The sequence below is a fragment of the Macrobrachium rosenbergii genome, chromosome 7 (genome assembly GCF_040412425.1).
Source record: "Macrobrachium rosenbergii isolate ZJJX-2024 chromosome 7, ASM4041242v1, whole genome shotgun sequence".
Lineage (NCBI taxonomy): Eukaryota > Metazoa > Arthropoda > Malacostraca > Decapoda > Palaemonidae > Macrobrachium > Macrobrachium rosenbergii.
The window spans coordinates 1007119-1075000 of record NC_089747.1 but is presented as its reverse complement, the minus strand read 5'-3'; the positions used below and the strand labels follow the sequence as shown (position 1 = coordinate 1075000).

Genomic DNA, 67882 nt, shown 5'->3' with positions numbered 1-67882 from the left:
TGGTTCTCAGTCGAATGGTGATATATATATATATATATATATGAATATAAATTACGTACAAAAGTGATTATAATTTAGTGTATATTTATATATATATATATATATATATATATATATATATATATATATATATATATATATATTATATATATATATATATATATATATATATATATATATATATATATATATATTATATATATATATATATATATATATATATATATATATATATATATATATATATATAATATATATACAAACTTCATATGGACTTATATGCAATATAAACCAAAAATTAAGCCAAAGAAAAAAAATATCATATACATTTGCATAGAGAGCTTATTTAGAATTGACAGACAAACAACACTGAATGAGTTAATGATATTTAGTACAGTACATTATTATTGACAGGGATTAGAACCAGAACCTTTTGCAATATAAAAGAAGCTTGTGGGAGAATATGTTGTTAGGAAAGTGACTGGTTTGCTGTAAAAGTGAGTCAAAGAGAATGATATCCATTGCCTCTATGGCTGTTAGATATTTTTATGGAATAAGTGAAGTGGTAAGTCTGGGAAGGAACCTGAAATTGAAAGTGAATATAAGTATAATTAAGTGTAAGGAGCCGTGAATGCTATGTGGCATGGCTGTTGTTTGCAAGTGATACAGCAATAGTTGGCGATGGTGAGAAGAAGCTACATAGATTGGTGAAAGAGTTTGAAATGCTTTGGTTAAATAATGCTGAAAACTAATTTCAGGAAAAAATAAGGTTATGGAAGTAATTCTTAGCCAGAAATACGAAGCAAAGAATAGGAATATGGACGCGCGAAGAATGGAAACAGTTTGAAACAGAAAATGGGGAAGTAAATGATTTTCCTTGTGTGTGTATTATATGTATATATATATATATATATATATATATATATATATATATATATATATATATATATATATATATATATATATATATATATCTGATTGTCGATTGAAGTATTGTATCAAAGACTAACATTGGTGTGAGAAATATGAAAGCATAAATTAATATTTTAAAATGCAACTTCTGATTGATTCTTAATTAGTCTATCTTATTTTATTTTCATTTATTTTATTTTATTTTGGTTTATTTATATTCTATTTTATTTTATCTTGCTTTCTGTTTACTTGAACTTATTGATAAAACTCAATAATAAAAGTGATTGAAAGCACAAAGCACTAAATCGTTTCTATACTCGTAAATGACAGGACTTACTTAAGTTAAATTCTGTGATATATTCTGTTTCACCTTTAATTAAAGAGCGAATCTCATTAGTAAGAATATTACTCGGTCAATTTCACCCATTCAGATCTTAAGACTGAAAAGAGGTGGGTTAGAGTGGCTGAACAGCAGAAAATAAATGAGATGAAGAACGAACAACTAAAGATGGAACTAGAAGTTGAACAAGACTTAAGAAAGTGAGAAAAGAAGTAAAATAAAAGGCTAAAATTGCCTACAGTGCACCACGTAAGGTGCAGTGATTTATTAGTACCATTCAGTAACGCCTACAGTGCACCACACGTAAATACAACAAGATAAAATGAAAGAAAATTGCGTTAAACTAAATTTAAAATAGGGGTTGGAATAAGGGGTGGAGACTCGACTATTAACTTAGTTATCCTTTTAATTTCCGCTTATTTACGTTTTCTTTGAAGCGAAATTGACAATTTTCTATGCTTAGCTCTTAATTCTTATGGGAGACTACTCCAATTATTGAGATCGTGGCACCTACTACTACACTTCAACTACGTACTAATATCATTGCTGCTCCTACTACCACCAACATCACTAGTAGTAGTTGTAGTAGCGATAGTATTTCTAATACTGTTTTCGAATTCCTTTATTGAAGTGAAATGCGAATGCTGAATGGGAATGAAATGAAATAAATTGTGAAAGAGGTGCTGGTAGGGAAGGGGCTCGATAGGCCTACATATTCAGGACGCGTAGGGATGGCCCGAATTTATACGAATTTATGTATATATCCATATATATATATATATATATAGCATATATATATATAGAGAGAGAGAGAGAGAGAGAGAGAGAGAGAGAGAGAGAGAGAGAGAGAGAGAGAGAGAGAGAGAGAGAGAGAGAGAAGATTCGAAGACTCAGTGGTTTTCCCTCTGCCATTAGAATCTTTGCCTTATTAGCAAAAAAAAATTAAATAATAATAAATAATAAATAAATAAATAAATATAAAAGAATTCTGTTTCGATCCTGACAGCAAAAATGCACCTGGTTCGATCTCTGAACAGCAAAAAAAAAAAAACCTGATTTAATCCCTAAATGACATATGCACAAGATTAAGTCCTAGTCCATTAAAACTGATGCAGTCTCTATAGGCCTAAGGAATAAATTGTTAGCCAATTTTTTCGTCATCGAATCATATGATTATATTAATATTTCTTGAGCTTTTATCTTATTTTTTTAGAAGATTGTAAGTAGATCAATAAGCAGTGGACGCAATTTGTTAGTGTCATCATTTAGGAAAGAACGGTTCGTAAACAATATGCAAATATGGCCCTAGGTGAGTGTATCATATATATATATATATATATATATATATATATATATATATATATATATATATATATATATATATATATATATATATATATATATATATATGGTTTCAATGTTTAAATAGTGTTTTATGGGCCTTCTTATTTTCATATATATATATATATATATATATATATATATATATATATATATATATATATATATATATATATATACATATATATATATATATACTGTACAGTTATTGTAAGTTTTTGCATATTATTTAAGTATCCACACTAAACCTGTTGTGTATATAATATATAATATATATATATATATATATATATATATATATATATATATATATATATATATAAATATAGATATATATATATACATATATATAATGTATTATATATACATATACATATATACATATATATGTATATATATATTTATATCTACATATATATATATATATATATATATATATATATATATATATATATATATATATAGTTAAATAACTAAATCATTCGTTTCTCATCAGAAATGAATAATACAAAAGTGAGAGAGAGAGAGAGAGAGAGAGAGAGAGAGAGAGAGAGAGAGAGAGAGAGAGAGTTCCTTGTGCTTTGTCATCCTCCCCCTCGCACTCTCCAACCAACCCCTCCCTCTCCACCTTCACCTCCCCTCCCCACCTCCTCCCGTTCACTACCTCCTCGCGCTCACCGCCAACAAACAGATATTAAAAAAAAAAAAAAAAATAGAACTCGAGGCCATGATTACCTGTGTGGTGAATAAAAAAAAATGTCGTGACGGGGAATCGTTTAACGTGCTTAAAAAAAAAAAAAAGACCATGTCGTCGCATCGCAATTACATTTATGCATACTTGGTCCCCGAAGGGCAATGCACGTTGCATAGACTAATAACGATTGCTGTGGTTGGTGATGTAACCATATTGATTCTTCATACGTGAACACACGTCCTTCACCCAGCTTTATGTATTACATGAAGTCATGCATGAAAAGTGAATACATGATGTATTAATGCATTCCTGTTTCGTGTATGGTTTTATGTTAATTGACTGGAATGTGGAAGATTTTTTACCACCGTACACCCAGGCCTAGACCTATAATGTCGCCATCAGTTCATTATATGTGACTATATACAAGCCATCCGCGCAGCAATGTATTACATAAAGTCATACATGAAAAATGAATACACAATGTATTAATGTATTCCCTTTTCATGTGTCATTTTATGTGTTAATTGACTGGAATACTGAATATTTTTGACCACCATACACCCTAACTAGGCCTATAATGTTATCAGTTCATTATATGTAATATACATGCCCTCCATGCACCAGAAATGCATTACATAAACTATACATAAACAAGGGAATACATGATGTATTCATGTATTCCTGTTTCATGTACGATTTTATGTTAATTGACTGAAATATGGAATATTATTGGCCACCATACACCCAGGCCTAGGCCTACAATGCCGCTATCAGTTCATTATATGTGATATACGCGTCCTCCACGCACGAGAAATGTATTGCATAAACTATGCATAAAATAGGAATGCATAATGTGTTTCATGTATTCATTTTTCATGTATGGTTTGTATAAACTGACTTGAATATGGAATATTTTTGGTCACCACACACCCTAGACCTAGGCCAATGTTTTTGAACCTTAGACTGGGCTGGTTCATTCTTCAGCGTTTATTTGACCGTTTTATCACTTAATTGTGTTTCCTAAGTTATTATCTATATCTATTCAATGTCCTCATCTGCTTTATTCTTTATTTTTATGTGTAATTAGAATACGGAATGCTTTTGGACACCATTTAAACCTAGGCCTATAGGCCAATGTTATCAAAACTCAGACTAAACCTATTCATTCCGAAGCTTTTATTTATTCATTTTTATAATTTAATTGTGTTTCCTGGTTTATGATCTATATCTTGTGAATGTCTCTCATATCTGATTTATTCTCTATCACGTCAAATATAGGATTCCTATACACGCCAGATTTAATATGCAGCTTCGGCCGAGTTTCCTATGAATTAATGAACATACGAAAGATGACTCATGAAACATCGATCATATCTTTAGCATTCATTGAAATTTAACCTTCTCGTGTGGGTATGGTTGGGCATTCACGGTGAGTTAATGAGTTAATGCATTTCAGATACTAAACAGGAAACTCAGCCTAATCGATATCGCGTCTGTTCTTATAGGCCTATGTCTTTGGCTAAGCAGGACTGAAATTTTTAAAGATTCAGAAGGATTAACTAATTGAAAATACGGCAGATAAAACACAATTGTTCTAGAAAAGTTATATCTTTATCACGGCAAGGACAGCCACGGTTCTGAATGCTGAATAACGTCTGCATAACACCAGTAAAGATTACATTAACTGGCTACCCTACCCGGAAACCCAATGCAGAGTAATAAGCACGGAACAATTACTATTTTCATCGTTACTCTTAAGTTATACCACAACATTTACGCCTCTAATGGGCCACAACGATGCCCGAGAGCCAATTGAGTGAGAGCATGAGGAACAATGGCGCCTATGTAACGCACTAGAGTACGATAGATAATTGCAAATGTATTCAAACTTGCAGACAATAGTGGCATTTGGCAACAAGTTACCAATGGCGCCAACGAATAAGTGGCTGGAGTATTGACAATTACTGGTCGATGATGTCTTCGAGTCAGCAGTCGGTTATTTCTAAAAAAAAAAAAAAAATGCATGTCTTAAGATCCTTGGTGGTTTATGTAATCCGTGGTTTATGTTTTTATTCATGAAAATAAGGTTTAAAGACATTATATCAATTGTTTTTTTTTTATTTGGCATCAATGCATATATTGAAAGTTTTCAAATTCCCCTGTGACCTAAAGTAGACAGTCATTGCTTTTCCAGTTTCCAAATCTCATAAACACACACACACACACACACACACACAGAGAGAGAGAGAGAGAGAGAGAGAGAGAGAGAGAGAGAGAGAGAGAGAGAGATGAATTTTTTTAGGTTGACGTCATCCACTCCCGATCCTCTGAAATTGGCGTTCTCAGCCTCTGTGGTAATAATAATAATAATAATAATAATAATAATAATAATAATAATAATAATAATAATAATTAATTGCTTCGCATGATTTTGCTATTAGTCTACACCGAATCTCTCTTAATTCTTTATCTGAATAGCACATATTTTATTTTTAAAAGTCACGAAAAAAGGTGCAAAAATGAACCATCTATGTCGTAAATAGGCCTACATTAATAAAAAAAGCTTATTTAAAAAGTCATTAAAAAGATATAAAATGATGCATTTATACCATAAATAGGCCTACATTAAAAAAAGTTTACTTTAAAAGTCATTCAAAAAGGGTATAAAAATGAAGCATTTATATCAAACATAGGCCTAATTATAATTAGGTTGAAAGCGCCAATGACAATTTGAGATAAATTTAATAAAGTTTAATTATTAGCAAGTATCCAAAACTGTCTTCAAGATACGCATATAATCAATATAATATAAAACTAATTTTTTAAAGTCCAAATATATAAGTAACTGCTTCTTGTGTTGCAGAGATGGACGTAAGTAGCTTAAAAACTAGAGCAAACCGGTACAGTAGGCGAATTGAGTTACAAGGGCGTGACACCACAGTCTCGTAATTTTATAAGAGATATTTAAAGAACAGAAAATTACAGCAATTAAAAATCAATTTATCTGGACAAAGTTGAATGGATTCTACTTAATCTGTGTCTAAAAGTAAATTGAATTCATTTGCTAATCATTTATTCACCAATGAAATCAATTTACCTGGTTAGAGTTGATGGAATTATACTTAATCTGTCTAAAAGTACATTAAATTCATCTGGGCTAGCTGAGAATTATTACAGTGTAAAAGAATTGACAACGTCACCATACAGCAGTCCTATAACTTAGGCTTGGCTTTACATATATTAAACAATTTTATATTAACTGAGTACTATATCCCAATCTAAAAAAATGACGTTACCATATAACAGCAATATACATAATAGTTTAGGCTTAGATAGTTTGACAGTAATATAAAAATCAATTTATCTGGATGAAGTTGATTCAGTTCTACCTAATTTGTGTCAGAAAGTGAATTAAATTCGTCGGGGCTAACCAGGTTTGATTAAATATTAGTATAAAAATGACGAGTTGTCATTGTTTAGGCTTAGTTTGACACATCTTGTGCGAAAATGTAATTTACCTTTGCTTCTAAACACCTTACGGAGTAAATTCTTTTCCGCGCCGATGCTCTTTTGTCTTTTGTTATGAACTTCCGAGGAACTGCCTGCGATGCAGAGTGCGAATCCGTTCCGTTTTCTACGACATTTTTGGCGATATATAATGCGATTTAAGTTTTATAGGCCTTTTCCAGATGATTTTGGTATTAATTTAGTGATCCAGATTAATTATATATGATTTTTTATGTATATTTTATATAAAATTCTCCTTAAAAAAATAGGATCACGCGTGAAATACCCGATTTAAGGATTAATTTAAAAAAGCGTTTGCTCTGAATTCTGCATGCATCGAAGAATATTTATATATTTTAATATTACGTTTGAATAAATCAAGCATCCACAATTAAATATATATAATCAAATAACGCAAATATATAAAAATAATTAATAAGAAACCCACCTATTTGTTTACCGTTACTTGCGCCTATTGCTCAGTCAAGGAATAGTTGAAACGAATGTTTGATCCGAATTCCTCGTCTGTGGAAGAAATTTATTAATTTTATCATTAAATATTATCCATAATTGAATATATATAATTAGCTGATGGAAATACATGAAGATATTTAATCAAAACAACCTATTTTTTACGGTCGCTTGCGCCTACGGCTCAGCGTTTGACCTGAATTCCTCGCATATCGAAGAGCATTAATTTATTCTTAATTTATTTCATGGTGATATTTTAATAGATTAATTATCCACAATTATATATACATCACCAAAAAGCGTAAATATATATAAAATATTTAATTAAAAACCTAATTTGTTTACGGTTACCTGCGTCTATTGCGAAGTCACTTCGTCTATACCGTTGTTGACAAATGTCAGATGATCCCCTCCAATGTCCGATTGTCATTTAGGTGAGTTATTCCTCGCGTCCCCACGCGTTGTACTGCCTAAGTAACATTATATTATTATTGATCAATGCCTGCTTGATAATTGACCTATGTCCAATGGCGAATCTTCGTAACATCTTCCCCGAAATAAGAGAAAAATGTCACCCCTCTCCCAAGTGCCTTTACGGTAGGCCTACTCAGGCAAGACTAATTATAAAACGCTTTGACGTTTATCTCTGCCAGTTCGAACAGATGGTTTGTCGCGGGCCTTTTTTTAGGACTTGGAAATTGGCCTCGCGTTTTTGTCGATGGTTTTGGATGAATCGACAGCTGTTTTCTTCGACCGGGTGATCGATATGGCTATTTTGCATGGGAGCAAGCAGGGGAGATTAGTAGCCAGTGCCTGCGGAAGTAGGCGAGGCATTTTGCATGCTGGGATGTCGCGTCGTGTTTTTAAATATTTCAGTCTAAATCAGTTGTTGTTTAAGGTATTTTGGTATTATAAAATCTTTAATTTGCATTGACTTTGTTTTTGGCTGGTTGGAGCTTCGTAGGCCTACTGAGATAATGTTCTTATTTTGTTAATGTTTCTGTCTAAATTCATTGTTATTTAGGGTATTTTAGTATTATTAAAAGCTTTAATTACATTTAATTTGTTTTTGGCTCATTAGAGCTTCATAGGCTTACTATGATAATGTTCTTATTTTGTTAATATTTCAGTCTAAATTTATATTTATTTAGGGTATTTTAGTATCATAAATATCTTTAATTACATTAAATTTATTTTTTGGCGGATTGGAGCTTCAAAGGCCTACTAGGATAATGGTCGTTTTTTGGTTCGAGTATTCCTACCCGATTTTTTGTTATATTTTTCGAATCTTCATAAAAAAATGAACAAAATATTCTCTATGCATAATTCTTGTAAATTAATATTTATCATGAAAAGTAAAATACTTGTCAATGATTGAGGATTTTTTTCTAAGTTTCAATTTTTCAAAATGCACTTAGGGACATTTGACCCCAGGAGCTAGTACTTAACAAGGCAAAATACATTTGACCCCCCAGCGGCTAGTATTAAACAGGGCGAAATACATTTGATACCCCAGGGGCTAGTATTAAACAGGGCAAAATACATTTGACCCCCCAACGGCTAGTACTAAACACGGCGAAACAGTGTAGATGAATCACTGTCTAGCACTAGCCCTCATGTGGGATTAGAATTTGGACCGGAAACGAACTTTTGCCGGACGTTGCGATATATTTATTGCTATTTTAGCCGAAATAAATTGCTATTTAGGCCGTTTTAGCGTCGTGAATAGCATTAACTTTATAGGCAAGGCTAGGCTACTAGAATGTCTTGTAATACTTATTACTATTTTGGCATAAATAAATTATTTAGGCTAATTTAGTATCATAAATACCTCTTATTATAAGTAATTTTATTCTTTGGCTAATTGAATCTTCTAGTCCAGACCATAGGGCAAGGCTAGGCTAGCCTAGATTAGGAGTCTGGAACCCAAAGAACCAGCATTTTAATAATGGGGGGCTTTATCCCCCTTGCTGACCCCCTTGTTTGTTAAATATGAAACCTTTTCCATGTTTTAAGCTTGCAGTAGCATCAGCATACTGGTCATGTCCATCGATAATCCCCTGACTGTTTTAGGCGTAGAGGGTACTAATTTTATCAATGAAATGAATAGGCTTTAGGCCTGTAAATAGGTAGGCTGTTGCGCTGCAGGAGAAATAGTCATAGCCAAAATATTGAGTCTAAAGGCTATTATTTAGTCACACATCAAATATGCAGGTTCCAGATTGAATCCTTTAGCCTAGCATAGGAAAACATATCAGATAAAAAAAGAAAGTTTTTGGGATAGATCTTCAGAGACGGTAGCCTGACCTAAATTTGGCGTATTTTGTTCGCTTGGCAGAAGTGGGTTATCTTCTAGGCATGTCAGTTGCTGTGTATTTTTTAGTATAGGCTTCATATATGCTGAAGTCTGCAGTCTAGGCAGTAGGCTAATCTACACTTGCATAGTTATTCCGATAGGCTGGCCTTGGTTTTAATTTTGATACATGTGCACTTGATTTGTGGCGGTGATGGTTTGATAAACTAAGCTTATGCCAGGCTAGATTCGTACTTGTGGGACATTGTCATTTTTTATTGTATCAGGAATATATGGAACTTTGATTAGCATAATGCCATTCTTTTCAAAGAAATTCATAAAGTATTATAGGCTAGCCAAGCTATATGCATTGCTAAAATGAGCGCAGCTTGTCAGTATTCTTTGACTTGATTGTGGTGTTATAGTATATGCTAATGCTTTTCTGGGGTGTAGAATATTATACTTTATTCCTGCCTGCCTTACAACTGGTTCTTATTTTAGCTAGGCAAATTGTATAGGGCAAGTCATGTTTATTTACATGTGTTTTCCTTAAATAGTATAGGACAAATTCTCAATAAATGACTGGGCATCAAGAGAGGTTATCTGGTAGCTTGTGGCTGTGTGAAAATTAGAACTTATATGGAAATATAACTTTTCCAAGAGAAAATTTTGCAAAGATATGAGAAAAAGATAAAAAACTATTCTAACATACAGTTGATTAGAAATTACCCTAAACTCGCCTCATATATGGTGCTCTATCCTCCAGTGCCTAACCTAACCTAACCTTGTCGATGATACTGTGTTTTACCTTGGCCGGAGTGCCAGGAATACGCCAACTTTATCTTCTGCATGGGAAGTTGAAAGTTAATGTACCCCAATGTACAGCCCTTGTCCAGTTGTTGGATTATTTTTTAAAACTGACCTTCAGACACACGCTGTAAAGCTTTGGCAGAACCTTAGGGATAGAGGTCTTTATTTACTTGATCAATTTCCCAAAATACTGGGTTTGTTGTCAAAACAAATTCTCTGATCACCAATGTACTGAGCCAAAAAAATATTTTTATTGAGTGTGAAACTTTTGTCCTTTTTTTTTTTTTCATTCGTCTTACCCATAACATCTTGTAAACTAGGAGTTTTTTGGGTTAGCATTAGCTTTAGTAAAGTTTGAAAAGGATGAACTTATGAGTTATGAAAATCGGGAATTCATGCCATGATGTGCCTGGGAATGCTTAAGCCATTATGTTGTACTCTGATGCCCTAAATACTTGGTACAGATACTATGGGGGTTTGGCCTTTGGTACTTAGTATACCTGTACTTAACACTTTCTCATGCCTAGCAGTGATTCCACATAATTTTTAGTGTACAGTACTCTAAACGAGCATGTTAATCTTGCCATTCAGTTTGAGGTATTTATGCAAAATACTTTACATTTGAAAAGGTAACCTAGCAAAAAAAACTGTCATTGTAACGTAGCTGATCAGTAAATAAGTCTGTTCAGTCAAGGTTTTTCAGTTAGTATCTTTTAATGTCTTTTACAATGAAGATTTTAGTCCTTGTCTTTTGAATTCATACCTTCTCTCTGTACCCACCTCGTAGTGGGGTAGTGCCATTAGCGTGCACTTGAGTAGGCATTACTTAAGGTTCTTTGCAGCGTCCGTTCCTTCGGCCCCTAGCTGCAACCCCTTTCATTCCTTTTACTGTACCTCCATTCATATGCTGTTTCTCCCATCTTGCTATCCACCTTCTCCTGACGGTCGTTTCTTAGCGCAACTGCGAGGTTTTCCTCCTGTTACACCTTTCAAACCTTTCAAATCTTTCTACTATGTTTCCCTTTCAGCACTGAATGACCTCCTCGGTCTCAGTTTTGGGCCTGTGGTCTAATTTCTATGTTCCATTCTTTCCACACCCAGAAAAGAAATATGGAAGATTGTTCCAGCTTAAGGTCAAGTGATTCTGCTGGGACTAGCGAGGAGTATGAGATCATTGACTCTCAGTTGACTCAAGATTCGGAACCCCAGTTGAACATTGCCAATAACGGCAACATGGATGACCTCCAGCAAGAGCTCACTGAGGTTGGTACTGATACATGCATGGTGTAAATTGCATTAAAAAAAAAAAAAATGTTCTTGAACGTGACAATGCCCTGTGATAATTTGATTTTAGAAATTGCATAGGTTCTGATAAAAGCTCTTTGACCAGATTATCTTGGCCTTAACTATGATTACAAGTCAGTCACTATGGTCTTGTAATGGCAGTAAGAGTATTTTAGTCAGTTGCATTGGAAAAAAGCTATATTTGATGCTGTATTTTTTCATATTGGTGGTGCTACATGATGATAGGTAATATTATGTGGTAATTTAGTTTGCATAGCCTTAGATTTCATTATTTTTATATTCCCAGTCTGTTTGTGCCATGCTGAATATATGACAGTCATGTTTATCTGATATGTGCTGTCATAGATTGTTAGATTTTTTCCTTGTACAGTACTTTGAAGATGAGCAGTATTTTATTTTATGCCCAGTTTTTTCTAATACTTGTCATAAACGTATTCTCTTCAGGTAATGAAGGAGAAAACTTCAGAAAACTCATCTCCAAGTGGAACTGAAAACAAAGTTCCTCCCGCACAGAAAGAGGAAAAGCCCTCGAACCAATCTGTGATAGCCGAAAAACCAACTACGGTAACCTCGGGTGACGATGGGTCCGCAAAACCTGAGGAAAAGTCAGTGAAGGAGCCCGATCCCCTCAGTTACCCCCGTATGTCTGCGAGCGATGACTGCAATTGTAAGTCTGTGGTTTTTTGTGGTCGTAATATGTATTCTGTATGGGTTTTGCTAGTTACAGTCACTAAATCTTCACGAATACAGTATCTGTAAGTAATCGGGTTTGAATGACGTACATCAACTTCCTATTTGTTATTGCCAGTTGCAATTTGTTACATTTTGTTTCAGTTCAAACTATCTGGTGTAATTTTTCATGTTTTGTCGAAACTATTGGTCATAATTTATCATGTTTGGTTCATTTTAAAGTGTATGTTGCAGTGCATCATATTTCATTTTAATTCAAACTACTAGTTGTAATTTATCATGTCTTGTTTCACTTCAAAGTATCTATTGCAATATATTTCATTTCAGTCCAAACTATTGAAAATGAGGATAGCGGTGACTACACAATTTTCAACCGTGTCATGTACTTGGGCGCGGCTTCAATCAACGCTCCCCGGAGCGAGTCAGAAATCCAAAGAAATATGGCCATCTTGAATGCACAGGCTCAAGAACAAGCGTTGGAAGTCTCGGTATCTGTGCCCTCGAATTCTGAGGGTTGTGTCATGTAAGTGACAAGCTTTGGATTTCAGTTGTAATGGAATTGCTGAATTGAAATGTCTGTACATGAAGATATTTGTTACACTCTTCTTGAGAGATTACTGCAGACACAGAGCCTTAGAATGAATCTTGTCGTCGTTTACAGAATCTACGATGCTGCTACCGGCACAGAGATGGCGCGATTCAAAATCGACAGCATACTTTTTTGTGCGAGAGGGAAAGTTGACATGTCTGAGGCAAAATGTTTTGCCTTCACGTCTTCTCATGGGGAAACTCCCGAGAACGCAATATTTCAGTGCCACGTCTTTCGATGTCAGATTCCTGAAGCAGTGAGTAGCTATTGAGGTTGGGCCATTGGTAACATGCAAAAGAATCTTTAGGTCCTTTTAAACTTAATTGTAAATTAAGAATTCATTATCAGTGGTACCTATTACTATTTAGTACAGATGAAGTTGTTGAAATTTTTTGGTTTTATTCTGGCAGATTTGCTTAAGTTTACTTACTTTTTGGATATTGAGCCAACAAGTTGACTAATATTATGAGTTTGTATTCTTAAGCATTCATTGTACTTCTGTTGTAACAAAATTTTACTTATTTTTTGCTTTTATCGGAAATTATAGCTTTGATAAATGAAATTTCACTCTCATTACTTTTATAACTGTAATTTGTGAAGTCATTGTTTAGTCAGGAAGGTGTAATGTACAGTATTGGCTTAGAATACTGATGTTTGATATTCTACTAACTCTCTGCAGGTTGCTAGGGTGCTGATCACCTTTGCGGCTACTTTCCGTCGGGTACCAAAGAGCAAACAAATTAAAGATGAAAAACAAGAAGGCAAGGAACACTTCTTCGATATATCTTTGGAGATCAAAGAGGAAGATAGTAAGGTAAGATTGTGACCAGATCATTGACTTTTCTCTAGATTGAAGATAAAGTTAAAACCTGTATGTATATATAGTTGATCAGTGGGACACATAAGAGTAAAAGTTTTGTTTTAATTTCATGTAACCTTGGGATGGTACAGTAGTTGGCTAGACTTAGAAATGGTATCCTTAAACTTGAGTTATGAATGTATGAATCTCTAGAATATTATATATTGTACTGGGTTCAGATAAAAGATTGCTTATTGAACTGCAAAATCATCTTCCTCATCACTCGTGTTTTAACGTTAAGTTATCTTGTCATAGGGTTAGATGAATTGTAATCTCTCTATATTCCATCTTTGGCTGCCTGCTTTATCAACTGAAAACCTACAATCTTTTGCAGGGCAATTTTAACGTCGTTCCTAGGGACAAAGAATTCTTTAAACTTCGAACAAACATTGAGAAACAGCTCATACTGACTGTGACCCCAGCTCCAGGAAGCACTCAGATGGGGGGCATTCCATCCACAAATGAAGAATTGCACGTTGAAAGGTGCTTTGGCCTTCTCATTGCTCCGGGAAGAAGAGTGAAGCACGCGGATATGAATTTGCTCGAAATGGTGAGTTGCAAAGATGCGGGTAAGTGGAACTGACTTGCTGCTTCTGTGTGTGCGCGTGTGTGAGGTCCGTTCTTTTCAGTGTTGGTCTGTGTACAAACGTCAGCTGGGGATTTTTTTTGCTTCAGTTGGTGTGCTTAGTGATGAGTCTAAATACTGTAAATTTTTAGTTATCCAGGGGTGTCTGATTGCATCTTAGGCTCTTAGGGTTACGTAGATTTACCTGTGTGCTGTTTCAGGGTACATAGGTGTTGTGATGTGGGCTAGAAAATGAACAGCTGCTCAGGAGAATTTATGAAGCAGACTTTTAAGTCTCTGCAGGCTTCGTGTATGGTGGTTGAAACAATTTCTTTAACAGCTAGGATTAACATTGAGAACTCATTTATGTGGCCGTCATGTCATAGTACAAAAAAGTAGTTGCCCTTGTACGAGCACTGAAGTGGTGTTGTAAAATCTTGATAAGTAACTTGCTGAAATATGTGTCATCATTTGAGTGGCACCTCATTTTGTTAGGTTGTACAACGAATTGGACATTTTGTTTGTTCATATTGTCTTATACCTCTTGGAGCACTAAGGTTGGGACCCAGTGATATAAAAATAATGGGGTACTGTCACTAATTGTTTCAATATTGCTGTCAGCTACCAGTAGGAATATGTTCTTGCAATCCTTTCTCACTTGAGAAAGACGGACATTGCTTGAAACTGGTATTGACGCAGGTCTGCTGTCTCATACAGAGTGTTACACACTCCCCATTCTTGACCTCTCCCCGTGTTGTTCTGTTGTCTGTTTGACTTAGGCTGAAATGAAAAATTGCTTCGGGTAGATTTTAAAGGTAGTTAATCCTGGGGGAAGAGTAGAAGATACCAAATTGAAGTTTTTAAAAGTCTTGGAATTTGGTCTGCTAAAGACTTCAGGAAGTGTAGGTGTTGACAATGTGTTGTTCTTTCTCTTTCTTGAGTAGCTATCAATCACAGAAGGTGTAATTATTTTTCAGTGACAGTTAAATATTGTGATTAGATGTTTATATCTGTCTAGTTTAGTCTTAGTCAGGCATTGGGAGTTGAGAAGGCATGGGGTATCAGTTTTTAATCCTATTACCTCTTTAATAAGGGCTGTTTTGAGTAGTTTTATGTTTTATAACAAGTATCAAGTTGTATGTTTTGAAGTGAATTAACATTTGACTAATGACCTTTTATTTTGTAATATAAGTAAAGTATATATCTCTGTGTATTTCATTAAGACAAGTATTTTGAAATTTATAGAACTTTTGCAAACAATCCCATATGTAACTTTGCTTTGTTTATACATTACTCGCTTGATCTATTGTGCTAAAGGGGCCTGTAAGGTGGCGTTTAACCGCAGTAAAGTGTATAACAGAATGGGTGACTGTAACCACATGAAGTAGAAGCTGTCAGCTTGAAATCATACAAGTGGAAGGAACGTCAGACTTTTGGGAACATGGAACCACTTTGTCTTGGGTTTTTGGATGCAATTGCTGGATGCGGTACCTTGCATTGACGCCTGTTTTGTCAGTACTTAGCAGAGCACAGTCGTAATTATTTTGCTTGACCTCCTTGCAATCATTTCCTTCTTTGTAACGTTTGCCAGTGCTTGGTTATGTCTTTTACCCCCTTTTGGTTGTACGGACATGTAGTTTCAGAATCTGTTTTGTCACGTGTAAAGATCATTTAGCACCGGAGGGATTCAGTTCTCAGAATTTTTTGCCCCAAGAATTCCAGGAAAATGTTTTTTAGACTTGATGAGATCATTTATTTTGTCTCGTAACTTTTACCAGTTTGTTGACAAATTGCACCAAAGGCTTCGTGGATTAGCAAAATTGTTGCTTGGGCTATGTTTCTGTAACTTGGTTCTTATCTCAGTCACAAAACTTGCATGTTTAAGGGGATCTAAAGGTTTTGAATCATGCACTGGGTCCAGCGAGTACTGTACATTAGTCATAATATTTTTGTAATGTCAATCAGCTCACACAGGAGGGTGTTTGATTTTTTTATGAGATTGTATTAATTGCGCTACGTTAGCTTCATTAAAGAGCATTTCTTTGCTAATTTTATTTCTGTTGAGTGCTGTGTATTTATTTTTTTATTTCTCAAGATGTTACAAAGGACGTTGAACACTCATTTTTCTTAATATTTGTCATATATCAAATCATTTTGGGGCTTTTTGCATGTAACATTTAATGTGCCTGGTGTCGTAATTTTAAGAGTTTCAGAGCATACCCCCCTCGGCTTAGGACTTCACCAAATTATGACAATTAGATCATCTTGTATACCGTAGCTTAAAATTCAGCTGTGCTTGGAGACCGCCCATTAGTCAGACCAAATTATATAGTCTTTATTTGGTATACGATTTTTTTTTTTTTTTAGTTCTGTGTCCAAATAGAGCTGGAATACTGTAATTATTATTATTATTCATGAGATGAACCCTATTCTTATGGAACAAGCTCAGAGAAGCCATTGACTTTGAACTTAAGCTTCCAAAGAATATGGTGTTCATTTGAAGGACTTAGCATTCATACTTCCCTTTTAGTTAAAATGTTCAAGGTTGCTATAGAAGACTCATTTAGTAGCCGCTTTTCAAGTCTTATTTATTCAAACTGAACTATTATTACGAATTGAAAGCAAAGATTGAAAAATGTTTTCTTACATCCTGCATACCCTTCAACCCTTAGAAGTACGTCCGCTAATAATAGCCTGTGCTTTTTTTTTTTTTTGAACTATCACGTCTGTAGCATGGTAAATTCTGCAAAAACCTCCAAATGCAAGAGTATGACAAAAGAAAGGGCCAGGTTTGTGGTACTTCTTGTTCTATGTTTTCGAATTGTGGTATCCTCTTGTTTGTGTAATATGTGTCGAGCACCATACTTTATAAGATCATCCGTATTTCATGCGTTAAGTTGAAATTCATTTGGAAGAGTATACTATTTTATTCATCAAGGTATTACTTTGAAGTGTATACGTAGTTTTGTAAGTATAATGTCATGTTCGTTTTGGTTGCTTTTGATTCTTCATTTGTTTGTAACTTATACTGACAAGTCGTTTTATATAAAGAAGACTGTAATTTGTGGATCTTGAATACTTGACGATGCTTGGAGGTACCTTTGGACTCCAGGCTTCTTTTTTGAAAACAAAATATAGGGTCTGCTGCTACAGGAAAGTCTTACTTGTTGGGCTTCTTGTATCCACCGTGATAATAACTTCAGTGCCACGTGCTCCAGATTTTAAGTTCACTTTATATAGGAACAGTGTTCTTCTGCCTTGGTGTCAGCAGGCTCATGGAATCTCTATCGTAGAGACAAGTCTTCTAAGTTACTGTAAGGCCATCTTTTAGAAATACAAACTGTGGGTGGAAGACTACCAGGTTGATTGTTGTAATATTTGCGTTATTTTTTCCTTTATTTGTATAATTATTTGTCTACTTTTGACTTTTCCTTATAATAATTTCTTCACATTTTAAGAGGATCTTAGGGAAGGTTGAAAGTTCCTGTAATCTTCAACTCATTAAAACATACTGCGCATACTCAACCTTAAATGGTAATTACTGCATTAGGAAATGATTGTTCATAGTAGCAGTTTCCTTTTTCTAAAAAACATTAATCATGATGTAGGCCATAATGGAAGAAATCTCTCAGAGAATTTCCATGAGCACCTTCATTGCTTATGGCCCAAGAACATGAACATGCTGCATGACTTACTTTAAAAATTAATTAGCTCTAGTACTATTTTTGAAGTGGTATACTCCATTACCTTTGTAGCAGGACAGTCTCTTAAGTCCTTAAGAGGAGTCGGGGTTGCTTTCAGTTGGCGTAAGTCCTCCACAGGAGAGAACTTGAGAAGTGGGAGGAGGCAGACGAGACGTTCTTCTTCCCCTACATAGCACTTGGGAGGAAGAACTGTTGCTGCTGTCAATACCTCGTCAGAGGAAACACAGCTCTTGACGGACAGCACTGGAGGTATAAGTGGTAGAGGAAGTATCAGACCGGGTATCTGCAGTCATGGGCGTTACCACGCATGTATGTTCCCCGTTGTACAGATGGGAATAACTTACTAAAGGAGCCATCATTGCACACTTTGCAAGCCTGCTGAGTTGAACACTGTTGACCTCTTGCAGATGGGTACTGCTTGTGCCCTTACTCCTTTGCAAGTAATGGCATGGGTGAAGTAAGCATAATATATAGTAAACAGTTTCCACAAGGAAAATATATGTATCATAAGTGAGGACAGAAAAAATGTTGATGGCTAAATCTAATGCAGCCCAAAAGTTTACATAAAAAGGGTACTGTAGAATTCAAGCAGTTTCCCCAAGTAGAAATTAACAAGACATGAATGAAATCACAAAAAAATAGATAAAAGGAAGACAGTCTTTTTATTATGCTAAGTGGCAAGGGATGCCATCTGCCCCAAACATAACCAGTACACTGTTAAGTGGTAAAGTAAAACTTGAGCATTACAGGCCCCTAAGACTGGACTTAGGAAAATGCTGTTATGACAAACGTTTACAGAGTAAGTTTACTCTTATTTATTATATGAGGAGAATTTGAACAAAATAAAAGTGACAACAGTAAAGGACTGGAAGTCTTTTGGCAGGCATATTTACAGAGTTAGTGTTCTCTAATGAGTTGTGGTTGAGAGAAAGAGAGAGAGAGAGAGAGCGAGCTTATATATGAGCGTGTATTAATTATGCAAAGTTGAAGATTTTAAAGTCCTTTTCATATAAATTCATATGAGGTACATTAATACTAAAACAGTGAACTAAAAAAATAATTATCATTTGAATTCCCTAGAATAACATAATTTTTATTTGAACCCTGCTTGGTGCTCTTTGACATGTTAGTTCATATTATCTTCGTTGTAAGGTAATTGACGTCATGTAGTAAAAGAATTATAATTTTCAGTACATTAATAATTCACTTTTACTCTCCTCCACTTTTACTATAATATGAGCACATTTGATGCACAATTTAGTATGTGAAGCCTACTTACTTTATTTGTAGATATCACGACTTGCAGTATTCCTCGAATGTATAATGTCTTGAGCTTTATTTTGGGTGTGCGTAGTATATGGAAATATTTGATAAGTGTTAGAGAATAGCTTTTGCTCAGTATTTTGATGAGTAGATTATCATGAGGGATCAGTGAATTTGCATTTGTCACCACAGTGTATAACTATAACGAGAGAAGTTTGAATGTAATGTAGATTGGTATTCGAAGTTTTCATACATTGTAAACGTGGATATGCTTTTTAGATCATAGAATTGAAAGTATATTAGTATTTGGACTCTACTTTCTAATTATGTAAACTACTTTATAATAATAATGGTAATTAGAATCATTAAGAGGCAACGATGAACTTTGTCAAGAAGGGCCATTTAATGAGCGAGAGAGAAGTCAACCTTGATTATCAAGGTGTACCGTTTAGGTATTGCTTGTACTTCCGTGAGGAGACTCTCCAGATTTGTTGCAGATTGAATGGCTTGTGTTTGGAATACCTCATTTACAACCTGTTGTAATGTACAAACCTGTCAAGAAATAACACCTTGACTAAGTAAGAATATTGTAAAATGCTTTTTTTTTATATTTGAGATTCAGATAAGTCTTAAATTCTTTGCAAATTTTATACATGAGGTGCTGCGGGCCGAGTGATTCTTCATGTAGGTTCTTGAGTAGATTTACATTTTGATGAAAATCCTTTTGAATTAGTTATTTAATGTTGGAAACTTTTATTCAATATATGCTCTTGAAAGTACGTTCCAGTAGAAACCATTTTCCGTGTGCACGAAGCTTTAAGAAACTTCAGAGGAAAGTGTGCAATATTCATTATTGGCTAAGGAGTATACAACTTGTATGTTGGAATACAGTATTGATAACCACACACATATTGAAGGTGTAGAATTAAAACGTTTTCTTTTGTGCATGCAAAAATAAACATTAGTGCAAGCATGAAACGGGAAGGGCTATTTTGTTCACATGACAGTTATCGCACAGAAATGCGAACCCTTGTTCGGAAAACCCCTGAGGAAGTGTTTTCTGAATCGGCTCATGTACAGTGGGTGATTGGTCCTTTGGTCTTCAGCGGGAACCTAATGAGCACTAATCATTTTTTCTTGGACCTTGAACAGACAAGGGTGCCTTGCAAAATCTTTCATTTTAAGAGATACTGGTCTTTTGGTCATCCGCCTTTTGTATGGAAATTGGTTGATGCATTCTTTTGCTTTTCCTTTTTTTCTGAAGTGGCTTCAAAAGCAGAGAGCTGCAGGCTGTTGCACGCATGATGACTGTAATTCCGAGTTGTTGCGCAAATACGCTGTTGTTTTTCACTGCTGAAATGTAAGGAATGGATTTGATGAAATGCTAGAGCTTTCTTATAAGATGCAGTATATATTTATCCATATATTTCGTATTAATAACTTCACATTTTGACCCTGCTCCATGTTTAAAGTTGACGGTGCATTGTAACAGAAATTGAGTCTTAACATCTTCGCTTCTTCCTGGTAATATTCACAGACACAGGTGTTTTCATATCCCAGAAAGTTTTCTTCCATTTCATAAAGTGGTTTGTTTAACATCCTTCAGTGCCCTAGTTTTGTTGCGATCTCTTTAAGAGCTTATATTTTATTTAGTGTCTGAAATAATTGTCTAATAGTGATTCATGTACAGTATATACCCCAGGATGAATCATTGCCACTGATTAAAGTGAATTCATCTAATTTGTCCTAAAATAGATTTCTTTTTTTATGTCTAGTGAGTGATGTTGAACAGACTTGATAGAAAATTATGGCCCACCTCAGTACAATGGATCCAGCTGTGCTACCATTTGTTCTTATTGTTATTAGAAAATGATGATAAAGAAATCTTCCATATTAAGATTCCATGGAAGCTGCATTTTATATTTTGTAATATGGGATATGTAGCCTTTTCAAAGTCAAAAGAATGAAGGCCTTTTCTGTTGTGATTCTCAATGAGGGCCCTTTGATTAACACTCTTTTTCGTTTTTACCTGTAATGCACCCAACAGACGTTGGGCTGGAATGAAAAGTCATGCGAAGACAGTCAGAACTCTAAGAATGGATATGCACATGGATATTCTAATCTGTCTCACATGTTTGGAGTTAATGAGGTGCAGGTATGTTTCAATCAATGTTGGGTATATGCTTCCAGGACTATTTAGTAAGGTACCATAGTCCCCCCTTTTTTTTTCTCTCTCTCCTAAAAGTGTCGGTAGAGTGTATGCCCGGGTAGACGGAGGTTAAAATTGCTGTCATATAAAGTAGAATATAACCACTCCCCCCCTTTTGCCAACGTACGTTGGGTAAACATACATTTTAAAAGTTCATGTATTACCATAAATTAAAAGATATTCATGGATATATGAGTGTTCTTACATCTTGATGTGAATTATTTCTCCTGTTACCAGTCAAAACCAGAACTGATAATGGCCTCTGCTAAAAGATGTAATAAACGCTAGTGTAAGTAAGCTGTACAATTTAAGGGAACCTCTGCAAAGTCTTGCCCACTACTGTACTTGTGTGCTATTTAGTCTGAGGTGCTGGTAAAGTAGTTAACTGTGTCTAGTGGGCATCCCCAGGTCCTCTGGTTGCACATGATCATTCTAGGCTAAATTTTTGCATCAATATCTGGTGAATTTCAGTTAGTCTTTGGCAGGATTGGCTTGTAGCGTCCAGCTATTGAGAGCATACCTTATATAAGGGGAATACATTACTTCCAGAGTTGCCCTCAGAGTAATTCCAGCCAGAGCCTGTAGATCTTCTGTTGAGGTTCACCCTTGTACATGTCGGACTTAATTAAACTGACCGTTCATTGCTTTGAGAAACATTTTGTTTAGGTTCTAGATACAGATACTCTTGAAGACCAACATGTACTAAGATTCTTGGTTATTAATGAAGACCTTACCTGTGCACTGATGATGACACATTGTAATTGGTCGCAGATTGATGTCGCTCGGATACAAAGAAAGTTTCTTATCCTTTGTGGTGCCGTTCGAACCATTTATTCTCTTCAAGTTTTAGGTATAGACTCATCTTCCAAAGTGTGTCTGGGAGGTACAGGATAATACTGTAGTACATATATCAAAAGATATGCCAGGATATTGTGTATATTAATTTTGAAATGTAAAAACAAGCCTTTTTCCTGGAGTTTATGTACTTGTTAAGAGTAGAGACCCTGATGAATGTAATGTCCGTAAAAGGAAAAGATAATAGATGTTTATCTAAATCTTGACGAGTTGAAGGGATGACACTTTCATTACAGCTGTACTCTCTCTCTCTCTCTCTCTCTCTCTCTCTCTCTCTCTCTCTCTCTCTCTCTCTCTCTCTCTCTCTCTCTCTCTCTCTCTCTCTCTCTCAATATACCAAGAATACCTCACTGGCCATTGGTAATGATTTTGCCTAGCATATGATATATTTCAGGAAAAATTTGTCTGGGAATTGTAGGGTTTGTATAAAAGTAGTTTTAAAAGAAACTGAACTTAGGTACCATTCTCATTATATTTTTCTGGACTTGAAAATTAGAAGGTATTGAAAATTGCATTACTGTATTGGAGAGGAATTGTGGTTGCTTTTTCAATCAATTGTAGATTAATTTTTAAGCTTCAGATAATTCTGAACGTGTACTGAACACAAAACATTTGCGTAATTTGTCATGCAGTGAAAGTTATGGTGAATACACTTTATGTATTTCATGAAATTTCCAAAGATGTGTTGATTATTTATCATTTTCCACAGTTTTACTTGATATTGTCAAGTTATTTAACAGATTCTTTGCGAGACAAACCTCTCTTGTGTTTATAAACATGCTCACTAACTTATCTCTCTCAGCTCATCTGTCTCCATTTTTTTTGTCAGTACCAGTACATGTTTAGTTTTTGGTTATAGGCTTCTATTTACTGGTTCTTTGTCCTATAGTAGCAATGTGTACTGTCTTAGTAATCATGGAGTATTCTGGTGTTTTGTTATACTGTAGTTACCCTTTGGAGTACTTTCCACGTACAGTGTTTTGTCACCTTCTTGTTTCAAATTATTTGTTTATTGTTTTATCCAGATCACATGAATAAATATATTTATGTTGCATTGCATATAAAATCCAAATTGATAAACTAGTAGCTAGTTTGATCTTCAGGATTGGTGTTGCTGTCGGGTTTCACATTGTCAGTGATGTAGCTAGAGACTTGAGGAGAAATTCAAGAAGAGTTCAGTTATATGTTTTGTTTCTGCTTGAAGAATATGTTAGTGGGAGTCATGTCTTTGGCCAGCATAAACAGTAAATGTATGAAACCTTATAGAGCCAGTTACAGAAAAGTCAGTTACATTTTAATGGTTCGAATCACTAAGGCCCTTTTTTCTACAAAATTTTTACAAAATTTAGAGATTGCAGTTGTTTATTGAGTTCTGTACTTATAAAGGACAGGTGACCTCCACTGATATCAGTATAATGTTGGCCAAAGCTGCTCCGATGTAATTAGGAACATTAATTGATGCTGTGTTTTGTTTCTTTGCAAAGGCACATTCTTGAACCCGAGGTCTCTTTGCAGGGACCTAGAATTTCTACACAAAAGGACATTTACATTCCCTGTAAATTAAAGAACAAATTGGCTTTGTTACCCCTGAATGGTTGGCATGAAGTTTGCCAACTTCTCAGAGCACTGTCCATATATATTTCTCATATTTTGAGCTTTGTCATTCCACTTACCATGACCTATTTTGTTTGTATGAGTATACTGTATAGTCATTCTTGTCTGAAGTGTTTATACATAGCTCCTCATACCAAGGTGGCTTGAAAAATAAAGGACAGACAAGATCAGTCAGATGTGGACAGAGCTCAAAGTATGTGAGAATTAGCCACCATGCTGGGTGCTAGGAGACTGCTAACGATCTCTTACTAATTTTAGTGTTTTTTGTTGTGGAAAACAGCCTCTTTAGCACAGGACCTGAATTAAAATGATTGTTAAAGGCCGTTGAAGAATGTGGACCCATCCATATTTGAGTCTGGTTGTTAGTTCAGTCTGAGTATATTTTAAATCTAGAATGTTCTTGATTAGTGACCTGGAAGAATTTGGCAATATTTTATGAACATGCACATCAGTTTTTATAGTACAGTGAACCCCCCGTATTTGCGGGGGATGCATACCTCTGCCGCCCCCCCCTGCGAATAGCTAAAATCCGCGAATACTTAAAACCTCGCTAAAACACTTAGAACTGCCCATTTCGATAGTTTAAACACAAGAAAAACCCTGCAAAAATGCTTATACCCGAGTATTTTAATAATAGTTTTATTACAAAAAATGCATTTATTCATGAAAATTAAATAAAAATACGGTAATTAGTGAACATTTCTCAGTGAAAAATACTGCGATTGGGCGAATTTTCCGCAAATAATGGGTAGATGTGTTCCACAGAGAAACCTGCAAATGCGTGAGTCCGCGAATCGTGAGAACGCAAATACAGGGGGTTTACTGTATTCTACTTGGATATCACAGGGTTTGGGAAAAGAAACTTAGTTCAGTCATATTATAATGGTGTGTGTTTTAAAGTATCCCCAGTATTTGTTCTTCAACTGGGCTGGTTTCTCGTGCATAGGTTAAGGAAACACTGCATTGCTTAAAGAGAGTTATTACCCTAAACAGTAGTCATGTAAAGTTGTAATTTGGAGGTACTATCCCAATTGTTCCTGTTTCTCTCCAAGCTCCAACATTTCATGCTATTTTGATGAAGATTGGGTGAGGGTGCATGGAAATTTTGTCTTATCAGAACAGTTTGAAGGATTCATTGTAGAAATCTGCATTTATTTTGACCACTAAAGAGGGGATTGGTTTTATAGCTTTGGAGTGTCATCTTGAAATTTTTGTGTGAAGATTGTATGTCGCAGATTTTGACTGTAACATACCCAGTGATTTATTGATGGCTAGGTGGACAAAGGCATAAGTTTTTGTTAGTAACTATTCGTGGACAAACTGTTGAGATAGTCTACTCCTTCAGGTATCGATGGGAAGCAATGTCAATGACAAGAAGAGTTACGTTATCTCCGGTCACTGGGACCCGGCCGATCCCATATTTGACGTCCTCAATCAAGAGACGCCAAAAGATCGCAGAGTTTCAATGACGGTTGCCATAGATCTAGTCATGAGTAAGTACAGTAGAATCCTAAGTACCTTCTGTTGAGTGAATTTGTAATTTTTATTTGTTTGTGAAAGATTACCCCGTAGGGGGTAGTCCCATTGGTGCACCTCCTGTGGTGCACTGTAGGCATTTTTTAAGGTTCTTGCAGCTTCCCTTTTGCCCCTAACAGCAACCTCTTTCGTTCCTTTGACTGTACCTCTGTTCATATTTTCTCTCTTCCGTCTTACTTCGCACCGTCTCCTAACAATTGTTTCATCATTATTTTCAACTCTGAATGACCTTGTAGGCGCCAACGTATGGTCTTTAGCATAAATTTATATTCCAATCCATTCCAGTCCAATATTTTGAGTGCCTCTTATATTTGTAACAGTGAGCTAGCTTGAGTGATTGAAGTTGTGATATTTTGTGTACTCAGTCTGACCGAAAAAAATTTTATAAAATTCATAATTCACTGTTACATAAACGTGTTTTCATTCCAACAGGGGGCATTCAAGAACCTGTGAGATTCATCATTGAAACTAAGGTCAGGGTATACCCACAGAATGAAAGATTCTGGTACTTTAGCAAAAAGCCTCTTGTTCATCTTTTCTCCCTCAAACTGAAGCAGGTAAGGAATTTCTAGTCTGCTATTTTAGCATTCAAATGAATTGAAACTTAATAATCTCTGATGATCAATTTGTAACCGATTTGTTATGGAAAAACCCTGTGCAAATATATGTGGATTGTATGTTCTCTGAAGTTTGAGAAGAAAATACAGTACATGAAACTAATTAGAATAGAATTTAAAAGAATATGCTTAAAACAAGAGTTTGAAAGAATAGACTTCAAACGAGAGTCAATCAGCATACCAGTCTCATTTTAACAAAACTTCTTTCAGACCAGAAAAAGCTGTAAGAGAAACTTGACATAATTTGATCCTGTGTAGTCTGTGGGAAACTAAAGTATATCAGTCAAGTTATCCATGGGTTGGGTGGTCAATCACAGTTTTATTTTTAACTTCAGAAATGAAATTGAGTACCAAGAAGGTAGAAAATGAAATACTTGTGCATAAAAAATCATTTGGCAATTGGAGAAAAACTGAGGATTAGGTCAGAGCATCATTTAAACAACAGCAAAACTCAAAAAGCATATCTTACTCATACGGTTAATTGTAATAGGGTCTTTACTTTAAAGAGGAGGGGGAGAGAACAAGAAATTTTTCAAGAGGGAGACACAGGCTAAGAATGGTAGGTTTATTCTGTGTGCAGTGGCCCAACCTTCGTGAAAATACTGTGTGAAATTGCTTACTAAATGAAAGGTTTAAGGTATTGCCGTGTCTTTTTTGAGATTTTAGTCGAGTGATACAGAAGAATCATACAAATAGTGACCTTCAGAGTTAAAAATGTAGCATGAAAACTCCAAGAAAGGTGTTTAGTAGTACTTTTTGTTTATATTGGAGCTAAAATTACATTTCGCACGAACATTGCAGTACACTTAGCACAAATTAGATGATTGCTTTCATCGTGAAGTTGTTTAAGCACAAATTAGATGATTCCTTTCATCGTGAAGTTGTTTAACCAGACCTTGAGTTAAATATCATTCTGTAAAGATAATCCCAAGGGTTAATGAAGAATTAGATATTAGTTATAAAAGATAGTTAACTAGACTACCTAGTTAAAAAAAATAACCTGATGGGCTTCTTCAGGGGGTAAACACACAATTGTTATTTGATTTGATTTATATGTTTACATGGGCTTTCTTTTCTGTCATTCCTGCTTTGCAAGTTAAGGACTCTTGCCAAAATATCCAGTACAGGCAGTCCCTGGTTATTGGCGGGCTTGTTATCGGCGATCTGGTTTCACGGCGCTTGTCTAGCGATGAAAATCAGTGATTTTCGGCGCTGATATGAGCTGATTTCGGCTTATCGGCACTGATAATCAGGTAGCGGCGCTGATACATACCTAACAGAGGGGCTGATCTCCAGTTATCAGCACTGATACCTGGCTATCAGGGCTGATAAGCATCGAAAATCGCTGATTTTCGGTTATCGGCAATTTTCACTTATTGTCACGCCATCGGAACGGAACCTGCACCGATAACTGGGGACTGCCTGAACTAGCTTCCCACACTCCTGCACTGCTAAATATCACCACTCCAGGGATGTCATCCAAATCAGATTAGGGCAGTGTTGTGCTGGCCATACCCAATTTTGGTTTGTAACAGACACACCCTGTAGTGGGGATAGTGCTGTCATTGCACCTCATGCGGTGCACTGTAGGCATTACTTGAGGTTCTTTGCAGTGTTCCTTTAGCCTCTAGCTGTAACCCCTTTCATTCCTTTTACTGTACCGCTGTTCATATTCTTCCTTCCACCTTACTTTCCACCCTCTCGACAATTGATTCAAAGTGCAACTGTGAGGTATTCCTCCTGTTACACCTTTCAAACCTTTTACTCTCAATTTCCGTCTCGGCGCTGAATGACCTCATAGGTCCCAGCGCTTGGCCTTTGGCCTAAATCCCATATTCTAATCCCTATAACAGACACAGTCAATCTAGCTAAGTTCAGCTCACTAACAAGAAGTTGCGAGCCCAGTGAAAGTCAAGTTTTTATATCTCCGTGGTCTGGTTAAACTGTCTTTTACAAGCGACCTGGAAAGACGGTTATTGTGAGATTCTACTGTATTCTACCGAACGCTTAACAGTTTTCTCATTAACGTCTCTCTTCCTGTCATTTTTTTTTTTTCTAGTGCACTCCAGCCTTCCTTTTGCAAGCCTCAGATTGCTGACACGCTCACCCTGAGAAGTTTGGCGTGTTGAAATAGTTGATAGCACCATGATTTTAGTTTCAGCTGATTTGTCACCAGAATAAAAATTTCTGCTTTCATTGCCTATTGTGTTGAGTGTGCTTGGATTTTACCTTTAATCATATGCTGTATGTCTTCAGTTACATAGTGATGAATACGGTTGATTGAGTCTAATGAAGTATTCATTTGAATAGGTTGAACATTCTCCTCAGGGCGACAAACAGTACATTGTCCTCAGCGTCGACAATTTGGGAGAAGTGGAGAGATGGCGGCCCTCGACCATGTCCCTGTCGCTGAATTTGTCGTCGCTGACCTCCTCCACTCTTTCTTCTCTGTCGACTGGTAGATCTCCATCTATTGCATCCATTGAAACGCCCGGATGTGACGACGATTCTGGTAAGACATCTACAATAAAGGCACCACCCTACTTACGAACATTCGGCTTTCAAACATTCAGAGACACGGTAAACCCCCTGTATTCGCGTGCTCACGCATTCGCGGGTTTCTCTGTGGAACATATCTACCCATTATTCGCGGAAAGTTCGCCCATTCGCGGTATTTTTCACTGAGAAATATTCACCAGTTACTGTATTTTCATATAATTTTCATGAATAAATGCACTTTTTGTGATATAACTATTAAAATACTCAGGTATTAGCATTTTTACAGGGTTTTTCTAGTGTTTAAACTATCAAAATGGGCGGTTCTACATGTTTTTAGAGGGGTTTTAAGTATTCGCGGATTTGAGCTATTCGCGGGGGTGGCTGCAGGACGCATCCCCGCGAACACGGGGGTTCACTGTACAGACAAACGGGATCGCAAATTGAAATTTGTTCAGAGCACTACCCTTTGCCACCCGCAAGTTCAAGTTTTGTCTTTCATGCCTATTCTGTACATACAGTACTGTATGTACAGTGTATTGTGTTTTAGGATGAAAAAAACATGAGTGTTTTATTTATTTTTTATCATATTGTACTTGAATAGGCATGAAGACTACAGTAACCAACTTACAAAACAATTCAACATACGTACAGCTGTCCGGAACGTAACCCGTTTGTAGGTAGGGTGGTGTCTGCAATTAGAAAGATTTACATCATTAACTGTTGTCCATTCTGTAAGCTGAAGTAGTTCTAGTTACGTAAACTGTAAAAACTGTAAAGTGTACGTAAATAAATAAGCGAAGAATAGTTAACGGTAAGAAGACAAATCCAAACACATGCAAGTAAAAGTCTAGGAAGATATGATACAAGGACCAGGAATAGTAGCTGGTGATTTTGTTTGTTAGTATAAACACATCGTAACTAACCAAATTATCTACTCAATTAAAGAAGTAGTCAAATCAGGAACAACAATCTAGGCAGATATTATTAAGCTTGATTGTTAAAAAATCAAACTGTTACTCACTATATGTATGTTAGTTTCTAAAGATAATCACAAAAAAATCTTTTACTAAAGACGAAGATTCTAACTCTATGATTTCTCTCTTAATCGTCCCAATGACAAAGGTTTCTTTGTAGATGATGATGAACCCTTACTAAGTGGATCTGGGGAGGTCTCGAAAGATTGTCCACAGGGGGAACTTGACTTGTGGAGACAGGTAAGAGAAAGCATTTATGTTGGAGGAGTCACACTTTTTTCATTGATATTTCATTGATTAATTACTGAATGACCTTTGCTTGAATTTATCCATTCTGTACATTTTTTTATAAGCTGTTATTTGATGATCTCTCTTGATATTGAAAGTTCACCCATTAAGGTGGTAAATAAATTGATTGTTTTATAAGTGAGAGTGAAAAATATTGATTTTGTAATAGCCCCAAATAGAAGCGTCGATGATTCATTCATCCAAGATTTTCCTTATTGCGTAGGAAAAATAAGGATTTTGTAGACTTAATCTACAGTTATAAGATTCTTAAATAAAAAGATTGTTTTGTAATCTACTGTGAGATAAAATAGTAAAATTTTGGCAATGCAGATGTTAAGTTCACTCTTACAAGAGTAAAAACAAGCAGTTCACTCAATTTCCTGTATTTTTACATGCTCCCTAATGCCAGTACCAGAGTATTGTTTATCCCTTATGTACTGGTTCCAGACATGTTCATAGCTTCCCTCTTTGTCATAGTTACCCTCATAGTTACCCTTTCTTGTTAAGACTTTGATTTGTCCTTGGCACTTGAGATATGTAAGCATCTGAAACAGTTTTATCACCAAGGTAATATGTCTCATTGTCTCCCCTTCCTCACCAAGGTTCTTCCGAAGTGGCAGGCAGCCCCACAGCAGATACCAAAAGGGGTGTCAGGTTTAGTGAAGCGGGGAATACCCGAGGCATTACGTGGAGAGGTGTGGCAGCTCCTGTGCGGTTGCTCGGACGACAAGGAGATGATGGAAACGTACAAAGTCCTCATAACAAAGGTAAAAGAAGCTGTGAAATTGCAGATCAGAATTTCAGAAGGGATTAAGGTGTATCTGTAGACGAGCCTAGGGGGCAGTTCTAAGCTCAAGAGGGTAATCTGTGACTGATTAATGAAACTTAGGATTACATATATGAAGTGGTTAAATGGTACTCCTCATTGTCATTTTACTATGAAAAATATTAATTTAATGAATAAGTTTTAATTTTTTGTACCAAGAAAATGTAACCCAAATCCTTCTGTTTAATGATACAATTTCGTTCTTTATTATTTTCCAAGAAAAGCATTTTTAACAATTCTGGCATGGGCTGTTCTAGTTATTTTATGATGTAACTTCAACAAGTGAAATGGACTATCCGCCAAAGTAATGCATCTATAAATATAAGGAATTTTTTTAATCCTATGATTTGCTTTTCTGAGTAACCTATTTGCCTGTTAATATGATGGCTGGAATTTCTGTAATCTTTTCATATTTTTGTTATTTCCTGTAATAGTCACTCAGAAACTACAGGTGTGTTATTTCTGCTCTACGAATTGTACTTTATCCAAATTCGACAAACACTAAACTACGTATTCCCAGCTTGAGTTTTCCCTTGTTTCGTGTAAAGCGTTGAACTTGTTTATATAGATTTCCATTTTCAGTCACTGCTTAATTTTGCTGTCTTAGCTAGCATTTCCTTACCTTGAATCGTTTCTTCTATCAGGACTGTGCCAGCGAACAAGGAATTCGGCGGGACATCAACCGTACATTCCCAGCACACGATTATTTCAAGGAGGCCGGAGGTGTAGGCCAGGACGCCCTTTTCAAGATTAGTAAAGCCTATGCCGTATATGATGAGGAGGTTGGATACTGCCAGGGGTTGTCTTTCCTTGCGGCTGCGCTGCTGTTGCACGTGAGTTGAAAATTTAGGCCGTAGTGTTATTTCTCATGTAATAAACTCAGATTTATGAGGGTTATAGAACAAGACATGAATGATGAAATTGATGATTGTTAAAATACTGTGTATGGCAGTCATCAATAAAAAACTTCAGAATATTATGTCTTGAAAATTTGGCATAATTATTTAACAGAGTTATGTAATTGCTACCACTCTTCACTCAGTGCATATCTGTAATGCATTTAGAGACATCACTTGAAAGTGAAATTCATTATTTTTTCAGTAGAATTCATTGCATTTTTGTACTAAATTACGATTTTTACAAAGCTGTAATTTATTGGGTAAGATATAGTTAATGTATTTTTATGTACAAGGACAAATCCATCAGCTCTCAAACCCAGCTTATAGAGCTAATAATTTTAAATCAGTGGTATATTTAAAGTGTCATTTAAACTAGTCTGTCAAATAAATATGCATATGTATACTTTTTTTACACCAGGAAGACTTAAATCTGTCAGTGTTGTCCTAGGTGCTGGGAATGAATGTATAAAATTCACGAATTAAGGGGAAAATAAAGTTATAATATCTCTCCCACTGAAAAATCCCTTGAACCTCACCAGTAATTGAATTAGCACTTGTTACTGTTGCCCCAGAAAATGTCAAGTGTAAAACTATAATGATAATTTATGAAAAGTGATTAGTGAATCTGTGTTAAATGGTTAGGCATTGTGTATGTATGGTTATTTTTTATTATGGTAATTGGCATTTATAACATTCAGAATACACTTGAATAAGTGTTATTTCTCAGAATGCAGGGAACATTATTTCTTGTTTACTTCTGACAGATGCCTGAAGAACAGACATTTTGTGTCTTGGTAAAAATTATGTTCGACTATGGCCTTCGGGACCTTTTCAAAGACGGGTTTGAGATTCTCCACATGAGGTTTTATCAGCTTGGCAAGCTGATGGAGGTAAGACCATTTTTCACTGATAGTAGATAAAAATATAATTTAAAATCTAGAGTTTATTTTCATTGTTGTGCATTTTAATACTTTAAAGAGTTCCTTTCACCTTCGTGTGTAAAGTACCCTGATGTTTTTTTATGTCATCATTTGGGTGATAAGAATTTAAACCTAAACTTAGCTTTTAATCATTTAAATATATAACCATTCACCTATGAAAATTATATCTGGGAGATATGGAGTGCTGTAAAACCCTTCGTTAAGCCCAAACAATTGTCATTTTGAAATTTGAAAAGTGTCGCTCATTGACACAGTTTGTATTTGAAAAACACTGAATATTAAACACAGCTTATCTTCCTATCTATGTTGAATGCAGGAGCAACTTCCGGAAATATGGCTGCATTTCCAAGAACAAGGGGTTGAAGTGCACATGTTTGCCAGCCAGTGGTTCCTGACTCTGTACACGGCAAAGTTCCCTCTCTTCATGGTGTTCCACTACTTAGATGTATTCCTTCTGACTGGAGTAGATTCGGTCTTCCAGGTGGCCTTAGCTCTCCTTCAGGTAAGATGACTGTGGTGTTTTTGTATTTTATTTTTGATCAGGCTTTTGTTGATGGCTTTGTATCATTTTACAGGTTAAAGGAATCGTTTATATATTTTTCTGTTTGTTACTATGTACACTTTTTGAACTTTTTACTTTTTCATTTAAGCTTTATAGCTTTTTCCGTAAGTTTTTACATCTTATAATGAAGTTAGGTTGTGCATTTTGGTATAAAATATAGTTTATATTTCTCAAAAAGCATTGTATCATTGTATCATTCTAACATTTTCAGATGTCCAAAAAGGAACTGGTTTCGCTAGATTTTGAAGGGATCCTCAAATATTTCCGAGTTTCTCTTCCCAAGAAATATCGAAATGAAGATGTTGCCCGACAGCTGTTCAAGCTTGCAACGTCGCTGAAGGTGAAGAAGTTGAAGAAGTACGAAAAGGAGTACTTGGCAATCAAAGGTAATTTCATAATCATAAGTTGCTAGTGGCATCAGTTGTTCATGAAAATTGATGTCAAATACAGCATGCAAAGTCAGATGAAACTTTTACCATCTCTCAGTTCTGAACCTTTCTATTTATTAAGTCTTACTAGATGCATGCACTGTTTGAAATTGACCACAAATTGACCACAATCTTGCCGATTGTTTAATACCGATTAATAAGTCCGGTACTTAGTGGTTCCGACTAATGAGTGACAGCAGTATTTTTTTACACCTTTCTGTTTTTCTAGTAGGGTGTGCCTTTGTGTGGTAATGCTGAAATATTTATAATTTAGGCTTTTGAAAAAATAATAGTACAGTATTCCCTATTTTATAGTCTTACAAAATATCTATATAATTTATGGTAATTCATTCAGCTATGCATATCAAAAAAGTTGGACAGACACTGAGGTACCTAGTTTGGTTGGGAAGTGGGTTAGTTTCAGACTTCAAACCATGCCTAGCTGTAGTTTCTCCATGTGTCAAATGCTACATTAGAATAATTGTTCATGATTCTTAGTTGTAGCGATTGTCTTGTTTGCATTGTGGGATAATAGTAGTAAATGTAATTATTGCTATAAGTGTCAGTTTAAAATTATAATGATCAGTGAACTTGAAGTTGTAAGCTTTGGAAAAGTATGAGACCATGACAGAGTGGATAACGGAAGACACCAAGGTAATTCAGTATCTTTGGTTCGTTATCAGTGCTGATAAGATTGATGGTGGGTTTGCGTTAGATGCCGCTACAATCGTGAACTGGGTGTGCACCAGCCTTTGTTTAAATACTTCCTTATGTGGAGGTTTAGATTTAAAAGTGAGAAGTGTGGTGTACATTTTGCTTTAATGCCCATTGTGTTATTGTTAGAGTATTTCTGTTGGTCAGTTGTTCGCCAAAACATTGAGTGATTCCTAAGTTTCTTTTTAATTCTTACCAATGAATACAGGCACAGGCAGGTTTTGACCAGCTGTTTTTAAGTTTATTTGTTGTCAAATCCAGATCTTTACCCGCTGTCTTGCAGTGTAATTACATAATCACAAAAATCCATACAGCTGTATGGACTTTTAATTCACAAAAATCCATACAGCTATTTAGTTTTGTAGTACAAAGCTAAATTTAAGTGTCCCAACTAGAGCTGATAAATTGTTAAAATGGATAATTTTTGTATCTGACCTTGGAAGTTTGAAGAAAGTAATTGGATGATTTGTATTAACAAGCATATACACCTGCATTATTAGGAAGTGTGCTGTATATTGTAACGTGTTTAAGAATAGTCTTTGCAGCATCCCTTCAGCCCCTAGCTTTACTTTCCACCCTCCTGACAGTTGTTTCATGGTGCAAGTGCAAGGTTATCCCACTGTTACACCTTTCAAACCTTTTTACTCCTTATTTCCCTTGCAGCGCCGAATGACCTCATAGGGCCTAATGCTTGGCCTTTGGCCTAAATTTTATATTAAATTCCATTTAGTAATATTTAAACGGTTTAGTGATTTTCCATTTTTGCTTGATTTCTAATTTTCTTCTTTCGACCTTACTGATCCCACTGCATAGCAGGGGTCCCTGAGTGCAACTTTCTCCATCTATTTCTATTCCTTGCACCTTCCTCCCCATTCCCACCCCATTCTTCCACATCCATCCATCTGACCTGATTTATTTATTTCCTTTGCAGAGCAAGAAGCCCATTTCTCACCACATCCATCCATCTGACCTGATTTATTTATTTACCTTCTTTGCAGAACAAGAAGCCCTATTCTCCTCACCACATCCATCCATCTGACCTGATTTATTTATTTACCTTCTTTGCAGAACAAGAAGCCCTTCAAGAGGATCCGGTTGTCCGGCTGGAGCGCGAGAACCGAAGGCTTTTGGAGGACAACATGAGACTGGAGCGCGAGAATGACGACCTAGCCCACGAATTAGTCACAAGCAAGATTAGTATGAGACACAGTTTAGACAAGGTTAGTTTATTATTATTATTGTATTATACTGCGCCATCCAAATCCACATGAATCGCTGACAACAGTGTGACTCGAGCAAAAATATATGTGTATTAATGCACTGTAATTATACAAGTAATAAAGTATTACACTAACAATACTGATACAACCCTTCTTCTTCTTCCAGCTTGAGGATAAGTTCGATAATCTCAACAAGGAATACAAAAGCATTCACTCGCAGTTGGGCGATGCCGAAGAAGAAAAGAAACGTCTCCTACTGGAGGCCAATCAGGTTAGAATGATAAATTGTACAAGCTCTTGTATGCTAGTTTCAACCGTAGGCTACAGCTGTCAGTTATTTGCTTTTATTTAGTTTTCCTTAAGTTGCAGTTGGAATATACATTCTCAAGTTTAATTGTAATCCTTTAAAAGGGTTAAATAGCGGTCAGGAGTTCAGCCTTGCTGTAATTTATAACGTTTCCTACCCTGTAGTGGGCTACACCATAGACAGCAGCTGCTAGCAGGATCTTTAAGCACATTCTCTTTGGTCTTTTATCACTTACCTGTGTATAATTATAATTGCAATGAAGGCCACCGAGTCATTGTTAGACCTTCAGAGAGCTTGCATGAAGGACTTGTTCTTGATGCGGAACTGAAAATTGAACGCACCCGAATGAGAAGATGAAAAGAAAAAGACCTGGGGTAGAAGGAACGCTTCAGAAGAAGCTTTTGTGCCGTATACGGTGTACTATGCAAGGCACACGGTAAATTGTACCTTCTGTGGGCTCGAGTTGCCTTAACTTCATCTTGCTCCATTTTCAATTCTCGTTCATAGACAAATCCTTCAGGTGAGCTGTCCATGAGTATTGTACATTAATGGGACTCGATTGTTTTGGTAAACTGTTTTACAATATTAATAATACCCTGGTTTTACAACATTATTAATACCCCTCTCTTGATATTAAAAAGCTTCGTTTCATGGGAAAGTCCAAACAACCTTTTAAGATGTTTAGCTGAATATGTGGCCCCAAGTCCATGTGTCTTGTTGTTTCTCACTGTGAAATGTTTTCATTTTTTCTTCCTGTTGTTTTGCCATGATGTTTTTCTTTGAATGTTCAATAAATTTTCATTAATTTTACAGTATTTAGTTGCGGTTTATACTGTGATATTTTCGTTTCACTGTTGTATATTAATTTTACAGTATTTAGTTATGGTTTATGCTATGATATTTTCATTTCACTGTTTTATATTAGCAACAAAACTCTCTATACACAACTGTGTCACAAAGTTCTTGCAATCTTTTTGTACAAAACACACCTTCATGATTACATCCTTGTTTTCACAAGTCTTGAGTATTGTATATGCATGTGATTGGTTATGTTTGCTGTGATGCATTCCAGCAGTTTTAATATTTCAAACTTAGTTTGTTTTGTTTGTTTATTCTCTTGTATTTATTTAAAATTTTATTTTCCTTTGGCTTCAATGACACTGGCAGTTGTGATACCAGGTGAATCTGTTATTTAATAGGTTTTAATTGTGTTCATATACAGTATTCAGGTAGAATTGCGTTAGTTAATGCTTACGAGTGATGTCTAAGTGTTTCTGTAAAAAGTTTTGGGTTGGGAAAATGGGAGGAAATTATATAAGACTTCTGTCATTCCTGAGTACAGTTCAGCTGTCCAATATATTTGGTGCACTTTTTTGAGTTTTTCCATTTGGTAATGCCTTATGAATACATTTTTATTTGACAGATAGGACGTTTAAGCTCTGCATAAAAATCATTACCTCACAATATATTTTTTGGTTTATCCCTAACATACAAAAGATGTCTACTTTCATACGTGGTATTTTTCAGATACCCTAGACGTCATGTCTGTCCCTGTAGATTTATTGCAGGAAGTTATAACGTAGTTTAGTAGTTTAGTGTAATCTGACCTCTAGGGGTGGCTAAAATTCGGACTACCTTTTTGGTAATTTTTTTTTTTTATTATTTTTACCCTGTCTGAATACTTGATATACTCTCTTGTGTAGTGTGGCTTATAGTTTGTTGGGAAGTGTTATGTTTTAATCCTGCTGATGTATTGATGACATCTGTTCCAAGACCAGCATATTACAGTTTAGAGATCCTTATTTACTTCAGGATTTTCCTGGTGTGATAAATCTTTGTTTTCCTGCTGCAACTTATAAAATTGTATGATATCCTGTACAAGTTTGTTGGCACCAAGTGGATTGAATAATGCAAAGTATAGGAAGGTAGAGCAAAATTATACATTGGATTTAAAGAAGGGAGATTAGCAAAGAAGAAGAAAAATAGCATAAACCACATATAACAAATTACATATTTCAAATGCCACTTGATCAGATACAAGTGTAGTGATTGACAAAAATGCCTTATAAAAGTGCACTTAGTCTTTTTTGTGGTCAGTGACTCTCCATAGGGTAATCTGTTTGGTGTACCAACATACTAGTTAGCAAAAAAGATGGTAAAATAAAATTGGGGATTTATGTAATTTCCAGTCTACCTTTTTTTCAACTACAGACCAGTTGACTTGGTAGCACGAGTGAATTTGACCTGAAGAAATTTGTAAAAATTTTATAACCTGACCAAAATTTAATGATAAAAGTTCATGTTAGGGTAGATTTTTTTTATGTAAAAGGAGGTGAACAAGATGAAAACGTTCTAGTCTTGAACTTGCAAACTATTATAGGAAAATGCTAAGGATGTTTAATTGAACTAGTTTTGGAAAAATCAGACAACACTGTTTTACAAGCTCTGGGTCCTTGAGGGTACATTTGACCAGTTGTAATAGCGAGTGCCTGAATTATGTTTTTGAATAATAGGAGACCATTTATTAGTCATATCAAGCTTTACTGTGTTAGTTACTGTGAGGTCTGTAGACAAATTAAAGAAATATAAACAGTGTGAATTTATAGTTGATACAGAATTGTTCAGTTTCTTGGGCCTTTTTGTAAAGTTTTATCACTTATTGGAAGTAGCATACAATTATTGGTTCTTATATGTAGTGGTCTATTTTTAAATTGTTGATTGTCATGCACTGACAAATTCATAGATACCTAATTATATGTATTGCTTTTTATAATAAAAAGGAAAAATTCACCTTTTACCGTTTGTAAGTTCATAGATACCTAATTATACGTATTACTTTTGATAATAAAAGGAAAAATTCAACTTTTGCTTTTGTTTGCTTATTATTTCAGAAAATTTGTGGTTACTATTCAGTGTACAGTACTTGCATTTTTTCCTTCTTTATAATTATTCGGTCCTGTAGTGTTCTTGTGATCTTTTCATAGAATTTCTGTCTTAAACAAGACTATTCTGTCTCTCAACAGGTGAAGGAGTTGCTGAAAAGGGAAGTTGACAAAGGAGACATCGAATCTCAACGGAACCTGGCAATCATTGCCGACTACAAGAAAATCTGCTCCCAGCTTTCAGAGCGGCTTGACAAGGAGCAAGCAGCCAATGCCCAGACGATTAACATGTACAAGGTAAAGCAAAACTGAGGTCTTCCGTTTTCGTAACATCACCAAGGGAATAGGTTGGAGTTTTCCATACCATCTATTTATCTGTTTATTTAATTTGTTCATTTATTTTTTCTGTTGTAATATGTGGTCTATTTATGTATTTCCCATTACCATCTATTGCTTCTTTCTAATGAGCACCATATTCTTTGGAAGCATGGATTTCAAGTCAATTGACCCTATGGTGGGCTTGTTCCAAATGGTTAGGTTTCATCTTTGGATAATAATAATAATAATAATAATAATAATTTAATAATAATAATAATAATAATGAATAATAATAATAAACAAAAACTTCTTTCAGTTTTCTTCTGAAGATGGAAAGAGAAACCCACACGATTCTTGTGTATAACTTGTTTGCTGGTAAATATTTACATATTACTTTGAGATCAAAGTAATATGTAAATATGTACCAGTAAACAAGTTATACACAAGAATCGTGTGGGTTTCTCAATAATAATAATAATAATAATAATAATAATAATAATAATAATAATAATAATAATAATAATAATAATAATAATAATTAATAATAATAATAAATAATAATAATAAATAGTTTCACAGAAATGTAGGGGAGAATAGTACTTCTTAGTTTTTTATATTAAAATTGGCGTCTTCATGATTCTTTGATTATCTCTTTATTTTCACAGGTTAAAGTTTCAAAATGTGAAAAGTGCAGTGGCATCCTTTCCCCTGTCACGGGGCCACCTGGTGAACTAGCATTGGAGGAATCACCTCTAGTAACCAAACTGCATCAACAAGTTCGAGAGCTTGAGCTGGAGTTAGCTCAAACAAAATTAGCTTTAGTCGAATCTGAATGTAAAAATCAGGTATGTATGTTATTTGTACAATTTGTCTTTGACATTAATTAATTTTGCTGTAATTGTTCGCACGAAGAGTACAGTGCTAGCAGAGTGCATTTTACCAAAGAAGCTGCCTAAACTTTGAAGTTTCAAGCCACAGTGATTTGTGTTATCAGTCACAGTAAATATAAATTGTTCATATCATGGCTATTTACCTCATGTTTTCAATGTTGGTGCAGCAGCAACTGATATTGCCATGACAGAGTATAGAACGGGAATATAATTTGAAAGTTGTTGAGAGGAACTGGATTCATGAAACAGAAGAATTGGCTAAACCAACCATTCTGAGCTTTAGAAAATTGTGACAGGGCTTCCAAAATTTCTTATTCTAGAGGCCTATTTGAGATGTTAATTGATCTTGTATGCAGAATATGAATGATGTTATTTAAAAATTGCCTCCAAATCCCTTATAAGCTTTCGTGTAAAAGCTGTTCAGATTTATGTCCTAGCATTACATGAATCACGCAAGAAGATTTGCACGTATGAATGCGGGAGATCGCAAGGCTGTTGCTAGGAAAATTTGTCCTTATTTGACTTTTTTACTCTGCTTGCTTTGATGTTAATTATATACAATACACATACGTTTTGCATTTCTGTAGGTTATGGTTAAGTAATTTTGTGCTGGATTAATTTATCAGTTTAATGTGGTTTCTTTTTTAGGACTTGGTTCATCAACTAGGCACTGCCATGACTGAGCTGCAAGCAGCCAAGAACACATGGTTCCAGAAAACGCTCACCTCCTTCTCGTCCTTGAAAGAACGCACAGCTGCTGGGGCCAGTATAGGAGGAACGACAGTACCTACCTCTGGGGCCCCAGGCAGTGGGTTACAACGTCAGCCGAGCAAGGAGAGTAGTTAATTCAAGGGTGGAATAAATCTGTCTCCAGTCGTGCTTGTCTCACGGCCCAGTACATGCACGTTGGTGACGAGTCATGTGCTGAGAGGTAGCATGAAACTAGACTTGCCCCACCAGAGTGGTTGGAAGTGGACGTCCTAGTCGTGAGCTGTATCTACGTCAGACGTGCTTCGGGAGAACGCAGTGATGGGCCGAGTAACGAGTATATACTTCACACTGACTGAATGCCACTGTACTCATAAATTCATGATAAATCTCAACTCACATGATAAGGATGAACTTGATAAACTGTACTAAACTTTTACAGAAACTTTTAGTAGTTGTCAGAGAGTCAGAAGCAGTGGCATTTTCGTGTGCATGTGCGTGTATGAAGATTAAACAAGCAACCAAGCAAGCATCAATGCACGCATTCATAAAGAAATTTCCTACATACTCATAAATGCATACAAAAATGTATACAGTACAGTTCATGTATATTAAAAGACAGTGAGCAGTGACTTGAGATTGTCTCTCTTGCCGTGGAAGCACGAGAAAATGTATGATGACTTCGCTCTGTCAAAGCATATGGTTTTCTTTTATATATGTATATATGCAAAATACTTTTCCAACGTAATAGTACCGCATTCTCTCCCAAACTTTTTTGACAAGCTTATGAAGATTATTCCGTGTATAAGTGCCCAGTTTAGACATTTATGTGTTGTATATATTGTACATTTATTTTTTTCCATGTGTCCTTGACACATGCCAATCATTTCGTGATGCAAAGTGCCACTTTTCTTTTTTGTCTGCTGTCTGTCAAGTGCTTCTTTAGGGCAGTGCCACTAGAAGACTACTTTGCAAAATTAGTTCCTTTTCATGCACCCAAGTGAAAGCAGAATTATATGGTTATTGTTTATATGTGTATAACTAAGGGTATAATTGTATATATCTTGTACACAGTACTATACTTATACTCTTAAAATAAGTGCATAATTACTTGAAATCATCCTTATATTATCATTTAGAAACTATACAGATTACGAAAGATCAGTTTCTGTACGAAAGAATCCAGAGGACTTCCCATCTCATGGAATGGTGCACCGGATCCTTGTATTAACATTAACAGAAGTAAGAATGCAGTCAGTATCAGTGCTTCTAAAGCTTTGTTTTCCTACGAGATAACGACTCGTACATTGACGTCACTCTCAGTTCCTGTTATCCCCATGACTGAGGTAGCCTTTGTTTTGGGACAAGTTCATGACACGATGTCAGATTTGGGCATGTTTCGGTGACTCGGCGGGAGCGACTGTCTGTTGGTCAAATAGTATATTTTTATTGCAGTCAAAAGTAAAAACAGTTCACGGGGAGAGGTGGGTATTCCAGTAACAAGGAGTTGATATATATTTTTGATAAAGCAAAGGTAATGGGATCCATAACACGAGAATTTAGACCTCCCCCGTCAAGAAATGGGAAAAGGACGGAATCACGGAAGGGTTCGGTTTTCGTTCAGCTCAAAAGACCTCAAACTCAAGAAGGTGCAGGAACTTGTCATGAGGTGGGGAAACTTTGCATTCTCTCAGCTTTGAAATGAAGTAAGCTTTTTATAGACATGATTTTTTTAACGGATGGCATGTCCAATATCCTCCCAACGTATCAGTTCATCAGCCATTGCCATATTAGTTTTATTTGTAGATGCTGTGAAGCAGGATTTCAGTTGATGCTATAATCCTCAGTGTTAGGCAACGCTGTATAGTTTGTAATTTCATTTTTTCGAAGTGTTTTATTGACATTACCATCACACAGCTTCCTTGTCAACAGTTTACTAGTGTAATTGATTCTTTATCTCAGGTGGTGTAGATTATTCTAAGGAGCAGGGTAAAAATAGTAGATGACATTGTAGCTTTAGCTGCAATAACGTATATTATACCTACTGTATGCTGTGGTGGGAAACTGGTGTAACAATGAATCTCACTGCAGTTTTAGCTGATAGTCTTGAACAGTTACCAGGTTTTGTAAGGAATGCATGGAACTAGGTGTGAAGGTTAAACAAAATGTTCATTTATGAGGTTTTAAAGGTAGGGCGTTTATCACCTGCTTTCGTTAGTAGTGTCTGTAAGTGCTTTTAGTACTCTTAGTGAGGAAGTGAGCAAGCAAAAAGGGTGGTCACCAAAGCAAAATGGAGATTTCACTGCCATTTTTAAAAATTGCTGTAGTTTTTCTTTCGAAAACTATCGAGGTATATGTAGATGTCTTAATTACGGAGCAACATAGCTTTTGTGGTTTTATTCAGTAGCTGTTTTGGCAATATTTTTAGGTCTCTGTAATTTCATCCCAAAATAGGCCTTAGGTACTTTCCATCATACTAATGTTATATTCAGTCGCGTACAACTAAGGATATAATGGCGACCCTTGGTGATGGTTGGCGACAAAACGACGTTGAATATCAAAAAAGGAATTCCAACTTGACCCAAGTTCTGCTGGGATGTCAGTAAAATTTCCTCCCTTTACCCTGCTCAGCTTTGAACTAATGACATTCATTTGCAAAGTATCACGTTCAGGAAACCCGAAACTCAAAAGTGTTGACTCCCTCAAATACCGTGGTAATGTACCCCTTGAATGGATTAGGTTAAGACGTAGACATATTTGCAGTTCCTATCACTCTAATTAGGACCCATTAAGAGAGCAAAAAGTTCAAATCCCTTAGAAGTGTCTCGCAGGCCATTACGACAGTCGTTTCTTTTAGTATCGAAGAGGGCGGAGAAGTGGAGACATTAAAACGTACGTATTTTTATGCTATGGCTACTGTCTTGCATACGACTGGCAGAAGGCAGTCCATTAACACTTAACACTTCTATTTTTTGAACTGGTGTTCATACATTTTTTTGACTGGTATGAATTACATCACAGTTCCCTTGGAATATGAGAATTTTGCAAGTAGCTTTTGATGTGAAAGGTCAGAGGGAGTGTGTTTTGTTGGATTCAAAGCAGTTAATATTTTGTCACAAAGTTCCAAAGTACAATTGTTAGAAAATGCTTTCATTTTTGTGTCCAGATGTGCTTGAATTTGGGTTATACTTTTGCAATTTCATTTTTCATGTAGTTTTTACTTTTGAATGTTATGCTGAACATTCTCGCAAACCCAAGGAATCTACTTGTCAAAAGAATAGTGTGATGCTTACAGTACATGCACAGTTAATTGGTTAGGTTGTAGAGCTTTTGTATTTCAGTAGGTAATCTGGAATATAGGAATATCATAGGAAGATTCATATCTTGTCCCTTCAAAAAATCTTGGAGATAGGGAATTGAATTGAAAGCAGACTTAAATTTAAGCTTCCCTACATCGAAAATCTTTAACATTACATAATTACATTTTTTTTTTATATTTGTTTTCATCGCTACGATCAGGAAAGTGTTAAACTTCGTCCTTATTGCCGTTGACAGAGAACAAAGGAATATGGCAATGAGAGTTTGTTGAATCAAGCCTATCATGGACTCAAAAATATAATTGCCATTTCAACAGTTGAATAGGCGCTGATAAGTCGCTCGTAACAGGTTTTGTTAGTCATTGCAAGCTGTCATCGTCATCTGCTGTAGGAGACGAACTTGCTTGGGAATTTTGAGTTTTTAAAAGATAAAGGTTTATTTTCGGGTCATATTCATAGCTAAATTCTTTTGAAATACTTCATGGAATTTTAATTGGGCATATTAATTGCATAGGTGGCATTTGGTTTTAGCCTGTATATAAAGTATTTCCCGTTCAGTGTCATGAATCCTTTTTGCTTAAAGGAATGGCAGCTGTAGTATGTTGGACTTCTGTGTGATAGGCACTGAGTGAGCACACTTAGTATTGTCAACAGTGGTAGTTGTCAACTAAATGATGATAGTCTTTGTATGTTCTTGTCTTTCGGCTAGTTTGCTTGGACTTTATTCTGATTCTGTGATCATTAACAAATGACAGACGGGTTGTTTGAAAATCTCCAGGGAAATCACTGTAAGCATAAATCGTGTAATATAAAATTATAGTTTGGAGGTGAGATGATTTTTATATATCAAAATAGTTAATATTCCTTTGCATACTGTTCAAATTTTGTACGGTAGATATTTACTCTGTTATTTTCAGCATTTCAAAAAAATTGTAGCTGCAGTTTGACCATAAATTAACTTTTATTTTCAGTGAAGTTGTGGTAACCAAGCCCACCAGTTGTAAAAGTTGCGCACTATTTTAGTACAATAGCATGAGTTCATTATCTAATAAAATAAACAGGGAGCATTGATGTATATTTATGCATCAGTTCTTATTGTACAAGATGCTTTGTTCAGTACTTGTAACATATTTGAAGGGGAGAAGTTAACAAAATTTTTTTTAAAGAATTTAATTCAAATGCAATATCCATTTATTACATTGTATTAATTTCTTTACTTAGTTAGGTTGGCATCATTTGCCCTTGAATATGCCTGTCAGACAAGAAGAACATGTCAGACCTGTCTTTGAGAACCAAGTTTGAACGGAGTGCGAATTTTAGGAAGCTGTCGAAATGTCATTTACAGTAGGCATTTTTATACTGTATATGGTACAGCTGTTGTTCAGTATTGTAGCTTTATGTTTATTTGTCAAAGTTACGAAGTTTAGATTATGTATTGTCTGTCTTTTTACTGAAAACCAGGATGGGTAGGGAAACTAGGCAACTGAAAGAATCGTCATTTACAGAAAAGTGTGTTTACATATGATGTTATAGTTAGGCCTACGTCAGGCAAAGATGGCTGTGTTTGTGCATCCATTTTGTTTTCGTTTTTAAAACTAACTTTAGGTTATTTAGATCTTCTTATTCAGTTGCTCTCTGTATGCCTATGCCCCTTTTGCCTTGTATTAGACAGTAGTCCTATTAAACTAGTAACTTAATTACACATTAACTTTTTCATCAAATGAACTTTTGTCATAATGTAATCTGACGTTGCAGAGTCAATCTTGAGACACTTTAGGGTTTGCTGAAGAAGGCGACATCACGGTTGGAAGAAACCAAAGACAGTGTACAAAAAATTAACAGACTGAAACCAGTGCACTGCAGTAGGGCAGAAGGGTCGCTGGAAGAGAACCTTGTGGCACACTGTAAGCAGTCCCTCCCTCGTATGGGGATCAAGGGAACATAATAGGCTTCTTTGGATAGTGCTTTGATACTGGGAAAAGTAAGGTTTAAATGTTTTAGTACATCAGTTGGCCAGAGTTAGAGATGGCATGATATGACGCTTGCTATTTACACACGACTGAAATGTTCTCTTAGTGGGGTCGTTGCTTGAGCTTCGAGACGATCTTTTCAAACGAATGCTGAAAGGGATTAGTGTCTTACATGAGCTTGATTGAAGTTTCTAGTCCTTGGAATTATTTTCTGTTAAGGAGTGAATTTGTATCATACTTGACTTAGGTAGGTGAAACAGATATATTCTTGCAGTCTGCATTTCGTGTAGTTTTAACGGAACCGTAGTAGAGACGACTATTTTGAGGTGTTTCGCTTATCCTAGCGTAGTCTCGCACTGCGCTGCTTTCGGTGAGCCGACCGTTGAGTACCAGTAGGTGTGCGATGATGTATATATAGGTCTAATAGTCACAGGTAATATTCTACGATTACGTGTTAAGTTCTGAAGTCCCGTCAACTTTTTGCTTTCGTTCCTGTGACGTACTTTTGCCCGAGAAGTACGAGGCATTTTACGGAAGGTAGTTTTAGTTTACCCCAGTGATAAAAAGTTAAGTTATGATGTAACTGGATAAAAACTTACTGCTCTGTGCAAGGGACGCTGTAAACTGTTTTCCTGAGGCCGTAAGTTATTATTCTCTCTGTTGTATGCTAGAAAAGAGTATTATAAAAACTATGCAGGAACATTAGATGTAATAATTAGTGTATAGAGGTATATCAAATAGGGTATTGAGTACTGTATTGGTAAAATTTATACTTTTTTTTATATTATAACCATGGAAAATGAATATAGTGGTTATAACTATTATAGTTTTTGAGTACATAAAATTTCAGCTGTGGTTCACGAGTAAGTCAGTGTTTATTTTGATTATGTATGGCAAGATAGCATCAAAGTTACCTTTGTGACTGCAACAATTTAGCAACCTCGAACTACAGGCGTATGGCGAATGTGTAGTTCTAAAGCCAGTTTAATAAGTGCCAGTTTTAAAACTGCTCATTAATTGTAATAATTCTTCATTACTGATATGTTGATGAATTGTAGTATGCACTTGTACTTAGCTTTATTTTGTCAGATATTCCCATATAATCGTACGCTGTTGGCTTACAGTGTTGTACTATTCATTTTTATATCTCTCGGTTCACTTTTTAGTGGCAGAATTTCACGATTGTGATAAAGTGTATGTGAGGTGTATGGTAGTCTTACGTCGCAGAAACGTTCTGAGTTTGAGTAGGTAGAAAGTCAGAGAAAGAATGCATCTTATGCTACTGAAAAGTATACTGTGTGGGCCTGTGGATTTGGTCATCCCAGGTTCGCTGGGTTGTGTCATTTTTACAAGACTTTGGTTTACATGACCTTAAAATCTGCTTCTGATCTGAATGACTGGGTAGAGTGGCCCCAAAATGGGATATGATTCACTGTGTGGATGGGTTCAGTTTGCTGCCCCCGTGTTCTTATTTTGAATAGTAATACTATTGCTATTAGTAATGGTGTGAGTGTAGCTGTCGAAAAGCTTTCTCTAATTGTATTTTTAATCTTTCCATTCTTCATCCTGCACCACAATTTCGAGTGGAAATTGACTGCTATTTTTCTACATCTGCAAAAATTTTTGTTTCAGCACATTCCAGTGATTGCTTTACTCCGTAGGATCTTAGTTACAGTAACTTAATGACCAGTGGTGAGAGTATTACCGAAGACGTCAAAATAGAAGAGATTTCTCCGCCTAGGCCTAGCGTAAAGGTAGATTGCATTTTGTCGTATCTCCGAGACTTTGTAACCAGTGAAGCTCCCCAAAAATGTTTTGGCTGAGAAAATGGGATACCCCCTCCCCTCCGTCCCTAACTGCTAGCGTAAGTAATGTTAAAAGAGGGTGGAAGATGATTAAGGGGATGATTGGAGGAGAACCAGAGCAGTGGAAAGTTTTATTCCGTTATGAATTTTGTTTTCAGGCAGAACTTACTCTTTGGGCTAAAGGAAGGTCTGGAACTTGTGCTTTCAGTGTTTATCCTGCTTGTTTTCAGTGCTACGCATTTCGTAAGAGTTGAAAACTGCTATGGTACTCACAGTTGTTTAGGCGATTTCTCTTGAAGATTGTTCCAAATTTCCTGTAGGTAATGAGGGTACTCGATGGTTCAACGTTTCTTTCTCCATGCTATGGATTTTTTTGGTCATCACGTTTATACCACTGAAAAGTTTTCATTTTTTTTCCTCACAGTGCAACCATCTGCTGTGAAATAGAACCTTGTAGCCACCCTCCTACTGCCATTCCTGTTCTTTAAATAGTGAGGACCATGTGTTGCGTTTGTTTTCCAGTTTTCTTTGAAATCAAAACAACAGGAGTTCTACAGGAATGCTTTGTGCATATGGAGTTATGGATGTTTTATTTTGTACTTAAGAATATTTATTCTAAAGGTTTTGCGAGACATCTCCACCGAAGGACTGGGCTTATTTTATAGAAGAGTATGAGTATGGTTTGAATGAAAAAAAAAAATTATGCTATGTATTATATAATGTAGGCAAAAACATTGTTTTATATTATTTTATTTTACTGTTTCACTGTTTCGTAGTCTGTAACAATGTAGCAGGTCAGGATCTCATGGTGAGATTTTTTTTTTTTTTTTACTTCGATTTAGCTCTGCGTATCTCCTCTCTCTCAAGTTACGTTTCGAAAGGTTTATTCTTTCTTTACGCCCTGCGGGGTGATATTTCCTACTTAAGAGCAAGCAAGTCTTGTGTTTTTGTTTGGCTCTGTCGTCAAAGGGTTGACCCCAGTGGGTTTCCAAAGCATGTTTGTTTATTGTCACATTGTTTACAATTATGACTCCTATCATTTTTCTTTTAAGAGCTGATGTAAAATGTGACATTCAGTCTCGATAGAAATGGCATGGTAGGGGGAGTAATTATCGGCTAGTTCCTGGCCACATTGAGATGTTTTTCAGTTCGTTTCAGTTTGAGAGGTAGACGAAAAATTGATGTGTACGTTCCAGTTCATTCACTTTTGTTTAATTTTAGTTTCCCCAGGTGAAATGAGATGTGACAGAATCTTGCGTAGAATGCGTCATTGTCGTTTGGAAATGAAACTGTAGAGTTGAAAGAGAGCTTTGTAAATAACAATACTGTATATTAGTCTTCTGCTTTCTTTGTCAGATTCACAAACTAATGGATAAATATTATATAAATATATATATATAACCCAGATTTATTGTATGTCACAGTGTATGTAAGTTAAGTTGAATTTTTCTTTTTTTACTTTCATGTCCTTTTGCAAAGGAACAAATATTTTTTTTTTATTTAATAGCGACTGTTTCTTTTTTTTTTATTTTCTTTTGTGTTAACAAGTTCGTGATTTTCCTCCATCTTTTATCATTCTCTCCTCTGAATTTTAGTTTTCCTCGACTCCCCAAAGTTTCCGTTACATTATTTAGTCACGTTAGTAGAACTAGTACAGTAGTTTGGTTTTGTTTGATTTTCGAACTATAGGTATTTGAAGAGAAATAAGGAGCCAATAGAGCCAATAACAGCTAGTCATATAAACATTGCCTTGTACAATATACTTGCAAACTAACACTATGTTACTGTTCAACCATACCTCACAATATTTGAGTTCGTGTCAGGGGTAGGTGAAGCAAGAAGAAATATCAAATACAATGACAGGCAAGTGACCAAGTGACGTTAGGTGTGGGGTCTTAGCGCGATTGGGAAACCGAACAGTTGTAAAGACTCTGGGTTGCTCTGCAGAGTTTGAGTTGGTTCTTTTCCAGGTAGGGAATAAGTTTCGAGAGGTTGGAAACCACAGAATTAGTTTTGAATATGAATTATAAAAGTGAACTCCCCCCTTTCCATGGAATTTTTAATAGGTAGTTTTAATTTTAACTGAAATCGTTATGAAATCAAAGCCATTGTTTGATAGGTTGTTGCTCATTTGTTCTTTTTTCTTATTCAAAGGTTTTTTTATTCTGGGGGGTAAAAACCACAGTCTCAATAATTAGCATATTACCAAAACCCAGAATATATCTTTCTTTTAATCAGTCATTTTTTTAATTTTCAATCACTGAATGCAGACCCTTCATCAGTTTTTTCCTTTTTAAATATTTTTTCTCCAGCCATCTTTAGACCAATGTTGAGCAAAAGCCTCATAGTAAAGCATTTTAATTTGTTGACACTGTATTGTCTAAGGTGGAAATGAAATGTATTTCGTTTTTGTATTGCCACTTGTGGTCCCCAATTATTTCGATGTTAACCAAAACTTCGTGAACTTGAAGAAATGTGTATTTTCTTATCTATTTTTTAAGAAAAGGTCTGTGTTGATTATCCTAACAAGCATTGTTTAGTCAGTCTACGGAATGGTTAGCTTTGTTCCTGGATGCATCTGACACGTGGATGTAACAATGCCAATGTTTTACCTCCTTCTTTTGGCGTTGCGGCGTCACGTAACGTAGCGTTATTCTTAAGAGCTAGTCGTGTTGCGACGAGGTTTGAAATTATTGTGTATAAAATTGCTCAGTATTCTTGGAATTGATGTTCTGATTATAATAGTAAGTATCGGTTTTTCCACTGACGAGTCGTCACCACTTGAATTTTTACACAAATTTCCATATTTTGTACTTGAATATTATTATACGTGTCGATTACGATCAGCGATATCAAAGCAGTCACAATACTGTTTATATTACTTGTACATTTCTGCCCCCCATCTAGAGTTGAAGGTATAAAGTTTAAGTGTCGAATCGTACTGGACGTAAAGTAGAACTGACCCGACATCAGCAAAGTATAACTGAAGCATTAACTGAGGAAATACACCTTGCAAGACACGCACACTACACATTATAAGCTTTAAAAAACAAAAACGTTGAGCTTTTCTTTTCTGTTTAGAATGAATAATAATGGGTATTTTGTACAGAATCATAACCTTTTGTATTATTTAGACTTGATTTTTGAATTGACTGAATCTTTACAATGCTTCGGTAGCAATCTCATCATCTGATCTGTCTTGCCGTTCACATAATGGTTCTAAGCTTGTGCGGAATACAGTTGTAACAAAAGTCTTGCTGCTTTTATATGCCCTGTCTTTGTATAGGATCACTTTCTTGTACAGAAAGAGAATGAGAGAGAGAAGAAAATACTGTATTTATTCACTTGAAAAGGGCAGTAAAACGTACTCATGTGATAAAAAAAAAGATGGTGTGTATGGTTCAATTCTGTAGCTTATGTAGCTAATACTTATAAAAAGAGAAATTTCCTGAGTGTTTTATTTACAGTACTCACTTTTCGAGACATTATGTACTTCTGAGCATCAGGTGTATGAACTTGGTCCCCACATGGAGAATAATGAGACTTGAACTGGTAAAACCTTACAGATCTGACAGTAGGATTATCTCTTCCTCTTTGAGTACCAAACTGGTCTGCATCTCGCTGGTATGTATGTTTAAATGAATTTTAATTTGGTTAGGGATTGTTATTCTCTTAAGTAATCTGGCATACCCTTTTTATTATCATTGATCTAATGCCTAACTGGTCATCCACATACCATTGTGACCTAACATGCCACACCCTTTTTATTAACGTTGATCTAGTACCTTACTGGTCATCCACATACCATTGTGACCTAACATGCCTAGAACCTACCGTATTGAAATTCCCCATTTTAATGAGGATTAGCTAGCTCTTTTATTTACTATGGTGTTGGCAAGTGCAATAGAAAGTTCACAAGTACTGCTTTGTTGTTTTCTCATTATTTCGTTAGCTTGTGTGGGCGACGTTTTGAATCTACACTGATTGGGCATTAAGGAACTGACGGGTCCTTTTCATCAAGTCCCTGTTGGTTTTCTGAATTCACCCAAAAGGGCTTCTTACAAAGTTTGAAAAATTAATTTAATGGACCAGTCTTTCACTCTCCTTTGGCCATTCAGTCCTGATTTGCCTTCCAGTACAGAGCCTGCCAACAGTGAGGCCAATAGAACCCTACACTGTCAATAGAAGTCATGGCACTTTATGTAATGAATTTTAGTCAAACTAATTTTTGGTCATCGTCTGTTTTGTCTTCAACTTGCATTTGACTGAAGTATATTTCATGTTCTGGTATATTTGTCTTGAATTTTTCAGTACTACCAAAGAAATTGCTGACTTAATACAAGATTTATTTTTGTCTGATTATTTGCCATTGCTTAATTATCAAGGATAAAGGAATTCAATCAAATACAAACATTTTGATATGAGCATTTATTTTTCCATGTAAATTAGACTATCTCATTTACATCATTCTTTCAGATGAATTCCAAATTCAGACTGGTCCAAAACTATGCCAAATTGGAAGGGAAGTGTAGTGGCAGTAGTAGTATGTTCAACATCGTCAGAAGTAACCGGCAACATTCAACCACAAGAGGCCTCTAGGCCAAGAAGTACTTCATACTGTATCTCCAGCCCAGCAGGGGGGCAGTCAGGTGTCAAATAAGGAATACCAGCTGATTGCCCTGTTGTTGTACCAGGAACCAGTCCCCCACTGCTCCTTAGGCCTGTAGGAGGTAGCTGTACTGTAAACTTGAGGCTGCTATAACTCGTAGGAAGCAGGAGGTTACAGACAACGCCAGTACCTTCAACACCTTGAGATACGGAAGTGTGTCCTCAGCAGTATGAATGTACTTTCCCTGGAAATAGATCTGGAACTCTCTCTGAAGAGCTCACTCTTGTAACAGCATCAGAGGGCACTCTATGGCACCAGCAACAAAAGGTGCCTTCCTTCAGCACAAGAGGGCACCCTCCTATGGCATCAGCATCAGTAGAGATACCCCTAACAGCAAGCGTTAGCAGCAGCAGCAGAGGGTGCCCTCCTCCAGCAGCAACAGCAGAGGGTCCCCTCCTCCAGCAGCAACAGCAGAGGGTGCCTTCCTCCAGCAGCAGCAGCAGAGGGTGCCCTCCTCCAGCAGCAGCAGCAGAGGGTGCCCTCCTTCAGCAGCAGCAGCAGCAGAGGGTGCCCTCCTTCAGCAGCAGCAGCAGCAGAGGGTGCCCTCCTTCAGCAGCAGCAGAGGGTGCCCTCCTTCAGCAGCAGCAGAGGGTGTCCTCCTTCAACAAGAAGCATCAGCAGCAGTAGGAGGTGCTCTCCTCCAGCACCACCAGCCCTCCTGCAAAGGGGTTTTTATTTAGAAGCAGCAGAAGGTTTCTTCAACGGGAACAGTATGTGGTGCCCTTCTTCAGCAGCAATAGCAGACATCCTTTTTCAACATCAAGCATCAGCAGCAGTATAAGGTGCCCTCCTCCAGCAGCAGCAGAAGTTGCCTTTCTTCAACAGCTACACTATGTGGTGCTCTCCTTCAACAGCTACAGTAGTGAAGCCCTCCTTCAGCAGCAGTAGAAGGTGCTCCTCTTCAGCAGCAGAGGGCACCTTCCTACAGCATCAAGCATCAGCAGCACCAACCCTCCCCTCCTTTTTCTTTAGCACCAACAGTATATGGTGCCCTCCTTTCAACAGCTACAGTATGTGATGCCCTTCTTCAGCAGTAGAGAGTGCCCTTCTTCAGCAGTAGTTCACTTCCTTGTTTCCAGCAGCCATTGATATTCTCCTTCAGGAGCAGTAGTCAACGTTCTTCATCGGCAGCAGGTGTTGCCTTTCAGCACAAGAGAGTGGCCTCCTTCAGCACTAGGAGCAGAGTATGTCTTCCTAAAGTATCTGCAGTAGGGATGATCTTCTGAAGTACCAGGAGCAGTATCTTTCTTTGGCATCAGCATCAGAGGGTACTTTCCCTACAGGAGCAGGCAAGAGCACTCTGCAGCAGTAACCATGCAGAAGAAAGGGTGTTATTTTTCAGAGTCAACAGCACAAGGTATTTACCTTCGGCATCAGCAGGAAAGGGTATCGTCCTTCAGCATAATCATGTCATGATGATGTCCTCTAGAATACCAACAGCAAATGGCAGTCATTATTGACACCAGTAGTGATGGATGAAAATTTTCCTCTTCGAATCCAGTAGCAATCACCTTCAGTACTAACAGGAAAGGGAGCTTCACTCCAATTCCAGCAGTAAAGGGCTCTCATCTTCTGCCCCATCATCAGTTGCTGACAGTTTTATCTGGATAGTTGGTGCAGTTCTTCATCGCCAGGAGCAACATAGGATGATCTGATGACCCAGTCATGTCTGTTTAGGGAAGAGTGCAAGTCCTAATGAAGCACTAAGTTTGTATGAGGCCTAGGACTCGGAGTGAACAGCAGCAGAAGTCCAGCACCAACAGAAACAGGAATAGGACACATGGACAATGGCAATTATCTTGTAGCATTTCCTGTAGCAGCAGGATTGATGATGATTTGAACAGGGAACTGTGGCTAGCAGTAGACTCCTGCATTACCATCATCATTCTGGTACTTGCTCCTCTCAAGATTCACGATGAAGACTCCTTGCTGTACGATTTCATTTTTTTAACGCTTCATTATAATTGCTGGATTTGGTTTCTTCTTTTCTGAATAAAATAAGTTGATATTCAAATATCTTCTTTTTAACCAAGTTGTAGCTTTAAATAGTTTTTTGCTTTACTCCATGAGGTTTTCAATATTCCATAGATGATATCCAGTTGTAGCAAGCGTTTGGCACTGAAAGGTAAAATTATTTAATTACTGTATATGCATTGCTGTGTATAAGTTAGGAACAAGTTATTTGATCAAGATTTACTATACATTTCAAACTGGTTTTCCTTAGTAATTTGATTAATCACCAGAACAATTAGTGGTTTTTCAGCAACAGAGAAATGCCTGTCACAAGTTAACAGTTGCAAAATTCTTCTAGAAATTCCAAATCATAGCGATTAACCATCGTCTGCGTAATCAGTTACTGGTCCCAGTTTGGAAAGCGTTCTGAAATATTTGATTTCAGTTCTTAAACAAGTTCATGATTTTGGTTCATAAAACAATAACAAAGCAATACCAACTAGCTGAAGAACTACAAGCTTCCATTAGGCAGTGTTAAATCATTTTCACAAGTCATAGGACAATGTGATAATGTTTTTACATTCCACAAGTCCCCTTTATGACCACAATCAGGAATGGTCCTACAACAAAATCAAAGTTCTAATATACAGTATAAATCAATAATGTACTAGAAAGATATGATCGTGTCTAGATCAATTAAGGGAAGGAAATAGACCAGAGTTGATCCAAATTCTGATATTTCGTCTAGATAAAGGGCAAACTGGTCATATTTCTGGTTCTCAAAACTCGAGGAAAACATTCCTCTCCTGTCTTACAGGACAGACTACTGAGCTCGTCTTTCGTACTAGAAATAAAGTTAAAACTCAAATGATTGGTTGATTAAACAACCACTGCAAAGATATCCATTGCTTCTTGTGCATTTAAGATTCCTAAATGAAACCATAATACAGGATTAAAAAAGGAAATTCTGATTTTAAGAAGCTTTCCCTTAAAGATGGAAGAAATGGAAAACTAACGCTAGCAGTAGATTTGCAAACCCAAAACCTGAATATAAGAGATTAGGAAAAATAAAAGTACACGAAACTTGATATCGCCAATAACTGAAAGTACAGGACACAACGATGTCGAGTACCAGCTTACCGTCAAATTATAAAACTATAGATCAAAACTGAGACATTGATTATCAAATGAAAGTTAAAACCACAGTTAAACGTTCACCTGAATCTGAACTTGGGGCTGCAACACATGCTTATATGATATTTTGCAAGAGAACCGGTTATATGGTAAACAGCCAGAGAACTGCCATTAGAACCTTCAGCAAAATACAGAACATTACAAATTACAGTCATTGAAACGTTTGACTGTTGCGTCTTCTTGTTTATTAAAAGGAATATTTAAATATTTATGATCAATGTCTATAAAAATACTACCCATGAAACTGAATTATTTAAGAAGCAACAACCAATATCCACTGTAAGAAAAAATGCCAACGCAAAAATATAGGCCCACCCACAGAAATCAAACTTAAAAAATATCAGACTTTCTTAGACCTATCAATTGAAATCTAACTACGTTACCTGATAAATTACGGATAAAATCCACCGAATTACAAGGAGATTAAAGGCTACATTACATGAAAAATCCAATTACCATGATGGACCACAAGTTACTGGCAAACGAGTTGTTTCACCACTCAAACAATCCCGTTCCTTTCGTTGACAATTACACTCCAACAAGCTTTGCCAGATCTCGAAGGTTGCAGCTGGGGATCTGCAATATGCATAAAACAATGATTTAAAGTCGTTAATGCATATTTTCTGGTTTTCAATAATGATACTATAAAGAATTTACAGTCCCTATAATTGAAGAAACACAGTAATTTGTATTTTTCTTGGGCGTACGAACCATAGCTTTCTCAAATTTAGCAAGATGAAACCTCTCTCTCACACACACACACACACACACTCTCTCTCTCTCTCTCTCTCTCTCTCTCTCTCTCTCTCTCTCTCTCTCTCTCTCTCTCTCTCTCTCTCTCTCATATCCCTTTGCAGAGAGAGCTAATAATTCCCACGTATCCGAGAAAGGAGAAGACAGGTAAAGCTCACCCAGCGCCATAATAACTTTGCCTTCTCGGCAGATGCCTAAATTGGGAGAAGAAGATAACACAGACCTCGACTCATGTAAACAGTTTACCGGACTTAAGCTAACCCGAACATGATGTCTCTTTTATATATAACAATGTTTCTCTCTCTCTCTCTTTATCTCTCTCCCTCTCCACTTCGCTTGGTTTGTGTGATACGGAATACTTAATGGATTGATGCAGATGTTTTTATATGGTAAAAGATAGGGAAAGATGCATGAATTTAGAATAAAAATATTCAAGAGTTTGCACGAAGCTTCCCGGAGTGTTGTATGTTAGAAATGGATATATATAACTGTTTCTCTCTCTCTTCCTCTCCACTTTGCTTAGTTTGTGTCTAAGTCGGTTTGTGTGATGGGGAATACTTAAGTTTGTAAGTGGAATGATGATGTTGGTAGGTGTCTTGTGCAGTAAAAGTCAGAGAAAGATAAGTAAAATAGTATAAATATATGCGAGTTTTATCTTGCTTTACTGCGGCTTTGTTACGTAAGAAGTGCTTACTTAAGTGATAGTGTTTTGTTTTTAGACCTATGATTAATGGTCTTTTTTTTTATATGAATAAGACCAAATAAAGTAGCTACAAGAATCTAATATTCCATTGATGATAACTGGATAGCAAGCCATCAAATAATGTTAACCAATGTGCAATGAAGTAATAGCGGATGATTCTGCTTGGTTATCTAACATATTCTCTCTCTCTCTCTCTCTCTCTCTCTCTCTCTCTCTCTCTCTCTCTCTCTCTCTTACACCTGGCCACGATCAATCAGATACAAGAACACAAACAAATACAGGAAACTACCATCATTACAGTGACGCCACTGCAATAGACGTCAAAATAAGGAGTCCCTTCTTTAATTACCTGTTAACAAACTATGTCAACATTCCCTCTCTCCCTCCCTCCCTCCACCACTAGACCGACATTACTGTAGTTCGAACTGCTAGTTTCTCTCTCTCTCTCTCTCTCTCTCTCTCTCTCTCTCTCTCTCTCTCTCTCTCTCTCTCATGAAAAACTCTTACTTTCGACGTCCAATTATGCAAATGAAGCAAAACATGATTCTGTTTTAAGTTGTGGTATTTTGGCTCGGTCTAAAATGAGTATGTTAGTACTACAAGATACTCCCGTTCCTTGACTGACTGACTCTGTTGGTACTGTTGAACAATCTTGTGTTTCTTAGGCGGAGTTATTAAATGATTTAGGTTTTAATAACTTTAATTCAAACCAGTCATTAAGCAGCATTCTATTGCTGGTTTAAAATTATGTCATAGATTTATAAATGTGTTTTCCTACGTTTAAAAAAGGTAATCTAAAGACCATAACCAAATGTGGGTTTTTTTCTCGCTGCCAAGTAAGTGATTATGGTACACTGGAGAAAATGTTTGATAGGCCTACAAATTCACAATAGGCCTATTGTTTTTAAAAGGGAGCTTATAAAATCATGTTAGAACTGACATAGGGAGAATTTCACGGCCTATGAGATTACAAAAACTGTAGAAATAATTAAACTATGTGGAGTGATAAACTAAGATATGAGGTTTGAATATTGTTAAACCTGCTCTCTCTCTCTCTCTCTCTCTCTCTCTCTCTCCAACCCGCTTCCTTTCCCTCTTACGTTGAAATCCTATGTCCCCCGCTTCTCTCTCTCTCTCTCTCTCTCTCTCTCTCTCTCTCTCTCTCTCTCTCTCTCTCTCTCTCTCTCCTAGACTAACTCCACCCCACTTCCCGTCCCCCGGAAATTCTTCCCCCGTAGGGGGCTAGCGCCGTCAGTGCACCTTATGCGGTGCACTGTAGGCATTACTTAAGGTTCTTTTCAGCGTGCCTTCTATGGCCTCTAGCTGAAACCCCTTTCTTTCCTTTTACTTAACCTCCGTTCATATTCTCTTTCTTCCAACTTACTTTCCTCAGTCCTCTCCTAACAGTTGATTCATAGTGCAACTGCTTTGAGGTTATCCTCCTGTTACACCTTTCAAACCTTTTACTGTCATTTTCTGTTTCAGCGTTGAATGAACTCATAGGTCCCAGTGCTTGGCCTTTGGCCTAAATTCTATATTCAATTCTGCATTCAACTCGATTCAACTCGACCGGAAATTCTTCTTCAGCCGTAGGAAGAACTCTTCTTTCCTTGTCACTCTGCACCTCACAATCTCCTCTTGATGGCCAAAACACGAGGGGCGGGTGAGTAGGGGAGAGGGGTGGGGTGGGCCATGAACGTATCACTTCTGACTAATTACGAGTGTGTTTATATACTCTTTTATTATATGTTTCTCTCTGAAACCCCAGGTGGAGGTGATAGAGGCCGGTTTGCATGTATGTTGCTTTTTGTGGCCGGCGTTATGTTTACCACATGTACCATACAGAGTCTGAATTATTTCAGGTACAGTTGGAGAGTTAGTACTATTACCAGTTTTAGAAGAGGAAATTCTCTGAAGGTTTAAAGTTGGGTTTAGATAATATATTGTAGTGAAGTAATTCAAAGTTAAAATTTACGTTGTGTTAATGAGAGAGAGAGAGAGAGAGAGAGAGAGAGAGAGAGAGAGAGAGAGAGAGAGAATTTAAAGTTAGTTTAAGTTATTACAACAGTTAAATGGTACTGAAAGTAAAATTTTCAGTATGTAATGAGAGAGAGAGAGAGAGAGAGAGAGAGAGAGAGAGAGAGAGAGAGAGAGAGAGAGAGAGAGAAATTAAAGTTAGTTTTCGTTAATACAACAGTTAAATGATACTGAAAGTCAAATTTTTACACAACAGTTTAATGTATGTAATCAGTATGTAATGAGAGAGAGAGAGAGAGAGAGAGAGAGAGAGAGAGAGAGAGAGAGAGAGAGAGAGAGAGAGAGATTTAAGCACATACTAATGACACGGTAACGCATTATGGTAAGCCAGCCTCATGGCAACTAACTTAAATTGGAATCTGATGGTTTAGCCCTTTCAAGTTCTTAATGGGAAATAGCCTAATAACTTTCAAAATCTATGGGAATCACCAGTTTTTTATATACTTATATTTTTATAAGTACCAATTGTCTTTTTATAAGTATCCATTGTCTTGATTCGTTCTTATATCTTGTCCATTACTTAGGATTGACTTGATCATAGAATTTAGGCCTAAGGCCAAGCACTGGGACCAATGGGGTCATTCAGCGCTGAAACGGAAATTGACAGTAAAGGGTTAGAAAGGTGTAACAGGAGGAAAACCTCAAAGCAGTTGCACTATGAATCAATAGTTAGCAGTGGGTGGAAAGTAAAATGGTAGAAAGAGAATATGAAAGGAGGTACAGTAAAAGGAACGAAGGGTTTTGTAGCTAGGGGCCGAAGGCACGCTGCAAAGATCTTAAGTAATGCCTACAGTGCACCGCATGAGGTGCACTGACGGCGCTACCTCTCTGCGGGGTCCATTTCTTAGGATACAAATTTCTTCCCAGTCAACAGAACTGATTTTCTGTACAAGTGGCTGTTTACACACAAGCCTTTCCACCCCACCATAACCACTTTTATTTGTGTGTAAACCCACGCGCTGTTAAACTCCAATATACAAACTCATTTTAACTTAGTGCAAAAGGAAGGCAGTTCACTGACAATACTCAACCAAACGACTGTTTAGCAAATAACTGAAGTTGAAAGTTATATGTTAAAAACATGCAAGCCTGTACCTCTACTATCTTTGTCCAAAATTCTGGAATATCAAAACTGGAAGATAAAACTATCAATACATTACTGACCTGTACAAGGATAACAAAGAGCCCTCTTGTATTAAAATTCTTGGTCTCAAACAATTCCTTTGTCGTCAGGGAGATAATCCTTGTGTTCTTGGTCCAGTTCTGTGGAGAAAGATAGATCAGTGTAGTAAAGACTCTTCGTATTTTTACTTTTCTTTGATATAGGTCCGTATTCTTCATTTACCCAAAGCGTTCATGGTACATGTGATGACTTTTATAATAACTGCTGATCTTGCCTTCGGAACTTTTAACAACTTCTGATCCTTCATTGATCTTTTATAGAGAATTTTAACAATTGATCCTTTACTGGTCTTTTATGCAGAACTTTTAACAACTTCTGATCCTTTACTGATCTTTTATACAGAACTTTCAACAACTTCTGATCCTTTATTGATCCTTTATACAGAACTTTTAACAACTTCTGATCTATTGTACAGAACGGAACTAGAACAAACTTTATGCAAGATAATCAAAGCGAGCCCATGCCATCTAACAAAATTTATTATACTAAGTAAGTTTAACTCTTAGAGCAACATGTTACATACCCTAAGAGATGCGACAGAAACAGGAGTTCCCTGGTGCTGAATTTCACAAGATCACCTTTCATCGCAATTCCTTGGTAGCACTGATCACAGATCCTCTCAGACTAAGAACCACTGCTCGCAAATTGGTTTACAGAAGAAAACCTGCACCTGTTCAATTTATCTGTGGGTGGAAAAAGTTGATAAGTTGTAGATTTATTATTCCAATGTCATTCTAGCCTAAAATGTACTGCAAAATCATAATTAAATGCAAATGAAAAGGCCATGACTCATCACTGACCTGAGCAAGGCTGTAGTCTCAATGGATGCATAACTCTGACTGAAAGCCACAAAAGAACTGGGGTGAATTCTTGTTCATTTTCTTAAAACGATTTTGTAGAGCTTGTTCTTGCATAGGCCGAGGGAAAAACCATTAATTTTCTGCCAAAGAACCAACCCAAAGCTCCCTGCTATCATTCGAGCCTTTCCTTCTGCTCATAGTAAATCATCATCCTGGGAACAACACTAATTTAGTAATTCAATAATTGTTACGCAATGCAGTTCAAGATATAGGATTCCTCTGCCCAAACGGGCATTAAGTGAAATAAGACTGAAATGATCACAGTAAAATAATAATAATAATAATAATAATAATAATAATAATAATAATAATAATAATAATAATAATAATAATAATAATAATAATAATAAAGGTATATATCTTCGTTGAACTTTGGGAAAAAACCGTTGGTCGATGTTGGAGAGATTTGGACATGGGCGTGGGGGGGGGTTGGGGGTGGGTGGTGACGGTGGCGATAGGGGTGGGGGAGGTAATAATGCACTTGTTTTTTTCTTTTCTCGAAAGCCACTTCCGTCTTAGTAAATCTCTCTCTCTCTCTCTCTCTCTCTCTCTCTCTCTCTCTCTCTCTCTCTCTCTAAGATAGTTACTCAAACCATTTTCTAACGTTTTATTTTAAACTTATTCAGCGCAATATTGATATATTAATATTGGCGATATCGATGTAGTTGTATAGATGTATATTAATATGCAATATAACGGAGAGAGAGAGAGAGAGAGAGAGAGAGAGAGAGAGAGAGAGAGAGACGTTATTAAGGTAGCGTAACCATACGAACTACATCTCCAAAATAATAATAATAATAATAATAATAATAATAATAATAATAATAATAATAATAATAATAATAATAATAATATTATTATTATTATTATTATTATTAATGATAATAACGTCACTTCATAATGACTGGTTTTATCTTAAACAAAACAGTTTGAGATCTTACTTCATAAATCAAGGCAAACAAATAATAAACAAAAGGAATATTGTCACAAGTTTCCTTCCGTACACTCTCCACCCCCTCCCCCTCACGAGGGAGAGGGAGAGGAGGTGGAGAGAGAGAGAGGGAGAGAGAGGGGGCGAGGGTATATAGTAGGCGTGGGCGTGTTTGCAGAAGTCAAAAAAGAGAAGCTCATTCATTTTAGTCTGTCAATACTCTGTCGAGGACGTCAAGTGTTCAACAATTACAGTGACATTAAACCACCTCGTCGCCGTCTCTCTCTCTCTCTCTCTCTCTCTCTCTCTCTCTCTCTAGCTTTTATTCTCATTGTTATGTATGGTTTTAAAATATAGAGTTGAAATTCCTTTGTATCAAATCTCTCTCTCTCTCTCTCTCTCTCTCTCTCTCTCTCTCTCTCTCTCTCTCTCTCTCTCTCTCTCTGAGTGCGTCTTTATTCTCATTGTTATGGTTTTAAAATATAGACTTTAAATTCCTTTGTACTCAATTTGTTTCTCTCTCTCTCTCTCTCTCTCTCTCTCTCTCTGGCTTTTATTCTCGTTGTTATATATGATTTTAAAATGTAGACTTGAAATTCCTTTGTACTGAATTTGCTTTCTCTCTCTCTCTCTCTCTCTCTCTCTCTCTCTCTCTCTCTCTCTCCCACGGAAGATGGGGACGGTAGACGGAGAGACGGGAGACACTTCGTCTCATTTGTAGGAGAACCGAACCATTATTGGAAGTAATTAAAAAGTTTAAAAAATGACTGTCTAAATTACCTATTTCCTTCTACATTAGGGAATTTTAAACTGGCTTCAAAATTAAAATATAAAATAGGACAGCAAACAAAAAAATTTAAAAAATGTTTCCTTCGACACTGGAGTGATTTTAAACTGACTTCAGAAATTAAAGTATAAAATAGTACATCAGCTACTAAATAGTTTTAAAATATTTCCTTCGACATCATAAGAACTTAAAAGAAATATCCTTTGACAACGAAGTAATTTTAAACTGGCTTTAAAATTAATAATAAAATACTCCACTAAAAACTAGTGATATATTAAGTAATTAATTTTAAATATGCAGTAATCAGGTGTTACATTACATCACTAGTGTATAAGATAGAATACTCTTGTTTTTTATAAAATCTTAGAAGGGATTTTAAACCGCTTTTAAAAATTAAAAGATAAAACACGTTCCCAATAATTTCGGAATGTAGTTTAAAAATACAGATAGCAACTTTCATATTGAATCATGTTAGAAGATAGTTTTTTTTTTTAATTTTATAAAGAATAAATCTCAAACTGGCTTTAGAAATTCAAATTTAAAACATGTTCCCAAACCCTAATGAATATTAATTTAAACAAGTAAATAACGCGCCGAAGTTTCTTCGGCGCAATCGAGTTTCATAATCAAGGCCACCGGAAATAGATCTATCTTTCGGTGGTCTCGGTATAATGCTGTATGACCCGCGGCCCATGAAACTCTCAGCCGGCCGTGGTGGCCTGTGTTGTTGCGTTGCCAGAAGCACGATTATGGCTAACTTTAACCTTAAATAAAATAAAAAACAACTGAAGCTAGAGGGCTGCAATTTGGTATGTTTGATGATTGGAGGGTGGATGATCACCATACCAATTTGCAGACCTCTAGCTTCAGTAGTTTTCAAGATCTGAGGGCGGACAGAAAAAGTGCGGACGGACAGACGACAATTTTCTTTTACAGAAAACTAAAAACGTAGCAACCAACTGCTTCAGTAAATCATTCATAAGGCAGAAAGAAGCCCCCTTGTCTTTTTTTTTTGTCTTTGTTTTGTTTTTACAAGTTACTTCAGGCGTTGTAAAACTGCAATTAGGCGTTCTTTTAAAAGCCCACGGGGCGTGGGCGGTGAGCTGTCTAATGAGAAACGGGAGGCTGGTCATTAACGTCCTATTTTTGCTTTGTACTTAGAAGTGGGGTTCGTTGTAATAATAATAATAATAATAATAATAATAATAATAATAATAATAATAATAATAATCTTAATAATAATCAGTAGTTTTCCTTCAGTTTAATCCTTGAGCCCATGATAATGACCCGAGATGTTGATCGAAATGAAAGTAATGCCCAAATGCCCAGAGATATATTGGGTATGGAAAAATTGCACAGTCAGTGCCAAATACAATTCGGGTTAACCGTTTTTTTCGCCAAAGATGGATAGAGCCCATCTATATGCTGTTGACAATACTCGTGTTTTTTTTTTTTTATTCATTTCATGCAATCACCGTTGCACTCTAAGTTACAGGAGCTTAATCCCAGTAACATTAGCTTCTGGGCATGGAAAATGGGTATCGTAAACAGAAATTCCTTCCTGATTCACAGTTTTTTCATGTTGGCCGTAATCTTGGTTCATTTTTCAGCAATTTTATGCAGTCACCTTAGCACTCCAAGCTAAACGAGGTTAATGCCCAATACCATGGGCATCTGGGCATGGGAAATGGATATCGTAAACAGAAATTCCTTCCTGACTCAGTTTTTCATTCAAGACACGGAAACGTTGGCCATAATCTAGGTGCATTTTTCAGCAATTTTGTGCAATCACCATTACAGTCTAAAGTTATACGAGGTTAATGCCCAATACCATGGGCATCTGGGTATGGAAAGTGGGTATCGTCAGTCAAAATACCTTTTAGATTCACAGTTTTTCTCACCAAAGACGCGAAAATGTTGACCATAATTTTTTTTAGCATATTTAATGTCAAATAACATGGGCATCTGGGCATGGAAAATGGGTATCTTCAGTCGAAATTCCTTTCATATTCACAGTTTTTTTTTTACCAAAGACACGAAAATCTTGCCTCCAGACCTTCCATTCACTCACCGGTTACTCTCCAGTGTAACCTTCCAAAAGTGTTTGTTTGCTAAGTTAAAGGAAGCCTGCCCTTACCTGCAATTACCTGTGAAGACAGGTAAGTCATACTTATGTATAATGAATGTTTTAATGACCTTAATCTAATTTAGGTTCTTGTCATGAATGAAATGTGGATGAAAAAGGTAAATTTATCTTAATACATATTTTTTTTCTTTTTATTTTAAATCGATTGTATACTTGAAAGATGTATTTTTAAAATCCTAGAAATTTAGCTATATGATTTGTTTCACCTTAGAATTAATGGAGTTTTAAATGTGAAAAGTTTTGAGAGCTGATTTTAGAACCTATTTGGCGTTTGTCACAATGAGACAATAATATATATATATATATATATATATATATATATATATATATATATATATATATATATATATATATATATATATAGATATATATATATATACACATATATATATATAGACATATATAGATATATATATATATATATATATATATATATATATATATATATATATATATATATATATATATATATATATATATATATATATATAAGAGAGAGAGAGAGAGAGAGAGAGAGAGAAACCTCAGTGAATACCCAAATCTGTTTACTTCCCAAACCTCCCGACTCTCCCATACGAAAATCGCAGTGCACTCCAATTTACGAAAATGATAAATGAACGGTCTTCAAGAGACTAAGATTTTTTTAGGCTGTCCACATGACGCTTCCTAAAGACCTTTCCTGACCTTTTTAGGGAGCCTTACACTTTGGGGAAGACGTGATGGGAGCCCATATTAAGTAGGGCGAGGGAAGGGAAGGCGAGGGTAGGGAGTGTCAGAGGCTATCAATCATCGGGTGTGAGAACGTTCGTCGGGTCAGTGATAGTTTGGGAATTTGGAAGAGTTCCCCCTTTGAGGGAAGTCCGACAGAAAACGGGGGTTATAATAATGATGACAATAAAAATTACTTAACATTAGGCCAAAATCGTTATGCAAACCTACCTCAATTATTTAGTTGTTTAAATAAAGACAGGAGATAAAATGTAATAAAATCAGATATGCAGAGATACAAAGACTCGTCAGATACAAAGACTATTTTAATACAGTAATTATGTAGCTTCTGTTATGGTAATTAGGTGTTTATCTAATTGCAGTGTTTTTAAGGCCAAGGGGATTTTTCTCATGTTACGAAATATTCATACGTACACTGTTATAAATGTATGTATGTATATAAATGTATATATAATATAAATGTGTACATATATATATATATATATATATATATATATATATATATATATATATATATATATATTTTACCAATAACATATATAGTCTAATTTGGTGTCTATTTCGTCACAGCTTATGGGGAGCCTACCATGATAATAATAATAATAATAAAAAAATATGAATAAAAAAAAATAATAATAATAATTATGATAATCAACAAACGACATAAAAATCTATTTCAAAACAATTCACGCATTTTCCAAAATGCATCACACACCAAAATAAATATATAAAGAACAAAACGAGCGAAATAATCTGGGTAAAAAAAGACCAAAAATTACGGACGAAAAAAATTTCTACGAACTACGGATAAAAATTACCAAAAATTACTGACAACAAAATTTTCCCTAAATAATATGGAAAAAAATTACCAAAAATTTTAGAAAAAAATTTTCCCCTAAATCTAGAAAAAATTACCAAAAATTACTGACAAAAAGTCTCCTAATTAATACTGAAAAAATGTCAAAAAATTACTGACAAATAAAATTCCCCTAAATATGGAAAAAAATGACCAAAATTTGACAAAAAAAATTTTCCCCCAAATAATCTGGAAAAAATGACCAAATATTACGGACAAAAAAAAAGCAAATCCCCTACATCACGGGCCGTTCTCCGGCCGAAGATCATATTTCTTCAAAGTGTTTTTCTGTGATTTTTTTTTTTTGACGGGAAAAAAATTCTCACAGAAACCTGACGCTGGGCGAGACGGGGAAACAATGTTTGTGCCGTGTATCGGAAGTGGTTTGTTTCTAAGGTTTATTTTGGGCCGGTTTATTTTATCAGTAAACCACACTGGTTTGGTGGATGTCACATCCGGGTTGACGGCTTTTTTGTTTGAAAAGGAAGATGGTTGAGGCAGTCAACTGTTGGTGGTTGACGATTGTTGGGAGAATTAATAATAATAATAATAATAATAATAATAATAATAATAATAATAATAAATAATAATAATAATAATAATAATAATAATAATAATAATAATAATAATGTTTACAAACACGCGGTGGTACCTTTAGACAAAATGCACAAAAAGTACTTCATAGTTGTAAAAACCTGAACCTATTTATATTTTCAAAACGCCTTTTAATTTTCGTTAACTTAAAAATTCCTAACTTCACTTGACCAAAAAAAGTTCCTCACTTGACAAAAAAGTTCCTCCACTTGAAAAAAATTTCCTCCACTTGACAAAAAAGTTCCTCCACCTGACAAAAAAGTTCCTCCACTTGACAAAAAAGTTCCTCCACCTGACAAAAAAGTTCCTCCACTTGACAAAAAAGTTCCTCACTTGACAAAAAAAGTTCCTCACTTGACAAAAAAAGTTCCTCACTTGACAAAAAAGTTCCTCACTTGACAAAAAAGCTGTTAATTAGCCACTTTCTGCAAACCTTCTTTATCGCAGGGATGCGATAGAAAGTACACTTGTGACAACGTGAATAAATTTATATTCTTCAAAACGCCTTGTAATTATCGTAAATTTTACGCTATACGTCCACAGAGCCTCATTGCAATAGGAACGTAACAAAAAATCACAATTAGCCACGTTCTGCAAACCTACCAATCAGCTATCACGGTGGAGGTGGGTCGGTATCGACTCTAAGTACAAAATAAGCTGCATTCGACAGGTAGGCCTATATGTACAGCCGGGTTGGCATCAGTTTATACCCATATGGAGAGCTCAGTGGTCAAAGATCAATGTAAGAAATGGTACACAGTTCTC

At 36.0% G+C, this 67882-nt stretch overlaps 1 protein-coding gene and 1 long non-coding RNA gene across 9 annotated transcripts; one reads left to right on the top strand and one right to left on the bottom strand.

The window, feature by feature from the left end:
* Window positions 1–7629: 7629 nt before the first annotated feature.
* On the top strand, window positions 7630–41729 carry LOC136839974 (rab GTPase-activating protein 1-like). 8 transcript variants are annotated; one of them, XM_067106248.1, is made up of 22 exons: window positions 7630–7699; window positions 11470–11631; window positions 12118–12340; window positions 12691–12886; window positions 13025–13208; window positions 13632–13766; window positions 14146–14361; window positions 21391–21498; window positions 25367–25514; window positions 25990–26114; window positions 28503–28686; window positions 29808–29887; window positions 30538–30702; window positions 31406–31594; window positions 32425–32550; window positions 32918–33103; window positions 33375–33549; window positions 35374–35525; window positions 35692–35796; window positions 38856–39011; window positions 39698–39877; window positions 40571–41729. In XM_067106248.1, exons 2-22 carry the CDS (start codon window positions 11479–11481, stop codon window positions 40766–40768), a joined length of 3384 nt encoding a protein of 1127 aa, XP_066962349.1. In that variant the 5' UTR covers window positions 7630–7699; window positions 11470–11478; the 3' UTR covers window positions 40769–41729. The 8 variants fall into 8 exon arrangements, with proteins under 8 accessions (XP_066962349.1, XP_066962348.1, XP_066962347.1 ...); XM_067106247.1 differs by having other exon boundaries at window positions 29796–29887; XM_067106246.1 differs by having other exon boundaries at window positions 28485–28686.
* A 14250-nt stretch (window positions 41730–55979) lies between these two features.
* LOC136839975 (uncharacterized) lies at window positions 55980–60870 on the bottom strand. The gene is made up of 3 exons (XR_010853488.1): window positions 60738–60870; window positions 60196–60294; window positions 55980–56114 (listed from the first exon to the last, which is right to left on the bottom strand). It is a non-coding gene; the product is annotated as an uncharacterized lncRNA (long non-coding RNA).
* Window positions 60871–67882: the final 7012 nt, after the last annotated feature.

What these genes read in the sequence shown, in the direction of transcription:
- LOC136839974 (XM_067106245.1), top strand. Translation starts at nt 11,479, where the DNA reads ATGGAAGATTGTTCCAGCTTAAGGTCAAGTGATTCTGCTGGGACTAGC. An exon ending in AACTTGACTTGTGGAGACAG is followed by an intron (nt 29,888 to 30,537) that starts GTAAGAGAAAGC and finishes TTCCTCACCAAG; the next exon opens with GTTCTTCCGAAGTGGCAGGC. An exon ending in AGCTTGGCAAGCTGATGGAG is followed by an intron (nt 32,551 to 32,917) that starts GTAAGACCATTT and finishes TGTTGAATGCAG; the next exon opens with GAGCAACTTCCGGAAATATG.